General features: G+C 46.7%; 2 protein-coding genes across 6 annotated transcripts; both read right to left on the reverse strand.

Moving 5' to 3' along the window:
- Window positions 1–3,938: 3,938 nt before the first annotated feature.
- On the reverse strand, window positions 3,939–14,024 carry LOC308059790 (uncharacterized protein C21orf140 homolog; the record flags this gene model as incomplete). The annotated part of the gene is given in 6 exon segments (XM_080377669.1): window positions 3,939–5,978; window positions 5,981–6,436; window positions 6,440–6,526; window positions 6,528–6,712; window positions 7,476–7,527; window positions 13,647–14,024. Coding segments are annotated over 6 exon segments (1,200 nt in total). The 3' UTR covers window positions 3,939–5,936.
- A 12,850-nt stretch (window positions 14,025–26,874) lies between these two features.
- Window positions 26,875–60,723, reverse strand: KCNE1 (potassium voltage-gated channel subfamily E regulatory subunit 1). 5 transcript variants are annotated; one of them, XR_013925923.1, is made up of 3 exons: window positions 50,307–60,723; window positions 32,395–46,449; window positions 26,875–26,995 (listed from the first exon to the last, which is right to left on the reverse strand). XR_013925923.1 is itself a non-coding variant. In XM_080374762.1 (3 exons), exon 3 carries the CDS (start codon window positions 32,826–32,828, stop codon window positions 32,448–32,450), a length of 381 nt encoding a protein of 126 aa, XP_080230888.1. In that variant the 5' UTR covers window positions 32,829–32,880; window positions 38,166–46,449; window positions 50,307–60,723; the 3' UTR covers window positions 30,106–32,447. The 5 variants fall into 5 exon arrangements, 4 of the variants coding, with proteins under 4 accessions (XP_080230888.1, XP_080230890.1, XP_080230889.1 ...); XM_080374762.1 differs by lacking the exon at window positions 26,875–26,995 and having other exon boundaries at window positions 30,106–32,880; window positions 38,166–46,449; XM_080374764.1 differs by lacking the exon at window positions 26,875–26,995 and having other exon boundaries at window positions 30,106–32,880; window positions 52,582–60,723.
- Window positions 60,724–60,948: the final 225 nt, after the last annotated feature.

Here is a 60,948-nt window from a genome sequence, read left to right on the forward strand (position 1 = left end):
CCCTAGAGCTTTTGATGGGTGTCATAGCAGGCTAATATTCTAGACCTTCCAAAATAAGAAGAGACCTTCCATTATTATCCATTCCCAGATCTGAACCGATATCTGTTCTCTCTCATACCAGGGTAGAGTTTTGATCTGTGCTATCACTGGGTAGGTTACAGCAGGTTTTTTTACCCTCGGGCACCCTATGTGCTGTGGTTGCAGCCTTGAACAAGAAAATATACTGACACTGGGGGGAGACAGCAGCTCAGATTTGTTTCAGTTTCTTTTTCAGAAACCAGCTGGGGACCTTGAAGTCTTGTTTCGTGCTGAAAGAAGGGTTGTACAATTAGTCCCGGCAAGTGTAAAAGAGGAATAGAGTTCAATTCGATTGAGTTTCTGCAAGTGAGAGGAAGCAGTAAGGATAGAGAGCCTTGAAGCGCTCAGCGTGTATGAGTGTGCAGCTTGTTAGACAGCAGGGGATCTACACAGGATCCTCTTGTAGATGTTCCCATCCCAGAAAGTGAGCCAGGTCACACTCCTCTGGTGCCCACAAAACTAGAGAGTCTCTCCATTCCCCCTGTTCCATAAAATTACTCTTTTTCAAAAAGAGCAGTTGTGTTGTATAGATGGGCAACTTAACCTTACGCAGTACTTCACTTGCACAGGTCTTTCACTATTGGTTGTTGTTATTGTCATCAGTGCCAAGTGTCAAAGACAGAAAATAAAAGTATTACTGTCTTTTAAACTTCTAGTGTTTACACCTTTAGGCTTTCATTTAGTGACACAAAGGCCATGTGTTTTTAAACAAAAGCTGAAATCCTTGTGTAGTAATAAAGAAAGGAGCTGTTGGGATTTTAAGGGGAAAAAAATAAACTCTCACAGGTTCTGAGATGACTTAAGTGGCTGCTGGAATAGGGCTGTTCCAGCCTGCAGGAGCTCGGTGGCTGTGGGGTATCTGTGGTCCTTACAGTGAAAAATAAGTGAAGAAACATTCAACAGGACTGTTTTCTCATTATCCATTTTAGACTTTGGCTGAAATGAACTCAGCTTGATTTTAGCACCGCTGAATGTTTTTAAAATTCTGAAGGCCACAAGACTTTTACCAGAAATGCAACAGCACTGGTGCTGGTGAAAGGCAGAGCTCCCTGAGCAATGCCCCAGGGCAGGAGAGATTGCCCTTACGCCAGTGTGCTGCAGGTCAGGGAGCTAAATATTTTTCAGCTCTTCCAAGAGCCTCACATGCAAACAACTATTTCCAACGTTTTCTTCCTTGCTTTTCCTCTAAGGGATCAGTAATTCCAGCTGTTTTTTCTTGCTTTTCTCAGCAAAGGCCCTGCAAATGTTCTGTCTTAGGGTAGAGTCCTTCATGATTCTCCTTGATCCCAGCTCTAACCTGCGACGCTCAGCATCACTGCCTACCTGCTGACTGTCAGCGCCCCTGGTTTCAACTTGCCAAAGACAAGCACTGCGGCGAACTCTCATAGCCCCCTTTCCAGCTCCATCATGGGAGAAGCCAGTAAGCAGTTGAAACAAACCTTACTTGTTTCAGCCCTCACCAGTTCTTCCACAGTCTTTGCAAAGGTGCTTCTGAAGGTGCACCAACTTGTGGCATACTCTCCGTATTTATTAACTATGTACTAATCTCAGCCTTCAAGTCTAGTGAGGAGCTGATGGGCCTCATATGAAGGAGTTGACTACCCTGTGACAGTCTTGTGTTTAATATGCTCCTGATCACGTGGAGAACGAATAAATATACAACCCACGTGGGTGTTTGGAGACAGGTGAAATTTCTAAAACCTGTGTTTCCCCCCTGGACATGTGCCAAAAGCTAGTTTCATATAGGCTGTCTGTAATTGACTACCTGGTTTAAGGACTTGGAGGTGGCTGGATGTTTACGCACAACCCATGTCACTCCAGTTTGGCTTTGGCTTTTGAAGCTGTTTTTTTTTTTAGCTGCTGGAGCAAGCCCAGCATATCATGTAGGCTCAGCTGGACCTTGATTGGCATGTGTGTACCAATCTGGGGATAATCAGAGCACCAGCTAGCTCTTCTCCAGCTGATAACAGAAATACCTGGTAGTTGCGGGAACAGTTATCCCCATAGCAATGGACTCCTCATATGTTCCTGCAGAAAAAAATTGTTTAGGCACAAATAAGTGATTAGGCATATATTCACATTTATCTCCATATGGCATCAATTTCTCCCTCTTTGAATCCGATGAGAGCGCTACTGAAAATGCCTGTGTGTACTAGCATCAAAGGCTGCCTCACCGCAAGATGTTTCCAGTCTGTCCGAAGGCTGTTGAGATGGCTGTAACAGAGCAGAGAATGTATATAGCTGCTTCCTGTTGATCACTAGAAACGCAGCATGGGTGACTGTCCTATTTTATTGGGCTCTTTTTTTCCTGGCCTTCCTCATATCGGTTGGTTTTGTTCTCCAATGCCTCAGCTTCTAATGGCATGGCACTTTACCAGTCCTATGGTTCTTTTGATTTGCTGTGACTCATATTCCTCTGGCCTAAGCTCAGGCTGATTTCCTGGCTTCCTGTTTCTCACTGATTTGAGGAGGTTTAGACCTGCCAACAAGAGATGCCAGACACTGACAGTTAAGTGCAGTTTAAGTCATATAAATGACTCTGGCCCTTGCATGTATTTGTTTTCTAAAAGAGTTTTCTTTTTTGCATTTTTTACATAGAACATTGTTCCTGTATCCCTCCTCCTTTCCTCTGTGCATTTCTCTCCATACCTTCTCCACATGGTTACTGCAGAAGAAAATATCAAGGAACAAGTTCACAGAGACAGTGGCTGGGCTTTGAGCAATGTTGTTGCCTTTCCACTACCTGGGCAGTCTTCTCCCAGTTCTCAGACACGGCACAAAATGAACCCAGCTCTGCCTGCTCAGTCACAGAAGCTCACACCTGTGTCCCATCATTACATCCCTGGCTTGGGCCTCTGTAGGCTCTTGCCCCAAGTGCATTTGTCCTGTCTGTATCCTGGGTTGCAGTGTGCTATTAGGACACAAGACTTGAAAATAAGGAAAAAAACGTGTTCAGCCAATCATTAGAGGCCTGCTTCGTGAGCTGGAGGAAAATAAATGTGGGTTTTTTTATGAAGACGAGGCTTGGAAAAGCGTTTACAAGTAATTAGTCGATGAGACATCATGAAAATTCAGGTGATTTGCATTCCAGCTAGCTTAGAGCAAAGAGACATCTGTTATAGCTTCTTCATCAACATATGCATTTGCATCTGCCTCTCTTCTTTATGCATAGATACTTTAATCATTTTATTCTAGTGGCGTATTTCAATCACACAGAAAGAGTCATGAGTGGGAGCAAAGAGATTTGCTTTGACATCCTGCAATGGTCAAGTGTACTGAGCCTCTCTACAAGAGCTATTGCTAGCAAACCTTAATAAAATAATAGGTATTTAAAATCCTACCAAGAAGATACTAGACTCATGCATGCTATTTCAAGTGCTCTTGAATGAGGTGCATGCTATTTGGTAATATCCTCCTATTAGCTTGTTTAGTCATATGTTAAAGGAATTGCATGTCATCCTAAATTACCAGTTGAGTCAGAACTGTATGAGCCACAATATTTTTCTTCGTACAAAGAGTTACAACGTTTTGTAGAAAACATGGGTTGTAATTACCCTTATGCAGCAGCAAAGGGGGAGGGAGGAAGAAAGAAGAGGACTCATCTCAGAGGATTTTATATAAAATACCAAAGTTCATTTGATTTCAGACTTGGTTCTTTTTCCTCCCCGCAGGTTTCTGTACACATTAAATAGGACTGAGTAGAAAAGTTTGACCAGCCCTCAGCCTCCCAGAGGGAGGCTGGGAAGAGTAAAGGTGTTTAGTGAGGCTTTCCTGGCCCTTTGCAGGCACAGGATGTTTTCCCTTGCTCTCTGGAAGATGTGGCACCAAACACTTCCTCTTTCCTCATGCTTGTTTCCAGGAAACCCTTCACAAAGGCTTCACCCTTGTTTTACCAAAGGATACAAAACAGGAAAGACTGATAAATCCCTGTGACACAAATTACTTCCTCTTGAGACTTCCTCATTGCTAAAATGGATGGAAAGCAGGTGATTCTGTACCTGGTCCCATGGACTCCATTGCAGATTAGGGATGGCAGAAGACACACCCTACCAATGAAGAAGTATTGCAATGTGGCCCTAAACCTGCAGCTGCATAAGCCATGGCAGCAGCGACCGGTAAGGCTGAGCTGCAGTGAGGCAGCAGTCCAGGACTCTGCTCTGTTTAGGTCTGGTCTTGTTCTTTATTGTGAATTCAGAACGCAGCAATGAAGTCATCGGGTTCATGCTGATTTGACTGTGGTGCACTGTTACTTCTCCCCAGTAGTGTAGTCCAGCGTCGTTGGGTGAAGGTAAACAGTCATTGGGGTTATGAGGTGTGCATCATTTGTTTCTTAAGAAAACCAGGCTACTGTGCAATTACTGCCTATCCTTGTGGTAAAGCAGCACCAGAACTATTTCTTTCCTTACGCTGATTGCACACCACTTCATATTCATTGATATTTAGTGGAGCAATTGCTGCTTCAAGCCAATGTGAAATTACATTCAGGGCCATGATACTAGGACAATAGCCCCCCTCCAGTCTCTCCCTTTCCTCCCTGCCCCCTCTTTCCTCCTTGCATTTGAAGCACCTAATTTTCCATTCTCTGCTACATCCATATTTGTCAAAAAAAGAGCAGATGCTTTCGCTGATGAATATGAAACTGATAAAAGATGGTTATTTTTCTCTGTATATTCACATCTCAGCTCCAGAGAATTCTATGTGTGGATTCTTCTGAAGGTAGATGAGACTCCCTTTTTTAGATATCTCTCTGCCACACCAAATTACAATGCTCATCTAGTTGGTTTCCACACACAGGAGAAAAACTGCACAGATTTGTCTCAGTGTATGGAAATGTTTTAGTGAACCTGTGAATCATCTCATAACTTACTTCTTTCATGTTTTTATGGTCTTAGTTCTCTTAGAAGTACACAGTAAACACATACCCAGTAATGAATAACACAGGGAATGTAAATTGGGAGCCACTTTCAAAAAAAAAAACAACCCACCAAGAAAGTGTTCAATGAACTTGAAAAAACTGCTGTTAAAAAATACTACTTTGCATCACTCATAAATAATCTTTTGAATGCAATTATGTGAGAAATCATTATATCGCAGTAATCAATGTCATGGATAAAGAAAATCTCCAATGATGAGTGCCATATTTTATCCTGAGAAACTGAACTCTTCATGCTAAAGCCTGAACCAACTACTAATTGTTAGGCTTCAGAAAGGAACTTCCCTTTTAGAAAGATTTCTTTTACCTGTCACAGAAATGTTTATCACAGAACACTTTGGAAGCAAGGTACTCGGTGTAGTGAACTGCTGAGCTGATGGGAAAGCTGCATTAAATTATTCAGAGGTCTGAATCTTTTTCAGAAAATCTGAATATTCTTTAGGTCATGAATTCTAGTGTCAGTCATGGTCCAGCATATTACTTGCTCAGAGGCAGATCTCCCATTGGGGTTAAAGACAGGGTTGACCTACCAAATTCATTTTGCAGCCCAGTCTTTCTTGAAATTAAGAACATTTACATATGAGGCATGGTCATACAACTCCCATAACAGAGGAATATGTGCAGAAAGCTGGCTGAACTGGATCTTAGGCATGCTTTGGTCCATTTTTGTGAAAAGGCAAATTAATTGTCCTTTCCCAGGGCAAGCATAATGCGTATCAACCTACTAATGGAATACACTTAATCTACACTAAATACACTAAAATGTGTTTAGATTTGGATTTAGAATTCTCTCTTTTATAAGCGCTGTTGACATGGGGTTTTAGGTTTACACCCTTTGAAAGAAATGGCTCAGCAGGACTGCAGCAGGGTAATACATTCAACACCAACCAAAACACATCTGAAGCCTGACTGCAGGAAGAACTGTTTAAGAAAGTGTGTCAAGATAGTAGTTCTCCCATCTCTTCACTCAGTTTTAATCGCTACCTTCCATTTGTTTGGGGTCATCTTCTCTATTCCTTTAACGATCAAGTCACTGAATAGGATACACCTAAAGGAGTGGGTCCTCTGAACAGACCTCAGGGCAAAGTCCTTCCTGTTTTTTATAATAAACCATTTCAAAGAAGACCAGGTGACATTCATGGGATAGAGATAGTTGTAAGATGAAGACACAACCAGAAGCTTATGGCCATGGGCTCTAGCAACTTCAGGGTGACACTCAATGCTGCCCGCGTAGACCACTTGTGGGACTGGCAGCAGAGTTCCTGTCTCCGGCTCCTTGTCTTCTTTTGCCCACACACACATCAGCTGCCTTTTATCCCTTGTCACAATTACACACTTCCCACAGGACGTGGTCAGAGATTCACACAACTCCTGAAAGATACCATTCTGCTGGTGGACGGGCAGCTCATCTCTTAATAAAGGTTTTTACTGGAGGCAGGGCACCCACACTTGGCAACTGCCAGTGTGAACAAGTGTCCATACTGACCAGCACAGGCTGGCCTCCTCAGCTATTTTTTTCTCCTGTTATAAGACTTTCTGGAATATCTGCTTCCCCTAAAAAAACAGTCTTGAAACCATTAAGCTGCAGTGTCCTCAAAGCTCTTAAATACAGCAGGCACTGCCTTTTTGAAATAGCATCAAAGCAAACCCTGTGAATTATGTGCCTGAGGAGCAGATTTGCGAAGTGCTGTATGTTGCTGTCTCAAGGCTCATGAAGGATGTTCACAGAGCTCGCAATGTGCCCGTTGCCCTGGCATTACTCTGCAGTGTCACACCCAACCAGCATCAGCACCAGCAGGAGCTTCCAGGTGGCTGATCAGAAGGCACCTTGGAAAGCAATAGCCCCATCAGGCTGGGTACGCTGCAACTGTGCAGCTAGCAGCTTCTGGCATCAGGACCTTGCTCGTCTTGAACATCGTGGTTCCTCCTCTCACAGCACTGGGTGGGTGCTTGGGCCCTGTGTACGTGTGTGGGCCAGTCGTGCACTGCGAAAAGGAGCCCAGAGGGATGGAGATGCGGATGAAGGAGCTGCTCAGAGTCAGCATGGAGAGTGAGCCATATCAGAGCATTGAGACCAGTGGTAGGAACCATTCCCTCCCTCCCTGGCAAGCATGCGGCCTCATGGAAGATGCAGCCTTAAAATTCTGACAGGTGGAGGAGGGGACTGAACCCTAGGTGTCTTGTTATGGGGGGAAGGAGGACCTCTGGACCCCCACATGAGCCTCCTGATGGGCAGGTTCAGTCCCAGCAGCATTGTGAGGTGCTGCCTGGTGCCCAACAGCACAGCAGCCTGTGCAAGGTCCACCATGCTCAGCCTGCCCAGCTTCAGGCCTTAGAGAGGGAAGAAGTGAGTGATACCTCAGACATCGCTTCAGGGTGAATTATTTTTAGGAATGATTTGGTTTCTAGAGACCTCGAAGTTCCTGCTTTGTGCAGTCACTTCTCTATTTTGTGCTGGCTGTACCGACGAACCCCTGAGGCACCTGCATTGAGCCTGACACCAGCACCATTACACTCTACAAGGGTGAGCAACACCATTAGGGGGAGAAAGGAAAATTTCTCGTGTGCTGTTATGTGAACACACAGGCTGAAGTGAAGGTCAGAGCAGAAGGCTGGACAGGTACCATCCTGCTGCCATGGCAAATCAAACAGGGGCACAGGAGCACACGGCCAAGTGAAGGCTGCAGCTGCCCTGGGAGAAGGGAACATTCAGGGGAAGGGGTGTGGGTGTGTGCACGCACTGAGGGCAGCAAGTGTTTGGCTGGGCAAGGTTGTGGAGCAGAAGCAGTGAAAACTATTTTGACTTATCTGGTTTCTTACCTGTCCCTCCTCCTCACTGCAAATGCGCACACAGAATTTTACCGCAGGAGCAAGCTTGTCAGAGCAAGACTGTAAAACTGCTCACACTTAGCTGTGCCTCCAAGGCTGGGAGTGAACACTGGCAGCAGTATCAGTTGGGCTGAACAGCACAAACATGTCAGTCTTTGATTACAGCATGCATTTCCTTGCCCACCTCTGAACCTGAGACCCCCCCACGGTCCATGTCATCCCCTCTGGAAGAGGTTTCTTTCCCCCTAATAGAGTGGGAAACTCTGAAGCCAAAAAATGTCTGAAGATGAATATGGCCAGTGGGGTCTAACTCAGCTGTCTGAATGCTCGCCTTAGCAAGGCTAAGGCAAATAAGTGACGGGGCACATCATGTTAGTAGCATCACATGGAGAGCAGAAGTCTGAAATTTTGATATAGAAAGGGTATACCCCCAGAAAGAAGCCCATATAGTTCGTTAGCCAGGTGCGAAATGGTGGGAGATTCAGACTGCACATATCAAGAAAAATCCTTAAATATGCAGTACGTATTCATATGAAATTACATAATATTGATTCATCTCTGTTGGCATTTCACACTGCGATACACCTTTCTCTTCTAGTGTTAGCTTTTGTCCTTAATAAATGTATGCCAGGAGCATAACCTGACATGAGTAGTCCTACTGGAGTTATTGGGTGCTTATTAGTTTTGAAAAGTGCATGTGTTTAAAGGCCTGGTCAGGGTCTGAGGTCCCTTTGAACCCTGTTCAAAAACACAGTCCTCTTCTGAACTGGACCACGCGTGTAGGTACCGCAGGGACTGCCCAGGAAAATTAGGCTTGATGCTCCTCAGTTTGAGCCCCCTATAGTGAACCATCCTGAAACCAGCACTGTATCACTCCAGGCTTTTGCGGTTTTTCAGCATCAAGGCAAATACCAAATGATGAAGAAAGCCTGCTGCTGCAGGCTGAGCGCTTGTCTGTGCTTTCATGTGCCCATGAAGGGGCTTAGCAAGGTGGATGGAGGAGGTGCAAACCAGTCTTTCCACTTGCAAGGCCTTAAGGCACAGGCAAGGTCTGTTGCTGTATTGTGATGCTGTCTCAGAAGGGCAGGGTGATGCTCTTATGCTGTCAGGTGGCGTCAATGTGCCTGCATCTCTGGCTGGCCCTGGCTTCTTCAACCCCCATGAATTTATCTGAGCCTAAGTGCTTATGAAAATACCAGTTATAGTTATAAAGCAGCTGATATGTAGTGAGATGGGAGGGATGGACTGCTTTCATGTCCTTGTCAGAGAAACCATATGAGTGGATCCTCCTATGTTCCATTCATAGATCTGTGACATAAAACCACCTGATAACCTGCTTTAAAAACAATTTTTCATGGTCCCAGCGACTCAATTGAAAAAACTTGGGCAGCAGACATAAAGTGCTGTTCTGAGACACAAAAATAAGTATTTTGTTTCCTCTGCTACCTTTAGTTTGCTGTGTTACTTGTTGCCTCTTTTCCCTTCCACCTTATGTCTACATAGCCAGTGAGGACTTGGGGTAGGGACCTTTCCTTCTTCTGTAATTTTAGACTTCTGACATTCCCTAGCAAGGCCACACAATGCAAAATCTCTGGGCATAGCCCCTGCCCCACAAGTGCATTTGGGATTTGGGAAAAGCTCTCTTATCCTTCAGCCACTGCACCGGAGTCTTCTGCTCTCACCCTGCTGCCCTACCAGCAAGACCTGCCTCTGGTCTTAACCAAACCCCTGAAGGTTGGGGTTTGGGCATCAGCACTGGGGCCACCCCTCTTCCTCCACCATCCCCAGCACATGCAGCATGCACCCAGCACCCCATGCCCAGGGCACCGGCCGTGGGGTAACTGCATCCTGGGTGTCTGCCGGTATGGGAGGGTGGGCTCAGTAGCATGTGAAGTATTTCACAGGGATGCCCAGGCTCAGCTACCTCCTGCTCCCCCTAGGAAGGAGGTGGGAGGCCTGGCCCTGTCTGCTGCCAGCTCCTCCATCACTGCCTGGGCACACATGTGAGGGCTGAGCAGTGACACACCATACCTGGCACACTCCCCCCCAAAAGCACTTTTTTAGTGCTTCACCAAATTCCATTGTACCACCTAGCTAAATAACAAATTTACCAATTACCCATGAACAAAGTCCCTATTAATAATAATTAGGGTACCAATTATCAATTACATACCAATTACCCACTTCAGTAGTAATTATGTTATTAGGTTACCAGTCAGCACATTCTATAAGCAAGGTAAAAATCATCACAAACCCTTTATTTTAAAATGCCAAATAAAAATATAATGAAATACAGAACATAATGAAATACACATAAACAGTAGTCATGATGTTAGGCAAACAGTGGATGTTTCTACTGCTATATTATATTACATGTAGCAGCCAAAATAAAGTTGCTAATTTTGAAATTTAACTTCTTTTTTTAATCTAAATAAAATGTTTTGTAAGTTTGAATTTTGTTTTTCCAAAACCAACACTTCAGAACATTATTCTATAGGGAATTTGCTTCTCTTCCAGTCATACATGGAGTGACAAAAAATAGGATTCCTTTTCTAACAAATATCGTACCCAATTAAGATATCTATTTTCCCTCCTAGTTGCCTGATGGAAGTCCTGAACACTAACTGAAGTCCCATGCCAAAGTAGTATTTCTGGTGTCAGACAAGACTTCCCAAAAGTGTGTAATTTTAACTCTCGATCTGTGATGGAACCAGTAAGAGAAGCACTTGCCAAAATCAAAAATGGCCTCAGGATGGAAACAGAAAAAGTTGGAAAGTTCAGAAAATAAATAAAAAGCAAGCCCTAAACTTCTCAGAACAGAGCTAGTACAACTGTTGGCAGCTTCCTGCAAAGACTGGTGAGACACCTTGTGAAAACTGATGAAATTTGGGTTCCAGCATTAGGGACACTGCCAAGGTTGAGCTTATCAGCCTTCCTCTTGGTGGCATCGCAGCCATGGCTTCTGCCTAAGCACGGCCACTATTTCAGGTGGAAATACTTGGCCATCTATTATTGCCTGGACTCTGTAGGAACAGAGTATCCTTAGGAGCTGAAGCTTTTTATCGGATGTGGTTGAAACTGTATGTACACATATATACGTCTTGCTGAGGTGGGGAAGGTAAAACAAAAGGAAAAGCTTCAAGGTCGAGGTGGCATAGAGCTGATGGGTGTGCCTGGGTCTGGGAAGGGGACAGAGCCATTACGTCTGTTACTTGAGTGGTCGAGGTCTGGTTTTGGCTCTCGGTACAGGGTGTAGAGCCCCTGCTGCACGGTGAGCACAGGGAGAGGGAGGGCTCCCCTCGCCCCCACCACAGACTGCCCACAAAAGCTGATTACCTGTCAGGCTGTGAGCAGGAATGGGCTCATCCCCAAGGGGACACTGAAGGCGATATCAGTAGACTTCTGTCATACATCAGCAGTGAATTGGTTTCCAGCAGCTCAGTTTGCAAGGAGGCAGAGAGCACTTCCCACAGCTGTGGGGTTCGCTCTCCAACCTGGCACTTCCCTTGCATCAGCCTGTTAGAAAAAGCTGCAGCCGCTGCTGCGGGAGGTGGAATTTCACCGCACACTAACGTGACTGATGGACGTCTAAAACCTGTATCTGACACTCGCAATGGAAAGAGAGATTTGACCCTGTTTCCTGGTGCTGTTGCATGACTGGAAAAAATGATAAACTGGGTTTGCAGAGCAGGAGGAATTGTTGCTACTGCTAGAAGTCAGGCTGAAGTCTCCTCTCAGTGCTGGCGCTGGCAAGAAATTGATCCTTCTTCAGAATGGACAGCGATACTCACTGCCTTCTGGAAAACAGCCACACTGGGTAGAAGGAAAAAACCTGAAACTGTAAATGTTTTTTCTACCTTCAAAACACCTCTTATTTTTCAGATATGAATAGCTGAGCTGCAGCAATGGGAGCATGGTTACCGAGTACAGTCAGGAGCAGTGAGCATAAATAGTGGATCCTGGCTCAAACCGAGCAGTTAATAAACCAGACACATTCATGAAGCCAAAGGCAATGGGGTCCAAAACTAACTTGACTGCCTAATTGGCCTCTGCTGGAGACGGTGTCTGGGGAATATGCACCTGTCCAAAAAAGGAGACGTCTGTGTTGGAAAGCTGAATCTCTGGAATTCAGAGAAGTGGGGAAAGCCAAGAAGGTGGTGTGGATTTCGTCTTGGCTATCAGCTGGAAGTATTAGCCTTGGAACATGTCTTACCAGATCAGGCTCTGGAAACTCCCTTTAAGGATATGGCCCACATGAAGTAAATCATTTCCAGGCAGTTGACTTGGACCAGCAGTGTCAAAATCCCATAACAATAACACTATATCATGCCAGAAAAAGATAGATTAAAAAAAAGAAAGAAATTGCAGCAAGAAAACATGAAGCTACAGATAGAGCAAAAAACTGTTTAAGAAAAGTTAGGAAATAATGTTTCCTAGGTACAAAATTGTTGAGAACTTTTTTCCTATCAGTAACATAAAGCAAATACACAAAGCAACATAAAGGAGGCTGAAGGGAACCACAACAACCACCCCACGGACATACAATTTTGTAGGCTTTCATAGGGTTTTTGCTTCTGTAACAAAATGCCTTAAAATTCTTGGAGTATCTGCATCACTGGTTTCCAATCATTTTGATTTGCAGACTCCAGAGCTTTTTCCAATGAATTTGTGGACCAAATATAGCAAGCTGAAGCCCACTGCCAATGTTTGCTTGTCCACAGCTGCCCATCCTGGACCCCTGTATGCCCAGGCTCCACAGGACATGGATTGAACACCCTTAAGCCACGTGGTGGGCAAAGCTCTTCTTGTGTCTGCTGAGGCTTGGTGGCCTGCAAAAGACACCCTAAAACTACCGTGGCAGCCCTCTGCTTACTGCGTACCACCCGAAGAAGCAGCAGGGGATGAGGACTCCATGGGATTTCACGGTGAGGGGGTTAGCACTAAATACTGAACAAATTTGTTGGGGGTTATTGACACAACGGTGGCACAACCCTGAGGGCTACAGCTGTGGCTTGTCAGCCTTGATATTGTCCAGGTGGGTGCTGGAAGGGACCCTGGAGAGACGTCAAGATGTCTTTGCCCTCCTTATTGTCTTGGGCTTTGGTAAAGGGCTGACATGCAGGAAGAGAGCTGCTGAGAAATGCATGACCACTGTCAAAAACCCGCTGCAGACCAAGCCTGCCAAGCGAGCAAACAAGTCCAAGTCTGACATGTGCCTCCAGACCTTTGGAATAACCTTCCTTCCAGAAATGCCAGACATGGGTCAGCTTGCCTCCACCTCCAGGTGTCTGACATGGCAGTGAGGGTGGATGCAGAGGCTGCAGCCGCTGTGTCTGCCGGCAGAGTGCACACCCAATGGGCTCACTGGCAGCTCCGAGCCCCCCATAAATAAATGAATAAATAACAACAGCAAACAGGCACACCAACAGTGCGCCAGCGGGAATCGTACTGGCCCTGCTTGAAGCAACAGCATGCAAAGGAAGGCCTTCTGTTCTCCCGAGAGGCAAGCCATGAAAGCGCATGATAGGATGAAACAGCCATGAAAGAGCTAGGCCAGCAAGGATTTGATTTCCAGCCTCTTCACCAAAGGCCTGGGGCTGAAAGAACATGGGCTGCACTTGGGTACCTTCACAGCTGCACGTGGGAAGCTTGCACAAGAGCGGTCTGCATCTGTCCTGGCACAGCTCCTCATTTCTTGCTTTCATGAAGGAAAAATATCCCTGTTTAGGCTCTGTATACACAACAGAATTATAATAAAAAGAAAACATTTTCACACATTCCTTAGTACTGCATCTGTGCTCGGCACCTCAGACCCAGGATTGGTTTTGCCATCCTGCCTTTGCAGCTCCAGTAAGGCAGTGCTGTTGATAATAATGAAAGTGTCTTTGCTTTCCTTTCCTGGAAGCTCCGCAATGCTTCTGTGAGGGTTAAGCTTCCCAGAATAGAGATAGTCAATGTAGTTTTCAGGCTTGCTGGAAACAATATTGCTGAGCATCATGACAAAGAGTAGAAAGCCGAAAAACCCAACGATGATGAGGATATAAAACGAGGCCATTATCTCCTCTTGCATCTCCAAGGCTGGGTTGCTGAAATTACTGAACCGAAGGGTCTTCTTTTGTCCCACAAACATGTGGAGTAAATTTGGCATGGCCGAACTGCTGTTCGTGTGGTTGCTCAAAGCCATCTTGCGCTGCCACTCCGTCTGCAAAAGCTAAGGAAAACAAAAGAATCAACTTAGCTGGTTAATGCACACCTGTCCTTTCACATTGTCTAGCTCAGGTCCTTCACACTGTTTCCTCTCCTCTGCTGTGTAGCTGACTGCACTCAGCCATCCTTTAGCCGCATGTGTTGCATGCAAAGAGCCACGGTGAAAGTCGGTAGCAAGTTAGCACAAGAACTCGGAGAATCAAAAGCCGTTGCTCTCTGCTTGAAAGATGTGTGTGTACACGCACGGGCACGTACTACTCCCTTAGGCTGACTTTGTTTTGCTGGTGACGTAGCATCAAAATCAGGACACGGGAATAACGCTGCCAATTCCAGCAACTATCTCAATGAAAAAAGGATGACTCGTTCCTAGGTACCAGTATAATTCAAACAATAACACCGCTAAGGGGACAGGAGAACAATACTGGTATTATAGCCCTGGCTCCTGAGTGGAAGGGCTGTTCACACTAAATCATCCACAGTAAAACCTGCTGAATTGAAAAAGAGCTGTGGGAAGGAACTAAATGAATACAAACTGATGTAAGTGTGTTATCTTGCTGAGAAGGAAACATGGAGGGAGAAATTATTTTCTGCCAATTTATGTTTCTTGAGGTCGTCTTTTCTTTATGAGCTTTTTTCAAAGTAATTTTTAGCACAAGAGAAACTTAAATCATTGCCTCTAAGCAAACCACAAGATCCTTCCATTCTGAAAAATCTCAAGATAAAAAGTTTTGACTCCATCTCCCAATCCCACATCTGAAAAATAAGCTTTTTCTTTTGCCAGTGACAATTTTCCAATTTTGATACAAATCTATGTATAATTTTTGGGTCTCTGAAATCCCCTTCTCTGGGAAGTGTGTGGTAATCTTAGAAAAGCTTTGTGGAAAACTGCCCGTGAGGTCTTACTCAGCTGTAAATAGAAGCCAAGAATTTCATCCCAAACATGCAACTTTTGCTGATTTAAAGTCATTCACTTTCCTCGTTGCAGTTTTCCTTGCTTTTAAGCCAGTACTGATTAACTTGTGTAGCTCTCCTGTTGCAAAGGGTCTGTACAAACTGAGACTGCAGCCCCACATACTGCAACAAGAGCTCTGGTGATACACAATACCTGAGGATTTGACCACTCTCATACAAGAAACCATTTAAAGAGTTAGATATGAATAACAGGATAAAAATCTCTGAAAAATCTCTGACAGAGACTAGAGAAAGCTCCTTCAGAGCAGCTCTGCCTGCCAGTCACCCCAGAGGCATTTGGTAGTATTAAAATGAGGGTTACCCTTGGAAAAGATAGTGGCCTGAACCCTGGGTCAGGGCAGCCAGCATCCCTGGCTTGCACCCTCCTTCCCTTTCTCATCCTGCTTGCAGGTACTGGTGGCAGGAGATGTTTTATCTTCCCTCCTCATGCCTCACACTGGGATGTTCACTACTCCTGACTCAGGGAAGTTAGGCATTTCCTCTCTGGTCCAGCTAGGATGAGCCCATCACTGGACCACTGAAGTGCCCATTGGGTCTCTGAAATTGCCTGAACATCCTGGGTGATTAAGGTTAGCTATTCCTGGTTAGGTTTCCTCCTTCTATTACCTTTTAATGAATCTGTTTACCCTGCTGACTGAGTTGTGACTGGTCTGCCTGGAATCTATTAATAGCCCAATAACTACGACGGGCGGCTGCGTGAGTCGAGTGCTGAGCTTACGTTGGACCTATTGGCAGAGGCGTGTGGAGATTTACAGCTGCAGCACAGGAGCTGGAGATGTACCAGTGGAATATAATGAATTGCAGCAACAGTGGGTGTGTGGGACCACACAGTTCAGGTAGGGTATAGCTTTTAGCTAACTAGGATTTTTTGGTCTATACAGAAAAACAGAATGGCAAGATTCCTTCCAGATGCCAAACCAGATACAAGTAAACTCCCTGTAGATTACAAAATTCCTCTTCTCTCTGCCCCAGCCCAATCTGGCTACATGTACTAGGCTGCAGTAGAAATCAGTGATCACAATACTCCGCAGAATGAAATCTCTCTTTAGTGTAACCCATTCGGAGGGCACAATGTGAAAAAAAGTGATCTATACCTTGGCTGAACACTAAAACTGACTGAACACTAGGTGAAAGTTTTATTCTGAAAAAGATTAACTGAAAGTAAGTTGACTTCCTGATAACAAGATTTTCTCTGTTGTTCCCCAAACCCACATTTCCCTTCTCTGCCTCTCCGGCCTGTTCTGCTATGCTGGCTGTCCTGGGGTTTGTGACTAATGCCATGAGGAGCTACAACACGTTACAGAGGACCAAAGTTCAGAGATATACCAGTGATCCTTACTCTTCTTGATAGATAGACTTCCTAACTTTCTGCACTCCCACTGCAAGAGACCCCAAACAGCCTACCCTCTGCCCACCCGCAGAAATCTTGTACCCAGTTGCCACAACTATATTCATTTGCTATCATATAAAAGTAAGGCTAAGCTTTGAGTGCTCTTGTTTGTATTTATTACTTCCAGTGCCTCCTGCTGCCTGCATTTTGTTGAAGGGCTTTCTTCTGCATTCATTGTCTTGCTTCATGGGTCACCTCACTTCTGCAGACCCCTGGAGACAGGACAGTGACTAGATGGACTGTCCTTCTCACGTTCGGGAAGATGATCTCCAGTTGGGAACCGCAGCCACATGCCGCCCTTTGGAGTCTCTTGGCATGGGCTCCCTGGCTCCTGCCACCACTGGAGTGGCGCTGGTCCTTTAGGGATGTGTACAAATCGTTGGGTTAAAATTAAATACAAAAGCACGGTGTTTTGACATGCAGTTCCTAGGACACTGCTTTCTAAGGAATACAGTATTTTCTGCTCTAGAGCAGTGAAACTAGTTATATGTTGGACTGGCACTTAAAATACCTACAAGTGTGAGTATCGCTGAGCCATGTGCCACTCCTCTGTTTTTGCTTTTCTAACATTTTTCCCCTCTCATACAAAACACGACAGAAAAACAACATGACGTACCCAGAAACCCCCAGAAAACAATAATGAAAGGCTTGCGGCAAATGACATAAGCCCAAAGGGCAGAGTATTGCCCGTTAACAGCTGCCTAATCCTCCTTAGGCCAGGCACACAGCACACTGGGGGTTTTTAACTGGCAGGCTGTGGGGACCAAGCACAAGTGTGATGCCACTGAAAGGCAGAACATGAGTATTCACCCCAAAATGAGAAAGAAGTCTACGGTGGGATCTGCCTTTGGTGGCAACCAGGGGAAAGATTGGTGGCTGCTGTTGTGCCCCACCAGGCCTCAAGAAGAGAGAAAACAGGCTTCAGATGGCTCTATACATTTAAGGCTGTGTCATTTGTCTGTGTGTATGTGCCCACTCACACCCCAACACACACACCCATCCACACACAGACAATGCTGGAAAGATACTGGAACACCACAGCAGCACTCCTCCGGGCTTCAAACACCTGTATTGCTAGTTTTCCGCCCATCATCGTATTAGATACATAGGTTAAAATCAGCCCTTTTTTCCGTGATGGGACTCATCCCATTTCTACCAGCTCCCCTCTCCAGGGTTTTCCACAACCTAACGCTTGTTTTTTCCATTTTGATCATTTGTGTGTGTGTGTGCAAAGCTGTGTCCCACACACATCAACTAGCGGTATACATCACTATAGTCTTTCTCATAAGTAGGCATAAATCCATGCACACAGATAGGTATGCATGAATTTCTCCTCTCCCTATACACATAAACACGTGCTAAAATATAAAAACACCCACAGAGCCACATGTATAATGCCATATCTAGGTACTTTTTGAAAAAATGACTAGTAGCTTGAGTGTTAAACTGAGCTGATTTTCAGAAAACTGCATTTTAGGGGAAAAAAAAATATCCAGTAAATGTATCCAATATAATGGAGAAATTGAAATGAAAACTCAAGCCAGTGCCTACTTATCCCTATGTAGAGGAAGTTGCAGACACCCCAGGCACCATAACAAGAGCTATGAAATGCTGTACCTATCAAACAGCTTACTTACATGCAGACCTGGCTCTGTCCTGGGAGCAGCACCTCTTTCAGCTGTCAGGCTTGCTCCCAGCTGACCAATGCATTTAACTATTTAAGGAGCATAGGAGAGGAGTGGCCTCTGCTTTTCGCCTCTAGCAAGTAATCACAGGAACATTATGCATGAGGGAGTGTCAGCAACGCAATGTGGTAACAGGATACTATGGGCCTGTGAGGCTCCTACTACATGGGGGCTCCAGGCAAGTGGCCATGTGTGTTCCCTTATCGTGCAGGGGTTGAGAATAACATGGATGAGCACTCAATCGCCTCAATACTGGGTGAAATACATAAAAGCTGCTCTGGGAGGGTGCTTACTGCTGGACAGAGCCCATGTAAGAGTAGATTGTGGGCCTGGGGTTGTTTTTGGTTATTCATCGTAGATCTGTCATTTTAAAAGTCTGCAATTCTCAGAAGTGGGAAAGAAAATAGCAGTGTCCTCGTGCCCCCCCAGATATGTTTGGTTGATGCAACATTGTCACACCAAAGGAAAGAGGCTACGCAGTTTTGCCGCCTTGTTCAGTGCACACATACATCCCTGCTCGTCCTGCTTTACCCTTCTGGTGAAAGGATGGGGAAAGAAAGTAGCCAGGAACAGGAAAAAGGATGCTGGATGAAGCAATCTTGCTGTCTTTCATCTTGCATCCTCTGGCCCCAGCCTCTTCTATCCTGTTTTGCCAGCCGGGCATGGGTGTTTTATTCCATTCATGCACCCTCTCCATGGCAAAACAGCATGAGTTACACCACTTCACAGCCAAGTCCCCTTTCAAGATCAACACATAACACCAGCCATGGCTTGCAACATCTCTAATTTAACTCATATTTTGCCATGGGAGCCACAGATGATGGCTGATGTGGGGTTACTTTGTGCAAGCAGAACAACTGAAGGCAGCTGAGGGAGGAGGAGAGCTCATGCTAAAGCCAGCTGGTTTTCCTTCCGTGGAAAGCAGGAGGGAGGAGGACTGTTAAAGGTGAGGGTAATCAGGGCCCCATGATAGCAGGGAATGTCTGCCTCTGGGAAGCGGCAGCAGCTATTGCTATTAAAATTGTGGTCAGACAGATTCATAAGTCTTGCTATGGGACTCGGTTCAAAATACTCATTTTTTCACATGTCTAATCTTCGCTGGATAACACACAGTGTTTTGGAAGTATCAGCAGCTCGTTAGGCAAGCTGCGCCTTTGGCTAACAAATGCAGAAATAGGAAGAAAATCAGAAGCAGGGAGCTACTGGTTGGAGGAAAAGCGACCTGAGGGCTCCCAGACAGCAAGGATGATGGGGGAAGAGAGGTTTGGTGAGCTGTTTTAGAGCTAAGCCCCAGCCCTCGGAGCAAAACTGTATTGCTGGTTTAAAGTGATCATCCACCTAAAAGCCAAGACCCAGCAGAGAGCACAAAACACCAGCAGGCCTGTCTGTCTGGTCTTGTGCTGGCCAGAGCCGCCGACCCGGGCTGGCTGTGAATGAGCTGGCAGGACATGGCACTGAGCTGGGTGGAGATGCCAGCGAGGGCCAGGGAGCAGGGTAGCTGGGTCAGTGTGGCCCTAGAGCACGGCTAGTTAGCCAGCTTCTCTGCAGGGGCTGTCAGATTAGACCCAGCGCTACACTGAAGTTGCTGTCTGGTTTCCAGCTTCGGAGGAAGCATGGTCAGGGCTAGGGAAGGGTGAGACTCACACCTTGTCCTTTTGGTCCATCAAGTATAGCTCCTTTGTGGCTCCTGTCTGCACCCCTCTACCTAGCTGTGGTGCAGAAATGGAAGACCCACCTGTTTTCATACCTTTTCCCTATATTTGATGGTCCTATTTTGGAAACAAAATCAAATGTGAAACTATAAAGGCTGGTAACAAACCCTTTGGTGATGGTGGCCATCTGACCCCTGCACAACATGAAAGTATGAGCAACACAGGCTCAAGCATACACCAAAGATGGGGTTTGTTTCACTGCCTGGGTCTCTGTGGGGAGCTTCCTGCTCAATGCTGCATTGGGACAGATAGCCCTGAAGGGTGATGAGTCCATCCCTCAGCACAACATGCCCTCAAGAGGAGCTTGCTTTCTAATGACTGTGATTAGCATCAGCTTTTAACCAGATGACAGTAAAAGTGCTGTGAGATGGACTCCCCCCTCAGTCATATCAAGGCAAAGGATGTAGGATTCCTGCTTGTTCCCAGGGCAGGACAGCAAGGACCCCACATCACCCAGAGGAAGCACCAGATACCATTCCCAATAACGATAATGAAGGACCTGGGGTACCATAAGATGTCCAAGTGTGTGTAGAGGGGGTGAGAGGGTGGGGTGTGGAATTATGGGAGTCCACATTGCCGTGTGGATGGAGAGAGGCAACCACAACCATGTCCCTTGACCAGGAACAAGTATTCAGTGCCTTCCTAATGGTGACAGCCTCTTTCCTCCACCCACAGCCCTGGAAGTCTGTGCCGGTGCCAGGTGGCACCTTTCTTTTGAAAAGGAATGAAGGATGAGGGAATGGGTTTGGAGCATGAACATAACAGAAGTAATTCTGGCAGTCTTTCAGTGAAGGCATATGGACCCCAGAATAAGCTGGGAAGTCTCTATCAGCTTTATAGGAGATAGGCCAGGGCACGTCAGCTGAGGGAGGATCTGATTCTCTTATTTTTAAAATAAGATCTTTTTTAAAAAGGTAACAAATGAAACAATAGACATCAGCAAGGCTATTTTACTCATATTTTTGCACAAAAGTTGGATTTTAGAATGTTGCCAACTCTATAGTGAGATTCAAAGCCCTGGCGGGGGTGGAAATTGAACTAATCTCTGTGCTTCCCCTCTTCCAGGACCAAGGACACCTGGAAACACATGCAGGACATGACCAAGACAGGCAGACGTGTTTACAATCCTATGGGTTGGAATGAGCCAGGAACAGAAGATTCACTGAGTTACCAAAGCGCCTGGACAAGCCCAGATGAGCCTCAGACTTGAAGCATTTCCCATGCACACTTTCCTCTGCAGCGTGCTAGCTTGTTTTCCATGCTCTCACCCCTGTGGGATATAAGGTGGATCATGTCTTCAAGTGATATTTCCTGTTGAGCCAGGGCAACCTGCCTACCTTAGAGGAAGTGGGATGAAGGAATGTCTGGAGCTAAGATGAGTGAAGGAGCATTCCTCACGTGGCTGAGTCCTGCAGACAGACCACACTGGTCATCGGGGACAGTGGAGTACTGAGAACCTCAACTTCATGTGGTTCCTGTGACTTCCTCAAAAAAAATCTAGGTCATGCACTGACAGGCATTTACTCCCGGAATGAGCCATCCCCAAGACAGGGATGCTGAGGGGTGCCCCTTTCCCAGCAATCCTCCTGGGGGTTGCTGTTGGATGGAGGGCCCCAAGGTGTCTCAGAGGCACACCTGTCCACCTCACGAGGCAAGGGCACAATGCCCAGGCGGCTGGCATGCTGTGGCAGCACTGACAGGAGACCTGCTCTGTGGGGAACTGGAGGAGCCAGCACTGGAAGAGAAATATGTTGAGTTTGCAGAGAGTTAGGCAAGAGCTGGGGAGGGTTTGTTAGAGTACCGAGCTGTTCAGAAATAGCTCTGGAAACCCCTTCCAAGGACCCTGGTTGGGCAGGGCAATAATCTGCCGTGTCCTTCTCCCAGCTTCCTCTCGGTGGTGGTTGAGTCACCTTGGCTTCCTAGAAGAGGCTGAGAAGGGGCACTCACTCGTGGTGGCTGAGGGTGAGGGCCGCAGGTTGCGGCCCCGGTGCGAGGCAGCACACATCACCTCCTGTGCAGGTCAGACCATGTCACGCATCGCATTGCCCAAGTTTCTGTGGCTGAGAACGAGCCAGAGCTTTCATTTTGCTGTTGCAATAACAGGCCTTGGGCTAGTCCTGGTTATCTGGTGACCTGTTTCTCTCCCTCCGTGCTCAAGTGTAGGTGTGAGAAAAAGCTTGCCTGAATATTTAAGTATTTATGCAGAACATTATTGCAGCCCTGATCGTACGCTGGGGCTAAGTGGAAACAGCATAGTGCTGGCACATCTGCTCAGAAGTCTGTGCTCTGTGCCCATGCACTGCACCACAGTCACGTGACTCGTTCCTTCTTAACTGTTTTTTCCTACAGGACCTTTAGATATTCCCAATATTCCTCCTCAGGCAATAGGGGTGAACCCTGAATACCTACTTGCACATTGAATACATCAGATGAAGGAAAAGAGCTCCTGCCTTCTGTGAGATAATGTGGTGTGAGTCAGATGGCAAAAATGATGCTATTAGACATTGTATTATTAGTTATTCTGATGATAAAAGTATCAGGTCGTTAAGTTTAGGCTCTTTGTTTCTTTCTTCCTTTTTTCTAGCTTTTCCAACATTTATTGGCTGATCCTTTTAAATATATTTAGATTTTTCAGTACTCCAGTGTAGCAGACCTCCACAGCTTTTGCTGCTCTCCCACCATGCTCAGCCTCTCCCTTCGCCAGGAAATTTCATTTCCTAATGCCGCCTGAGTGCTGCTGCAACGCTGCATCACCATGAAGCAGCTGTGGCAGCCAGCGCCGCCCAACCTGTCCTCTCGCAACAGTGTGCTTCAGCCAAAGGCATTGCCAAAATTAATTTCACGTGCAGGCTCTGTGCAGATGTAACTGCTTCAGGAGCTGGTTGTATCAGAGCCACATCCAGGTTTTGCTGCTTGTGACTCACCTACTAACAGTAGAATTCTGGATGTTGCCCTTTAATTGCACCTGTGAAGCAAAAAGGATTCACATTTATTGTGGTCCGATGTTCACATTTTTGGCTCCTGTCCAAGCACATGGTAATGCGATTTGAGTAGTATCACCTTCAGGACAGCAATAAAAGCAATTGCCACTCCCATCCTGTGCTTCACATCCTGTTTCCACCACAGGCTACACATTAAGGAGCTTTTGCCAAGGACAACATCACCCTGGGACAAACTGAGCCAGCGTCGATGGCTGCTGGCTGCTGGTGACACCAGAGGATGAGCAGTGCCCTCCCCACAGGAGATGGCAAGCTGGAGCAGGAAAACCGAGTGCAATGGGACGCTGAAGATCTGGCATAATCTGTGATGAGTGCTGAAAATACCCATGAAACTTTGCAAAGACCTTTTTCTCTCCCATGTTTCACTCCTGGTTGCAGTCAGCCATCAGAACAGGTGGACAAGAAGAGCACAGAGAGGCCTAACAGTGTTGGAAGAGAAGTTGTGTTTGCTGCCCTGTGACTGCAGCCGCTGGCAGAGATGCAGCTGTGGCAGGGCAGTTACCCTTCAGGGAGTTATTTCTGGACCATCACTGTGATGAGCTTCTCAGACTTTGACATTGAGTTGGACATTTCTAGAACCCTAGGCTGGGCAGCTAGGAACAGCTGTCTGGGATCTGCCCATAACGTCCCAAAAATGGAAGGAGGAGGAGTATTTACCTAGGGCTGTCATCTAGGGAGGCACCTGGGTACGGCCACACACCATGGCAGTGGGCCAGGCAGTTTGACAGGTTGCCCCACGTTGTCCCCGCCACTGTAATTGCCTGCTTCCTCTTCCCCCTCCCCTAAAGATTTCCAGATAAAACATGTTAGCCTGACCCACCTGCACTGGGGGTTAATGTGTTTCCTCAGAGCAGGCACCTGTGCGGCTGGCCACCATCTGGTACATACTGGTCTGGTCCCTGCAGTAGGTATGGGCATGCCCTCCTTGTTGAATGGAAACTGTAATGTGGAATAAAACCGCAAACACATCTGATAAACACATCAGTTTGTAACATTACTGTTCTCTTTTTCTGTAATTTCACAGACTACTTAATTGTCTGCAAATCCCCAAAAGTGCCAATGGCTCCTATAGATAAATAAAGAGGAGAACCTGGGCACTGCCTGTGTTGTTTCCTACTGAAGGAAGTTTGGGAAGTAAGAGGAAAGCTGCCCAGATGTGGAGGAAGAACGGAAAAGCCGGTGCCACCAGTGCAGCTGTGATGCCCCTGGTACCTCAGGTCCTGGGTGTCTTAATGGGAGAGGTGGGAACAGGTCAGGGGTTTTGGCATAGCTGCTGACTTGTGTGAGCACCTGCTGGATGTATTCATTGCCATTTAACTTGCCCAACGATTGCCTCTGCTGTTATTGCAGTTATGTCTTGGCCTCCACATGCTGTGCCACAAAATGCTGAACACACACCATGGCAAGGTAGTTTTGCTTGTTTTTTTACACTACTAGGTCACAAGGTATCCATTTACACCTTCTAACACCGTTCTTCAGACCAGATAATTTCCCTCTAGGATGACATGCTGGGCTGTGGTGATGCCTTATGCTATAGGGTGATGCCCTTTTCTTTGACCCTGGTGAGTCCAAATTAGGGTTAGATCCCATTCCCACTGCTGTGAATGACAGCACTGCCATCAGCAGAGACATTATTGTTACCTCTACTCATGCCCAAGCCTAGCCAGGAGGTTCTCCAGGGAGAAAGGCTGCCCTACATAGCCGGGATGGACATAGTCATGTTCCCTTGGAGGAACATGGGAAATGAGAGAAAAATAGGTCAGAAATCGGAGCCAGGGTAGTCTCCCCTCAGATACCCGGTGATAGTCTCAAAGGGCCTGGAAATTTCTGCATTTCAGTGACCTCTATAAGCAGAAATAAGGAGCAACATGTGCATAAAAAAAATCCCGAAGAGACTGTTTAATTTGCACTTTGGATTAAATAATTTGTGGTAAACAAAGAGGACCCTGTCTCTATTGCTTGTATCTACAGTGAGCTAGCCAGCACCGCCAGGAATTTGGATTAGCATGAACCAGTATGTTTCTTATCTGCTTACTTCTATACAAATTGCATTTTATGCTGTTACAATCCCTTTCTCAAGGTCAGGATTTGGATGGAAAGACTGTAGGGATGTTGCTGTTAAAGAGAGAGGTCTCTGTTCTTTTGAGCGGAGGAAATAAATAGAAAAACAGCAAAGGATTAATTTTAGGTGCCACTCCTGCCACGGGCTGCCTGAGGGTAAACCTCAGTGGCTCCTTGGCTGGCAGAGGGTGCCTGACTGATGAGGGTGCTGGTTTGCCTATTCCGGCACCATAACTCCTGCATATTAAGGTGAAAAATAAATAAAAGTATGGGGAGGATTTGCTGGTTTATCCCTCTGCTCTGCATGCAGCTCAGGGTCAGATCCCCCCCTGATTCCTCGGGAGCCAGACCTCTGGGGGGAAGCTGCGGAGGCACCTGTGGGGTAAGCTCAGCTCGATCAGCCCAGAGAACGGATCTTGCCTGCAGGTGCACACTTGGTATGAGATTCTTGTTTGCACTCTTTTCCCAGATTTGTTTTACATTGTTAGGTGGGAAACTGATAATAAAGGCTTGAGAAAATATTGCCAGCATAAAAAAGTCCCATCAGATTGGAGGTCCCTAAGCCTGCTGTTGCCACGGGTCTGAATAAAGGCCACAGGCTTGAGGCTTATATGCACAAGAGTGAACCAGAACAGCTGCTGAATCAACTGTTCTCCTGACAAATTACCCTGCCACACGAAGCTGGAGGTCACAAGGAAAAAGGAAATCGGAGCTCAGACTTTGGGAACAATGGGTTAGATCCTCCGCTGATATGGCCCCCTTCGGCAGAGGCAGAGGGGTTATGCTCCTTTCTGCCAAGCGAGGACCTGTGGGGGAGGCTGGGGAGGGGGTCTGAGGGCCAGGGGTTGTGATTTGGAGGGGAACCTAGAGAAGGGTGAGTAGTGCGGTGGGGGAGGCAGAAGAGATGCCGCTGATGGGGCTGTGCCAAACGAGCATTACCTCCCCAGCAGGTAAGTGTGCTGTGCTGAACAGCAGCTGCTGATCAGTCCCTGATCCTTGGGATTGAATCAATGAATGCTCACAGCTGGGCTAACGAGCTATGCTTTTCTCATATAAAAGTAGGAAAGCTACCACATTTAGAAACAAAATCAGAACCATCATATACTGAGAATCCATTTACTGGGTGCCCGTCAAAATCAAACGGCATCTTATCTGTGAAGGTCAGCTGTATTTTGGGTTGTGTGGTGTACCTGTCATAAAACTGGTAAAACACTCATCAGATCAGTACTGAATTAAGCATTTTTTAGAGCAAGTGCTCTCACATTAAGGTGTCACATTTTACTTTGCTTGGCTCTTGGTCTTGGAAGGCTGGTGGCCCCGGGTCCAGTTTGTGGATTTTGTGGATTAAGCAAAGGAATTGCTTTGGTGAGCTGCAGTGCGCCTCTGAAAATAAAGCACTGTAGCCCAACCAGAAGCTCTGGGACTGCCTGGAAAGTATTGCATTAGTCTCTGGCCTTTTTTCTGCTAAATAAGATCAGGTGGTCACAATGTTCACTTCTGGACTTAGCATTCCTGCATTTTCCGTTGATATTTGTGTACATCTTTTTTCTTTGATCTGAGGGACAGTCAACAGGTGCAGTTGAAAGCTGGCTTTAGAAACAGCTGTCCTTGTAAGCCCTGCCCTAGAAATCCCAAGAATTAGGTGCTTTGCTTGCCTCTTTCAGCACGGTATGGGCCTTCACTTCTTGTCATTTGAAGGCAGTTGACAGGGTTCATTTCCCTGCTTGAGTGTGTCCACCAAGCCAGCTGCGTGGACAGCTCCGGTCTCAGGGAGCAGCCTCCTGCCCACCGCAGTGGTGAAGCGTGGCGTGACCTTTCACAGCCTCCTCTGCCAAGCAATCACATTTGTGCTGGTCCCTTGAGCAATTTCTTGAGAAAGGCTTCGTGGAGGTTTCACATGCGTAGCTGATGGCTCCAGCTGGATAAGTAGATTAGGGAGTGAGTTTGGCATAGTGATAACGTGTGAAAATGAAACAGGATGCCATAGAAATATTATATAAGATAATTCCCGTTATCGGCTGTAAAGAATGTTCTGCTTGCTTCTGATTGCTCATATCTTCTATTTTTATCGGCTTCCTTCTGCTTGTCTTTGTGCACGTTTCCCGGTGTAGCAGGTCTGACCCAACCAACTGCAAATAAAGATAACACTGATAACTATAAAGTGAGGACGGGGGTGGGGGTGGGGGAGGGGGAGCTCACTTCAAACTTGCACACTCAGGCTGCCTTTGACTGTAAAGTATTTTCCAGATGGACTGCTTAATACTAGGGGGTTGATGTCTCATACTTGCAGCTCTAAGGATTTCTGCTGGGTATAACGAAATGCCAGCTGCTGCAGATGAAAGTTCTCCATGAGATGGGAAAAGAACCAGGGCCTGAAGCTCTCCAGGTTGGCAAGAGGGAAGGGAAGGTGAAGGCAAAGGATGATCTCTCAGTCTGGGCTTCCTACAGAGAAGTTGTGCATGTCAGGCTACAGAGTGGCTACAGATCAGCACAGACTTGCTTGCCAGGGCTCTGTGCTGCCTGGATGTAAACCACTTCTAGTCACTGTTTAGGGCATATTGGTCTCAACTACACTGCACCCATCCTTGCTCACAGCTAGAGCTGGCATCTGGCTTTCCTAAAGCTGAGCTTGGCCCACCCATACTGCCTGTGAGCCCATGCAGACATATCCTCAGGTAAACATACTCGCACTCTGGCAAATGACTGTGTGCTGCCAGAGAAGGGCAGCTGTGCCCTGCTGCATGCTGCACCCTTGTGCTGGTTTTGGGTGGGGAGAGTTAGTTTTCATCGTGGTAGCTAGTATGGGGCTATGTTTTGGGTTTGTGTTGGAAACAGTTCTGATAATTCAGAGATGATTTGGTTACTGCTGAGCAGTGCTTACACACAGCCAAAGCCTTTTCTGCTTCTCAACCCACCCCGCCAGCGAGGGGCCTGGGAGTGCACAGTAAATTGGGAGAGGACACAGCCAGGACAGCTGACCACAACTGCCCAAAGGGATATTCCATACCATATGATATCTTGCTTGGCATACAAAGCTGGGAGAAGAAGAAGGAAGTGGGGGACATTCACAGTTAGGGTGTTTGTCTTCCCAAGTAAGGGTTATGCATGATGGAGCCCGGCTTTCCTGGAGATGGCTCAACGCCTGCCTGTCATGGGAAGCGGTGAATGAATTCCTTGTCTGGCTTTGCTTGTGCGCGGCTTTTGCTTTACCTATTCAATTGTCTTTATCTCAACCCATGAGTTTTCTCACTTTACTCTTCCGATTCTCTCCCCCATCCTGTCATGGGGGAGTGAGCCGGTGGCTGTGTGGGGCTTAGTTGCCGGCTGAGGTTAAACCACAACCCTGTTCCACACATGGCTGGCAAGCCTCCAGTAGAAGCATTGCAGATGACATTCCTGCAACACCTTGGCTGGCATGACCCAAGGAGACATGCTTTAAGTTTGGGGGGCTGCAGCAGTCACAGAGCTGCCCAGAGTCTGGGCAACCCAGACAGGTTTCCAGGGCAGGCAGGAAAGAGGAGAAGAGGGAGGTCTTATCTTCCCATGAGTCAGTGGCCACGTAACCTAGGGAAAAACTTCCCTGGAGCTTCTTCCTCCAAGGCATGAGGACTGACCTTCCCCTCCAAGAGAAACACAGAATCTCGTCCATATTTGTGCTGTACCAGTTATTCATAAATATTTTATCTATGTGGCTTTGTACCTCACAACTTCCAGGTTGGTCTACAACTGTACAAAACAGAACCTCTCAAAATGTGTAAAGGAGAGAACCTACTATATTGAGCTTTGATTTTGCTTGAGACCTTTGTGCATTACCATCACGTTGCTGTTAACGATGTAGGACTTAAATTCAAAATGCCCTTTCTGTATAATGCTGGCATTTCTGTGTAATGTGATGTCTATTATAAATCCCAAAAGTAGCCAGAGAGCAATACCTGTGCCTAGAGTGTTAGGCCAACTGGCAGCAAGGCTACCAACTAGAATAAGGCACAGCTGATGAAGGCAGGGACCTTAGCTACTGGGGGCCAGAAAAAAACAACCCTCCAACAGTTTCCCTGGCTATTTTGTGTCTCCTGTGCAAAAGATTTTTAAAGTTTGGACCACAGAAAGTGCAATACTTACCTAATGAGTTTAAGATTCTTCAGTCTCCCCAACAAGCAGGAAATCGGAAATCATGAGCTCTGTGTGATGGTAATTATATGGCAGGTTTGTTGCTAGCCTTTGGTCTATGGCAAAGATGATGAGCGGGTGAACTAATCACGCATTTCTAGGCACCCCTTGGCCAGTGAGTGCTCTTTCTCTTGTTACATGAAGTCAGAGATGGGTCCCATGTCAGCCATCCTGCATGAGTCAGTGGTAATGACAGAGGAAGCGGGAGCTGTGTTTACAACCCCTGGAGGATGCTCAGCAATGCAGGCTGCAGCTTAGCTCACACTTTACATTTCCAAAACTGTTATTACATAATCCAGAGCTATATAGAAAGAGATTTCAGAGCCTTTCTCACAGAGTGCATGCAGAGAGACCTGGCTGACCTGAACCCGTAAGATCTCTTGATAGGTACTCCTACATCTCCTGTGATCTGAATGATCCTTTCTAGCCTTAAAAAATCTGCATCAACAGAGCATCCATCCCATGAGGGCTATCTACCCAGCTGATGCCTTGTGCAGAGCCACCGGACTCGCAGTGGGCACAGGACCTTCCTCCCTTGCTGGGCGCACCACTACCCCACAGCTATTTCCCCCCTTTTGCCAAGACCAGTGTAGTTTCTGGGGGGTACAACAAAACCCAGGCTCCCCAGGGACAGGTGCTGCTGGGGCTACAGTGGAAAGCTGTGCACCACGCATGCCCAAAGGCTGCAGCCAGGATCACTGCACTGAACGCCAGAGCCAAGCTTGCCCCGGGTATTGCAAACCCTGGGAGTTTACTTGAGGTGAGGAATTTGTTCCTGACATTTTGGTATTTCTCCAGATCTAGGTGTACTGAGAGATATCCCAGCACCCAGGCCTGGTCCTGGTTAATAGGGTGTAGAAAAGGGACGGGTGAGTGGGTGCCTGTCAGATAGTATTAGCACTCTTTCTGTGAGCTTGTGAAACAGGTTAGGAGAAAAAAAAAAAAGATCTGAGGCCATGTTGCGGTTCAACCCCAACTGGCAACCAAGCACCACACAGCCACTCGCTCACCCACTCCCCCCTGCCCCCCGGTGGGGTGGGGAGGAGAATCAGGAAAAGGTAAAACCCATGTGTTGAGATAAGAACAGTTTAATAACTGAAATAAAGTAAAATGTAATAATAATAATAAAAATAATTGTAATGAAAAGAGAGAGAGGAATAAAATTCAAGGGAAAAAAAACACAAGTGATGCCCAGTACAGTTGCTCACCACCTGCTGATTGATGCCCAGCAAGACCCCAGGCAGCGACTGGTGCTTCCTGGCCAACTCCCCCTCAGTTTATATACTGAGCCTCTTCTATGGTATGGAACATCCCTTTGGCTAGTTCGGGTCAGCCATCCTGGCTGTCCCCCCCCCCCCCCCCCAGCTTCTTGTGCACCTCCTCACTGGCAGAGCATGGGAAACTTGAAAAGTTCTTCATTTAGAATAAGCACTACTTAGCAAAAACTAAAACATTGTGTGTTTCCAACATTACTCTCATACTAAATCTGAAAGAGCACTGCACCAGCTACTAAGAAAATTAACTCTATCCCAGCCAAAACCAGGACAGGCCACAAGTGCAGTTTGTAGTCCATATTTTGTTGCTTTGTACAATTGAAAAAATAGGGGTAAAAAAGAGGACTGCAAGAGAGGTAATGTGAAAGCCTACAGTGGGAGCCTACAACTGCCAGAGAAAGGTGATTTGTAGCCTGGTAGCATCGAAGAGCATTATGACTAAAGCACAGGGGTTCCCCTCTTTTTTAAATAAAATGGCAGATCTGGAAAAAAAAAAATAAAGTGGAAGCCAACTCATGCTGACAAACAACAAATAACAATAAAATAAAAGTAAATTTATTGCAAATATCTACACAGGATCTATTAAAATAAGGTGGCCAACAAATGCCTAGACCCAAAATACCTGAAAACACTTGGGGTGGAGAGAGAGCTGCAGGAGGGAGCCCCTTTTGAGAGGCTTAGTGTTCAAAGGTTTTAATGTAATTAAGAGGCATTTTTGATGCAAGTTTAAACATTGTCAGCAATGCTGCACAGGCCTGCCTCTGGAGAGCCAGCAACCAAGAACATTTGCACCCTCACAGGGGAAGGGAAATGCAAGTAATAAACGGATTGCATGGTGTGATCCCAAAAGAGCAGTGCCCAAGCTGAGAAGTCAACATTTTTCCAAAGCTTGGCTTTGGTTTACATTCCTCTAGAGGAAAAAGTGACTGGGATAATTAAGCTGATGGAGATTCTCCAAGCTGTTCAAGACACTGAAAACATGCATCTTGTCCTCAGCTTAGTGGTAGGCACCTTATAAATATCTTTTTTAAAAATACCCTGCATTTTTAATTGCCCTAAGTATTCTGGGAGCACAAACATAGCTGGAATATTACTTAAATGAAAGTGCAGTGCTAAAGAAGTACCTATGCATGGAAAAGGGATATGCTGTGACTGGTATCATGTGCCTGTCCAAATACTTGGGTAGCTATCTGCCCTCGCCTCGCCTTTGAAGTGGCTGCTCTGCACGACTTTCTTTCAAGCCTTTCCCACTTCTCTTTCCTCTCCAGAAGCTAAAAATGGGATGTGTATCTGCAGAGCAGAAATAAAAATCCCCTCCTACCCAGACCGTTGCTTCTTTGATCCCAAACAAGAAAACAGTCTTCAAGCTGGCGAGGTTGCTATTTTGAGTAACACAATGTCCAGGGGAGCCGTATTTCTCCCTTTTAACAGAGGCAGATGATAGCTGCTGCCGCAGAAGCAGAGTTCGGCTGCCACCGTGCTCCTGCAGCTCAGCAGAGAGGTCCAGTTTGGGGGACCCGATAAGGAATTAAGGACAGTCACTAAAAAATTTCCCTCCAAAGTATGCATTTTCCCCACAGAAATGGTTTTCAAAAATGGGAATATTTTTCTAAAATTTTATCCCAAAGAGGTATGTGATTCTAAAAAAAGTAGGCGTCCACAACCTTGTAAGATTTATAAAATGATTATTCTATGGTGGACAAAAATGAAAGTGAAATATTTCAGCTACTTTTTCACAGAAGAAACTGGTCTTACTTGAAAATGATTGTCTAAAACCATACTTGGCAGTTAACACCTCTGTAGCTTGCGTTTGATCCAATTTGGTTTTAATTACATGGACTACTGCAAGTGTTCACAGGGGCAATGCCAGCATTTGGGTTTTTTGCTAGTGAAGCTGATGAGTCCATAATACTCCCTCTGTCCTCAGCCCTACAGTGACTACAACAAGGTACTGGTGACCAGGCACTTTTGCAGCACCAGGGCCCTCACAGACCCATCAGCTTCACCAGCAGTTCACAGTTATTCAGCCTGACTGAGGCCGCTGCCTGCAGCTCTGCAGGCGGGCAAGAAGCTGGCCTGGTTCATACCAGGTATCGGTTGGGTTGTCCCTGTGCAATGTCCAGTCCTTTCTCCTGTTTTGCTAGGAAGACTTCGCCTCAGGAATCTGCATGCTTGGCTGCTCCACAGCCAGCTGGTTTTCAAAGACACAGCACAGCTTGTAATTTTCTATGAGCTTGGCTTGAAAATACTGCCTGTCCTTCTTGTGCCAAATGTCTGAGGCAATGTAGGTGGTGTAGGGGTCGCGGGAGTCCTCCAGCCTCCTGGCGCAGATGTTGGTCAGCATGACTCCCACGGTGAAGAAGCCGAATAGGCCAATCATCAGGAGCACGTAGATGATTTCCAGGCTGCTGCTGGCACTTCTGACCTGGGCAGGTGCCGAGCTATTCATCTGCTCCAGGTAGTCCTGAAGCAGCTTGGAGAGGAGTGAATTCAGGGCTGTGTCATTAGACCGCACCAACATCTTGTTTTTCCACACTTGTCCTTCACACTTTTCTTCTTTAGTTATAGTTTAGCTAGAAAATAATAAAAATAAGGGGCATGCCGTCAGATAAAGGCGCAATTCCCACCGTCTCCCTTTACTGGTTGCCCAGTGAGAAAGCTGCCTCGGGGCTGGTGCAAAGGCAGGGTGGCTGGAGGGACCTCTTTGTCTCCTGTTTCCAAGACAGTCTAGCTAGTCTGGGTCCATCTGCAATAAACACTCGCCTTAGAAAACCTCCTCAGTCTCCACAGATGGTCTGTCGCAGTGCACAGCTGCCCCAGCTGTTGGCCAGGCACCCAGATAGCTCACCCAGGCCTCCCGTGCTCTTTCAAGCCCATGATTCTCCCCTGAGCCCCCACAAGCATGAGAAATGCCTCACTCCCACCCTGCAGCAGCTGCTTCTGGCTTTGAAGATTGTCATCATTGCTTCTGTCCGTCCTCTCTCCTCTACGTTCAGGTTAAGGATTGAATTTGGAAGCAAAACTTCTGTTCAGTGAGTAGAAATCGCTCACTACCTGCAGCAAGCTCCAAGCTTCTCCTGTGCACCCCATTAGAGTCTTGCCTTTCTTCTGCTGCCTTCAGTGATATACACCATGCAAAACTGAGCAACCAAACCTCTGACAGAAATTTATCCCACACAAATTTAATGCAACTTCCCAGTGGGCATTTGCCCAGGGAGTGGGTGCAGAGGGACTGACTATACAGTAGCTGCCTACCCAGCAGTGGAAAGGAAAAGTATCTCCCTCCATCCTCCCTCCTACAGGCTACCAGTCCTTCCCCAGACAGTCCATCGCTTTCCCCTCCAGACTAAATTATTATGCAACCGGTGGTTTATCGTCTGATTAGGAGGACTTCCACCGGCATCACTGCAAGTCAGGAACAGGGCAGGAGATGGTAACACCAAGAAGCACCTGGACACCCGAAGCCCCCTAGCCACGGCACTGTGCAGTGACAATCTTACACAAGAAGCTGAAGGGTCCTTTTCTGCTTTCCAATGTCAGCTGTAAATCAGTTAACAAGAACAATGCTATCAGCACTGCAGTCCCAAAGCCTCAGCAGCCTGGTAACATGACTGACAATCTCACTGCAGTGTCTAATTTAAATGCCTCTAGAAAATTAAGACAACAGCCTCCCTCTGGTTTCGCCCTTAGCACATCTGAATGAGGTACTGTTATTCAAGGTGACTTCTGTGACAGCAATCTTCTGATCATGTAAGATGGCTGTCAGTGCTTTCTACAGTTTTAAATCTGTGAGAGCAGGCCAGCACGTTAGCAAAAGCCTCTCCAGCATACCTTTTGTTGTTTTGGTTTTTTTTTGTTTTTTTTTTTTTTTTTTTTTAAGAGGTACTGTATTATAAACATTTATAATACATCAAGAATTAAATGAACCCTTGGGCAGAAAGCCACTGAAAAGCCTGGGCAGCAATTACACCCCTCTGTGAGGGCAATGTTAATGATGCATAGATGCTGTGCAGGACCTCTGCATGGGAGGGAGTTTAGCTGTGCACACAGCCTCCAGCCGCTGGTAATGACACTGCAGTAAATGAGATGCATCTGGATGCTTCTTTGAACGGTCTGCACCTTGCTATGGCATAAATGCTGTAGAAGGAGATGTCAAGACAGAGGGAGTGAGAAGAGGACACTGATCTTATGCCCTGCCATCCCTTGTATGAAGAGCAGTTGTTTACCTGGTGTGTTCTGTGCTAGCAGGTGCTGTTGGCAGCTGAATGAAACACACAGTTAATGTAGACATGAATATGATCAAACAGTCACACAATTTTAGTCTGAACGCTTTTGCTAGACCTCCCAGCTGGGCAGTCATGGAGACATGGACCATGTCTCACTGAAAGTCAGACCCTCAGCCCAGAATGATAAATTCTAGGGAGAAAGCCCTGTTCTCCTCACCACACAACCCTGGGGGACCTGAGTGACACCAGCCCACACCAGATGACATCAGACTGCTTCCCCTGGCAGGTGTGTGACCACCGGGAGCCCAGGTCAGGCTCCTATGGTCTCCGACTCACCCTGCTCCAAGCAGGCAGTTCCTGCGATGAGGTGCCCGGCCAGTGGGGAAAAAATGAGCATGCCTGAAAGCGTGCCTCGGTATTTTGGCTTTTAATAGAGCCGAGCCTGGGGGTGGCAGAGTGAGACAAATATCGCCAGTACAAAACAATATTCTGATCCAATGTATTTCTTCAGTTGCATGAGTCAAAGCTACAGGAAATAACATCTTGGCAGCTTGGGCTTAATACTTAAAATCTATTCACATTTCACAGCTGTTTTCAGATCCTTTAAAAAGGGAAGGAAGAGAAAAAGAAGTGTAAACCTTTATCTGAGATTACTCCTCCTAAGCATGTAGAACATGTCGACACTGTAAAATGTAAAACTGCAAACAAGTCATTGCAATAACTTTAAGCCAAAACAAAGAAGAATTTCACTGGATCTCTCAACTTTTCCCAGAAAGACAGGCAATCATTTTTTCTAATAATTATCAGTAGCACTGAAGACACTTCAGATGCTGATGAATTGATATTTTGAGGATGGACAGCCTCAGCTACCTCCCTGTATTCTTTTGAAATGTTTTGGAGGGTTGCAAAGTATTGCCCACTTCTGGGCTGCTTGCACAGCAGCTGGGCTGGAAGCCGGCAGGGAGCTGAGCAGCCCCATCTCCGTAACCACATCAGACAGCAGTAACAGGAGAAATTAAGGGAGGGAATGGGCACACTCCTGCTCCCCAGGAAGTCTCCTCCCAAGATCTCAACTAGCCTAAAGACCTCACCCACCACTGCACAAGCCCTGTGCCATTTCATACTTGCTGCAACAATACCCTACCGCTGGTCAGATTCTACTGTCTGTGCTGTATCTCCTCCCTCCAGAAGTCAGACCACACTGCTCCTCCTCCATCCAACACCCTCTCCCGCAATCCTCAGTGCTATTTAACCACTTAGCAGGAACGAGCTACAGCTGCACATCATCCAGTCAATCAACCCACTGCCTCTGACACAAGGCCACAGCTGCATGTTATCAGTGCTAATCAACCCACTGCCTTCATTCCTCTACACGTACTGGGACCAGTTTAGAGCTGGAGTACACGGGACTGGGAAGAGCCACCTGTGTCATTGGCATACTCCATGACAGATAGTCACATCTCACTATCCCAAAAGCTCTCTGTTTTGACCATAACCACAGTAGCTTTCTGCTCCCCACTACCTCCCCAGACAACTGCTGATGGGCTGACAATTACCATCAGTCCCCCTCGTGGGGCTTGCCTGAGGACCTCTAGTAAAATCATGCCCAGCCCAAAATCAACATCCTGGTTTACCCAAGCTACAACCTGATAAGCTGGGAACTCACCTGGGATGATGGTCCCTATCCTACACTGTCCCACAGGAGGTTTCAGAGCACGCCAGGAGGTGACCTCTCCTACCTCTCCTGGGAGGAGCAAGCACTCAGCAGTGAATGTCCCATGTTAAAAATTACCTGGGGCAAAACTGAATAGTTCAGCAACCTTTTCCTTGGCCAATGATTCAGAGGGAATTCCTTAATGTGGTCAGCAGCCTGGGCCACATCCAGCTCTCAGACGCATTGCTGCTTCTCCATCCATTACACTAAGTACAAGTGACAGATCTCCGATGCAAAAGCAATGGGCTCAGTGCAAGTTGCCTTCCAGCACATGGGTTTCCCAGCAGTGCAGGTGTACTGCTGCCATCGCCCAAACTCATCTTACGTCAAGTGTCAATGATGACCTGAACCACTGCTCCATTGGCCGTGGGCCATGGTGCTGAGCAGCACCACTGGAGGCGGCCCTCACTCACTGACCCTTTCCTCACTGTCATCTGTCATTTGCTCTCTCTTGTGCCATGGGAATCTCATGGGAGGGGGAGAGGGACCTCCTTTGAGCGATATTTTCATGGACAGCATGGGTTTAGGATGGCAAGCAAGATGCCACAGGCAGGTTTCTGGAGTTGAGGAACAGACAAAAGCAGGACTCCAGGAGACAGATCTTCACCATAAGTGTTTCTGTGTGGTCAGATAGGTATGGCCTACAGTTTCTACAGTCAGTGAAGGGAGGAAAAGCATCTGAAGGCAGCTTAACCACCCCTTCCAAAGCATTTTAAAACATTGCTTATACAGGAACAGGTTCTCAGCAGGTGTAAAAACATGCATTCGATCTAACTTCAGTGAAGATCCAAGGATTCTAGTCAGTGCTTTATTTTCTCTGTCAGCTGGCTGTTATTGCTTGGGATGCCTTTAACCTGGACATTGCTCTATGTAAAAGTTTCCCTAGGGAGTATTTACACAGGTGAGCTGCTCCTTGCAATAGTGACACTCAGCCGGTGGGGAAAAAAACCAAAACCCACTACCCCTTTCCCCAAAGGCCCCTGCATGGAGAAGAATGAGTCCTACTCTGCTTATTCCTAAGCACACCAGAGTGTGCTCACGCTGCTCAACCCCCACCCCCCATAGGAGTACTTGCTGCTCCGCCAAATCTCGTTGGCTTGGGCAAGAGCTGTGGGGCACAGCTGAGGGAAGGGAGACCTACAGATGGAAAACAGGTCTCTAGACGGAAAAGTGAAAAATAAACCTCTGGCAGCCACTTTGTTCATGGTAGTATGTTGTATCTTGGGGTGGAAGGAAAACTGGCACAGCACCAACCCTGAGAGCCACCTTCTGAAGGAAAAGGATGTTATGATTGTATTTTAACAGTTAACAGGGAATCAGGGAAGAAAGCTTTAAGCCACTAAGGTCCCTTGGTTTAAAAAAGGACATGTGATGGAGGGCTGTGATGGCCAAGCTCAGGGAAGACCCAGTTACTCCTGGAACTATAAGGCAGGACATACTGTGGGACTGGTGGAGGATGGAGATGCACGGTCAAGTGGTGTGGATGGGGTCCATGCACATTGTGTCTATCTGCCATCTCAGAAACCATCCCTGAGCATGGCTGAGGCCATGTCTCTCCAGTATGACCATGATATGAGAGCCCTACTCGTAATCCTCATCTCTTGAACATCCAAATGCTTCCCAGCTATGGAATGCTAGAACTGCAAAATGCAACTCCATGACAGTGCCTGTGCGATGGGGAATCTGACCCTGGTTGGGTCTGAAGAGAAGCCAAGCTGTGCTGCTGGAGAGCATCTCTGTGTGTCCGGGTGCTGAGGCAGCCGCACCAACTGCTGCTGGGGAGTAGGACCATGACGGGGATATCACTACAGAGTTGTAAATTGACATTTGAGTTCAAATAGAGCAATTTGCAGCTGCAAAGCATCTGGCATTTAATAAAACTGCTGTCTACATTATAAATATCAGAAGTGACTTATACCTGGCTGGTTCCCAACAAAGGCAATGCAGAAGGGGTCTGTTGCTCAAAAGCAGGCTGGGGGCTCCTCCGTGAGCCTGGATGCTGCTGTCAGTGGAATGCAACCAACCTAGCTGGAGCCACCAACTCCAGCACGGTCCTTTCTGCCCCTGAGTTGGGTTTATTTCCAACAGCTGATCTTCAGTGAAGCACACACTGCAAGATGTTGTTGGGTCCCAGTCGACTGCTGGGGTTTAAAAAGAAAAGAGGCGATTTTCTGTCATGTAATGTACCTACGGGTGTGATACTCATCTTTGGAGCTCAATGGGAATTTTTCCTCAACCACTAGGTGATCAAACTGATTTGCTTTGGTTAGCTATACTTTTCTTCACTGCTGAGGTTAAAATGTGATATTTATCATGTAAATGGGGGTGGATGTTAAATAACAGATGCTCATCTCCTAACACAATTTTCTCAGCTCTCACAAATCAAAGGACCTATATTCTAATTTATACTAAGCAAACATCTCCAACGATGTCTCTCTCACATTGCTGCCAGAAGCATCAGTAACCAAGCACCAGAAACCAAGGGAGCCTAGAGGAATACATACCTTCAGAATATACAGTACTCTAGCCACTTCTCGTGAACTGATGACACACAAAAAAAGCCTGTGCTACGCTAGCAGCAAAAGTGAGCACAGCCCATTGCCCACCTCCCCACATTTTCTGCCAACAATGTGCTTCTCCACCACCATAAAGCAATGAATCTGCTGACTTCCCTGGCTCATTTCCCTGGCTGTTTGTTACAGGGATGAATAGGTCAGACAACTTTCTGGAAGCCAGAGCATTGCACAAGGTAGATCCGTTTCCTCCTTCCAGCTCCTGGAACTTTTGGAACAGCACAGCAACCAGGACTCTGTGATCCTGTCAGAGGTTGGACAACAGCACAGCCCAGAAGCAAGCAGGGATGCACGGATAAATTTGAAGTTATAGGCAAGATGCACACACCTTCCACAGTCACCACCTTTCTCTAGAAAACCTGTAGCCTCTTCCAACCAGTCTTAGGGCTATCCATTCTTACCCACCTGAGCCACTTCAGGTCCTTGTGCCACTTTAAAAAGCAACTCTCATGCAGTGAGGCACACTCATTCCTGCCCAAAAGCATCAGTTTTATCAGATCACAAGACAGAAATTTAGCCCTCTTACATGCACGGTATATGTATCATACTACTTTGAAGTGGAAAATCCAGCAGTGCCCCCCAAACAATACGCAACCAAGTTTATCCTCCCAGATGCAGCTTCCTTGGTCTCATACTCAGCCCAAAAGAGCAGGCAAACACTGGCACATCTTTAACAGCACATAAACCCGGCAGGCAGAGCCCCAGCTCCCCCTGTTCCTCCATCAGTTCAGCTCTGTGGCTTTGCAGCTCCGTGGATATTGCAGCCTCACAATTCCCTGCTACCCTCCACTCTCACCCCCAGCCCCTCTGTGCCGAGCGTGGGTACAGACCTGGCAGCAAAGCACGTCTGGGTGCAGGGCTCCAGCCCCTCCTGGGGAGAGAGAATTAGGAAGATGTGAGCCCTGGAAAGCCCCCAGGGTAATATCTCTGGGTTGTAAGTGGGCAGAGGCTGGTTCCTGCAGGGACAGCAGCTGAGCTGTCACTGTCCCCAGTCCCCAGGATCAGTGCAAAAGGTAGGAGCCAAACAGGAAAACACCCAGAGTCACCGGGCTGGGGGAGGGCAGGAGCCCGTGGCGTGGGTGCCGTCAGCCGGCCTCCCGCTGCAGGTGCCGGGTCCAGCCCTGGGCACACAGGTGGGAGGTGCTGAGGGGGCACGGGGGCAGCTCCCATGCTGGCACCTGTGGGTGCCACAGGCCCCAGCACGGCAGGGTGCTAGCAGGGCAGCCCAGGGGGGGCAGGAGGAGGATGCTGGGGTGTCGAGGCATCACCAGTCCTGCTGTCCTGACCCCACGTGAGCTGCCCTTGCACCCTGGCACTTCCCTCCCCACTGCCCTGCAAGCTCACACACACAAACACACCATGCCCCACGCGTCCTTGCGTCTAGACGAGGGACCAAAGCTGTGCAAGTAGGCATATATGGACGCATTTGTAGAAACAGCAATAATGCCAGCCTTGGGATTAGGAGCTGTGATGACGTAAGATAAGGTCCCATCTTCCAGTGTCATTACAGTCTTTGGAGTTTGAGAAAGAAGGGGTGAGCCATTTCCAGGGCTGTCCCTTGAACCCAACACAAACAGCTCGCTACAGGTGGCACTGGCTAACTCCTATCCATCACCTAAAAAGGAAAAAAAAAAAAAAAAAGCCAAAACAACAAAACCCACAAAACTAACCTGAAAACCTATTTTTCATTAGGAAAAAAAAAATGTCACCAGTTAGCCAAAGGGAGGGTTCGTTAAAGCCCACCTGGAACCTATAAAATGAATTTATTAGCTTTGCAAGGAAGCTGCATTTAAACTCATTCAGAGGATGCCAGTGATGTGGGATAGCATGCCCTCAGCATCCTGGGGCCCGTGGCAGATCTGCACCAGTGTGTTGTGTGGCCCCCGGCAGTTCCCTGCCCCAAGACTGTCAACAGCCCGCTGCAAGTTGGGACAGGATGGCCCCTCGTTGGCTTTACTGGTGCTGTTGCTAGGACAGCTGCTGGAGAGGAGAATTTAGACAGTGATTGAGGCATTGAAATGAATGGATGACAACAGCATCTTGATATTTTCTTACGTGCCCACTTTCAGGAGTTTTATTCTGTATTTTCAATGGAGTGGGAGATGTAGCCCATTTTTTCATTGCCCATGACATTGCTGCATCCAAATGAGGGAGCAGGCTGTTAACCAGACAGGATAATTTCCCAGGCTGGCTGTAGGCAGAGATACCTACAACAGCAGACTGCACTAGAGGAGGGGGTGGGCAGCACCAGCAACTTCAAAATCCAGTTTGCTTCTGGTCCAGCTCCTGCATGCTCAGTTTCTTTCCTCCAGGGCAGCAAAATTAAGTTTCAGTTTGGTTCTAGGAAGCCTTGAGCCAGATCTGGTACTTCTTGCTTTCATGCATGCCCTAGCACCCACAGAGCATCCTTCTTGGAGATTTTTTTTAGTTGCATTTCAACACCCGCCACAAGGCATGGTGCTTGTAGGGCCAAGGAAGATGGAGAAGTTGAAGTGATGGCCCAAGTTCAGAGAAGGAGTCAGTGGCAGAGTGGGGCTGCTTCCTCAGCACAGAGGAAGGTGTTTCCCTTCCCCAGGAGGCACCAGCCTGAAGCTGAGTACAGACACCAAAACACTAGAATAAAAAGAAATTGTGTGCCTGGGTGCATGATCTCATCCAAATTGCAGAAGGATGTCCCAAGAGTTTAACCGAACATGAGCATTACCAGGAAAGGATGCTGTGGTAAGAATGGGCTGTGGCTACTTAGGAAAACTGCACTGCTTGATTAAAAAAAACGATTACAACCTACAGCAATGCAGAAGGATCAATAATAGGGTTAGGGTAGCAAAGGCTCGCACCACATTGGGGCAGCTTGAGCATGCTGAAAAGTGCTTCTCAAACCTGGAGAGGGTCTAAAAGGGGATGAGAGAGGAGGAGGAGGACGACGACGATGGGAGGAGAGCATGCATGGTCAGTGACAGCAGAGAGGGAGCAGTCAGGCCCTGCTTCTTCCTCGTAGGGTAAATATGGGACAAAATTAGATCATATTGCTTCCTGGCTCAGCCTTCCTCTTCCTTCCCATGGCTGAATACCCAGGAACGTGGTGGGGAAGAAGAGCATCGCTTTGGTGTGGAACTGGTGGCCACATCCTTCCTTTGGTAGAGGGGCAGGCGTGGGGAGGGCTGGTACAGGCAAGCTGGGCACTGGCACCCAAGGAAGGCACCTTGAGCCAAGGCTTAGTGGCAGCAGCCCCATGTCTTGTCCCCTCCCCAAAAGGCAGGGCTCTCCACTGGCACAGAGGATGACAGGCCACGGAGGACACTTGAGAAACATCACATAAACCCACGCTGGGGCAGCATCAGCAAACCCACGCTGAAACAAGAAAACAATTTTCCCTGGGGAAGGCTGGAGCACATCACAGGGAGGAGCAGCTGGTGGGTGACGAGCCCCCTGCCACCACCTGGGCAGACGAAGGGTGGGGTGTCAACCTACCATCCCAAATGGTAGGAAGGGCACCTAGCAGGGAGTGACCCTTCTGCAGGGTGTCCCTTAGACCTTCTAGAAACACCATTGTGCCTCTTGCTTTGTTCCTGTTATATCACAGGTATTCACAGTCACATTCCTAAAAATCAGCAAGAGATCTATGAACAGGATCCCACTGGCTAGCATCTTCTGATGGGGAAGTGACTAACCCCTGCTTTCCCTTGCCCTGTGGCGTCCTTGCACCACTGAGTGCTGGGGTAACCTCTGGTGAAACTGCTCCAGCTGATGCAGCTGCAGAGGGGGTAAGCCGTGTGCCTGGGTAAGCCAGAGCAAAGATGATTTTTAAAAGATCTCAGTGTCTGTGTGAGACCTCACTTCCCCTGCCATCACACCAGCACGGCCCCGCTGCAGCTGAGAGGAAGATTATGTCTTCGTTGGGCAAGAGCGGATTCATTCTTCTAGAAGTGCCCGTGTAACTTCTGTTTGACTTTGGTGGGACCTGAGAGTGCAACTGACAGGGAGATTATTGTTTTTATATAGCAATATACAAAGGCTAGGTTCAGCACTGGATAAATGACTCCAGGCAAGAAGGTTTTTTTGCCCTCCCGTATCTGTCAGTAGCTGAAGGTTTCATTTTCTTCAGCACAGTGACGACATGTAGAGTGACGGGATCCCTCAGAAAACAAACGCAGGTTTTCTCTGGAAGGTGATAAGGGACATTTCACAAGCATAGGAGCTTGCAGATCTCTTGAAACCATATTCCTGGTAGAGGTGTGGAGAGGTCTTTTGTTTTTAAAATTGGTTTTACTGGGGGTTTTTTTGAGGAAAGAAATACTGAAGTAGGTATGGGGAGTAGAGAATATAGTTTAGTCTTTCAATGAATTGCTGCTTTTTCTCAGAAAGGTTCCTGCTGTGAGTTTTGCACATAAATAGATGAAGTTTAACGTGTTTCTGCCCAGATCATGATCTTTGGCACTTTCCCATACATGTCATGTTAATCCCTCAAGATCAGGGGAGATCACCAGAAAGTTATGAAAACCTTTACTTGCAGAGTTTTGCTGGGGTCTCAAGCATGAAACAAAAGGGCTGCTCAGGGCAGCCCAGGGGCAGAGAAGTAACTCAGAAGGTGCCTTTGGTCTCCTCTGGTCCCACAGTGACCTGAGCTGGTAACCTTATGGCAGGCACCAAGCTGTGGCTGCCTACTTGCCTCTGCTTCTTTATGGCCAAGCCAAGGGGACGGGAGGAAGACTGGGGCTTTGACTCCAGCTCCATCCCCCATCCCAAGAATGTCTTCCCACCAGTTATGTTGCTAAAGGTCTTGGCTGGCCCCTTTGGGATGTGATGTCTGATTCAACCCAAATGCTGTAGAAGTGACTTTGAACTGGTGGTTATCCAAGTCACCTTAAAAAGGATGGGCTTTCAGGAAAACTACAGCACTGGCTTTCTGCAAATGAAGCTTGAGTCAGACAGTCAAAAATAAAAGCACTTCAGAATTGCCCATTACATTCAGCAAACCTGGCCAAGAGGATAACACTAATTCACTTGCTGATATCCCAGCACTAATGCAAGCACATCCAGCTCCTAAAAGCAAGGACATGGACCACCTGCTCCCCCACATTTGCACAACCTCTGCTATTATGCAGCCACAAAATAAAGGTTTGCTTGGCTGCAGCAGCAGGAGTGATGCCACAGGTCAGAGATGCAGCTGGCACAAGTTGGCAGAGCTGCAGCAAAGTAAACAGAGCTGTGTGGATTTACACCAGCTGGGAAAACTGGCTTGCGGTTTGCAGCCTGCCATTGAAACACAATTTAGACTGAAAACCCCCACAATGTTAAATTAAAAATGTGCTGACACCTGCGGCGTTTGGAAGAAATGCTGGATGGAGATGCTTCCGACCCCCAAAACAAGGTTAAATGCAGCTCCCTTACTGAAGGGTAATTCATGGATGCCGGCAGAAGCACAAAGGCTGGAGTGTTATATTGTTATGATGATGATTCAGATGAGTCATCTCCAATCAGCCAGCACTCGTTGCTTTAATGGCCAGACGGGAAATTCAGTTTAGCAGTGACCAGTGCTGCAGTTTATTCTGACTGTTCACCAGGTGTTGTGGGAAGGCTATACCATTAACTGCAAATTCACATCCACTCCAGACTACGCCTCCTGAGAGCAAGCCATGTTTATCAGCTCCTGCAGTACTGTTGGGCTGGCCACATCTCCGAGATTTAGATAAGAGGGGGAAGGTGAGAATCTCAGACATATTCTCCCCAGGAGCACAACTCCTGGCTCACTCCAGTGCGCTCAGCAGCAGATCTCCTCGGGAAGCCCCTGGCCAGGGTTGGCCACCTCCAAGGCTCTGCAGGAGCCAGCGGTGCTCACTTGGATCACCATTTTGGTTAAGCACACTAGAAGGCCCCGTTTTCCTCTACTGGTGTGCAGGGTGAGCACTGTGGAGGTCTGCATTGCTTGTGCACAGCCAGAAGGAGCCCTCTGCTTCAGAGTCTCTGCACACTTTTTTCCCAGGTTGTCTAAGGGGTTAGGTACTTGTGTCCTGTCAAGGATTACAGAAAGGTGGGGTTATATGCATCTTTTGAAATAAACAATTATCTTGAGCGAAGTACAGCTAAAATAGCACTTCAGACGTATTTTGGGGGAGAATTTAAAGATGCTGTCTGAAGATCTCACTTAAACCAAGTGGAATTACAAAAGCTATATATTCATAAAAATAAAACACTATAAGAAAAGAACCTACGAAAACAATGCAATGGAAAAGCAACACAGACCCCTCCATACTTTGATGTCAGGGTCATGCTAACACTAATTAGTGAGTGGAAAATATTGTAAACTTTTTCCTCCTTTGCAGTACACAGAAGTTGAAATACATGTCATATTCCATTGAGAAATCACAATGGCATTTTTCCAAATATAGCACACACAGAGATTCAAGTTTCAGCAGGTACTAAGTAAAAAATGAGAGCATATAAGTGAACAGGATTCATTGTCATGTGTTCCACCCAACCACATAAGGACAAAATAATACGGAAAACCCAAAAAAAACCCTGTTCCCTGCTTAGATATAAGGTTATATCTGCAATTCACCATGCAGCCTCTGCTGCAGCAGTAAGTCAGAGGCTGTCAGATATTGTTCCATGCCCATCACAACCCAATCTTAGCACCCAAAAGGACACAGCACATCTGTGCGGCAGGAAAGCGGTCACTGGATGGTGTCCCCTCTCCCTACAGCAGGGCAGCACCCCTGGTTGAGTGGTGGGTTCCCAAACGATGCCCCTCCTCACTACCCTGTCCCTCCACAGTGCCCAGGTCCCATCCCGTCCCCTTGCAGGGGGAAATGTGGGCCTGATAAACCACAATCCCAACTCAGGCAGGTGGCAAAATTCAAAGGTTATACTCACAAAGCCCACCTAATCAAACAAGATCCCCAGTATTGAAAAGCCCACAGCCATTACATGATAGAATCTTAAAAAAAAAAAAAAACACAACACACACCCCCACCCCCATCCACCAAACCTGTGTGGGCAGCAAAGGGTTTGTACTGGCAGTGACGCACAAAGAACCATGGCATTGGGCAGGAAGAGCTTTTGGAAACCACCGCAGCATCACCACACTGTTAGAGGCTCATTCATCCTCCCAATGTTTAAAGTATTGAAAACTGAACAGGTTTGCATTGTTATCCTTTGGCAGTATGTTGCTTAAGCAAAAATAACATTGAACCTTTGGCTTTTCCTCCACTGAATCCAACCACTTCAGAGAACATTTTATACCCACATTTTTATCAGCAGATCTCCCAATACACTGAGAAGCAGAGATGCTTTATGCTAACAAACAGATTTCAATGGCAGCACTGCCAGAAGAAAGAAAGATCAAAGATCCCCTAATGGTGCAGAAAGAGGAAGCTGACCAAATGTCCACTGTAATCCCCCAGGAATTTTTGCTAAATTGCTAGGTAAGGTTGGAAAACAAGGGTCCTCTCTGTGCTAGGAAGGACATTCTCAAAAATGCACCTATTCAGGAAAAGACCCAGATCATGCGGGGAGGAAAACCTTGTATCCTGAGAAACAAAAGTGAAGAATACCTTCCCATTAATTTAGCTAAAATAACAAAAGCTATATGATCACACTCTCGCCCATGCAACCCACAGCTTCCTGTGCCTGCATGCGGCGAATGAAGAGACGGGACGCAGCTTGATGCAAGCAAATGTCAATTTATTGTACAGAAGCAGAGGTTTTATGGACTTTCAGAAGCTGCGCGTTTTAAACAGATTGGTTCTTGAAGCTAAGCCTTGCATACTAGGCAATCCCTGATTGGTGGTTAACTGCCAGCAATTAACAACAAGGTGTTACCTTTCCTTGGCGCCATCCGTCTCCCACTCCCCTGTGCTCTGTAAACATGCCTCATCATGTTAATTGTTGTCTAGACAAGCTCGAGCTCATCCCCCTCAGCTAACTGATTGTCGCGCATGGTCCTAGTTTGCAGCCCGCTCCTGCATCTCCCCCTTCCTGTTGCACAAAAAGAACCTTTGAAACCGAACAAGTAAAAACAATGTATAAGTAATAGAACAAATAAAAACCCAACTGAGACATTTTATCAATGTCAAAATAACCCACTGTCTTTGTTCCGTACAATTTTACAATTTCCCCTTTTTGTTTTTGAACAGCTAGTACCAGGTTTGCCGTGTTCTGCAGGGCCCTTGCAAACATGACAGCAACCAAGGTAATAGCAAACAAACAATACTGCCAATTGAGTGAATGAATGCCAAAAAGGCTGAAATTTTCTCAGATTTTGATAACATGTTGCTGCAATGGGGCGCCTAAAATCCACGCAGCACATACCATAAAAATCCTCACAGCCATGTCCTTGAACCAACAACAAAAAGCAGTGGCAATTTTGACTCACATTCTTAACTGCCTACCAAACAAGGTGATTTAACTCTTTAATGCTTTCCCAGCTGTTACTCTGGGTAAGATAAGAACCGCTGCGACACGTTCCCATCATAGCCTCCTACTACATTAACATCTACAGAAAGACAATTATCGACATTCAAAGTGTAAACAGTATCATCTTCTTTTGGATTAACATTATACATAGGTGGAAAGGCACACCAAACAAGAACTGGTTCAGTCAAAAAGTTCGAAACATAGCATGCCTTCTCTGAACATACCTCTGGGGTCATTCCCTTCATTCCCTCTCTTTTTTATGCAAAGAGAAAAACTTTTACCGTAACAAAGAAGCCCCTATTTACATCTCTGAGCCCGGACGCAAACCGCAGCTGTATGCTCCACCAGGCTCAGGGCAGAAATCATTCATGCAGTTACATAGCTATATATCTCTACAAGCATGCAGACACCTATGAAACACTAGATAACCATGTTTATCTTTCCTCCTCTCCTTCACAACACCTAGCTGTTCTCTCATCTCTTGTTAGGTCAGCCATTCCCCATTTTCCTCTCCTGTATATCTCTTCAGACATTCTCTATCCTCCCCTTTTTTGCTTGTTAGTTGCAAGGAGGCAAAGGGTGTATGTAGCTGGGTGACCATGACCTGCTTTATGTTACAATCAACTAAACACTGGATACAGAAAAAAAAGCATGGGAGACCTAAGGCAAACGTCACTAAGGTGGTTAAAGATAATTATAATAAATCCTGTAATACTTTTGAGTCATGGCCCAAAGTTTCCCAGCCGTGAGAAGAGACCAAAGGCATCCCGCCCCTGGCTCTGTTGCAGATCTTTGTTTTAAGGCTTTTGAGTTTTGTATACTTTTGTAAATTAATTCACAGTGGTCACTCAGATTCACGTAACACATCCTATCAAAGTCTTCACACTTGTGTCCCTGTGCTAATAATAAAAATCAATAGCAACTCAGTTCTGTAGCAACATATGATGGACAGAATCAACATCTGTTAATAAGCCAGAAAAAAGAATATTATTTGTAGTATTACTTTGTTTAGCAAGCCAGCAGCCTAATTTACTAAGCAAGTTAAAAGCGTGTACTATTCTTACAGAAGAGATTAGAGAAGCAAAAATCTGTTATGCTGCATTCCAGAACTCAGCCTGAGAATTACAGTCTGCTGTGAGTTCTGCGTTACAATCATTTGACACATGTTGGGGTTGCGATTGTGAAAGTTGCCCATTTACAATTTTCATTGGCATTATCACAGCTAGTTGTTTTAAAAGCATCCCTTGAGCTTCCTGATGTTCGACTTGTTGCAAAATATTCTGAAGCCAATCAATCAAGTTAGTATTAAAGTTAGTGACTCTCTAGGACCCTGCAAGACTGTGGCAAGACTCCCGCATCCGGACTGCCTTAATAGCCATCTCATTCATTTGCAAACAGTTGTCCCTGGGATACCTTGCCTGAGTCACAGAATCGGCACAACTAATTTTCTCCAGCCAACTGCTCATAGTTAACAGCAATTCCCCGATTAAGGTTTTCAATCAAGGCCACTACACATAGCTCACAAAAATCAAATAACCACATCATATACTGTATCAGTTAGTACCATACAAAGCAATAACTTCCAATCATGCAGTGTGAGCGTATAAGGCTCTGCCATCACTTCAAGAAGGGACATAGCAAATGTATTATGAATCCTCCCTTCCCGCACTGCTTTGCTTAACTCTTTAACAGCCTCGTCTTGCACAGGCTGCCACTCTGCAGGTTGATTTGTCTGACAAAATACTGAACATGCCATAGCGACTCCCAAAACCCATCACTGAAGTGTTTCCCACTTGCATTCCTGCCACCAATCCCTCAGACTCCCTTTCACCCTCCCCAAAAATACAATCAATGCATCAGGAGAGACAAGGGGGTGGGGGAAAGGTCTAGCTCCTTTTCCAGATCTATAGGACCTGGATCAAAAGGTTTATCAGTGTCAATGGAATCACTGTCCAAGTTGTCCTGTTCCCGTGCTTGCTCCTGTGTTGTGAGGGTCGCTGCAATCAGTGACAGAAGCTTTGGGGGCAGAGGAGGTGTGGACAGAATCTCCATCGCTGACGGTGTCTTGAGAAGAGTCGTGCTGTCGGTGGAATCTACAGCTTCCTCTGGTTTAGCACCGTTAGTAGAATTAATCCACACTTGGCAAAGAGTAGTCAGAATTTGCCACCAAGATGCTAAATGCATTCCCGACACGGAGCTCCCCTCCGCGGCAGCATCATACAATTGGCTGCTGTATGTACACACTTTCATTCTTTCAAAGTCTCTAAAGTTTCTTGGCTGCTCACCTGTCTCGATGAATACAGGTGTTATCCTCGGGGTTTAGGTTGTCCGCCTGGTCCAGACAGCCAGACGATCGTTCAGCCAAGCCGTCTCCTCCGGAACGCAGCCCTCTTCCACGAGCTGTCTTTTTTATCGACCAGTTCCGTCCTTATTCTTCCAAGGCTTCGGAACACCACCATAGGGGTCACCATTTGAGGAAACTGAGGCACGGACTCCCTGATCTGACTAGAAGACCCTTCATGAGTCCATATACGTCTCTTTCTGGGGACGAACCCTGATTCCCCATTACGGATTTCCCACAGCTCACCTCTCAACTCCGGAGGGATTTCTGGCCGGCTCCTGCTTCCTTTCAGCAGATCATTCAAAGTTCTGTGGGATTCGCTGCATGTCGCTCAGATAGGCGATTCGAGAGCCCTTCACGTTAGATCCTTAAACGCATCACGTCGGGGTCACCAATTTGCGGCGAATGAAGAGACGGGACGCAGCTTGATGCAAGCAAATGTCAATTTATTGTACAGAAGCAGAGGTTTTACGGACTTTCAGAAGCTGCGCGTTTTAAACAGATTGGTTCTTGAAGCTAAGCCTTGCATACTAGGCAATCCCTGATTGGTGGTTAACTGCCAGCAATTAACAACAAGGTGTTACCTTTCCTTGGCGCCATCCGTCTCCCACTCCTCTGTGCTCTGTAAACATGCCTCATCATGTTAATTGTTGTCTAGACAAGCTCGAGCTCATCCCCCTCAGCTAACTGATTGTCGCGCATGGTCCTAGTTTGCAGCCCGCTCCTGCACCTGCACATCACATGAGGTCCAACTTCGCCTGTGTTGTCAAGGAAGTCTTTCAGAGGTAGCACTATTCCTGATTTTTTTTCCTCTTTTCTTCTTCTAAGGAAGCTGCATGTTTAACAGTGTGAGGCACAGATAAGCTTTACTCCAGAAGCAGCCTCACGTATCTTCCTGGTGTGCTGTTTTTCCCCTTGAGCAAACACCAGGCGCAAGCAGTACGAGCAAATTGCCACCCTTCAGAAACTTTTGAGATCCTCTGTGTTTCTGGTCCACTGACCCATGACAGAGCAAGAGGGCCAGGACGACCCCTGGGATGCACTTTCTCTGGATGTGTAGCTATGCCCCTGCAGCCTTCACTGACACACTGGCATGGATTTGCACTGTCCTGAGCATCTCATCCTCTCCTTACCCCAATTTTGCATGGGTTTCACCACATTTGCATGAGTAAATTTTCTCCCAGTTCAGTGAAAGGAAAGTCAGACCTTGTGTATCACCTCGAGGGTGCAGCCAGAGCTTTTGCAGTCGTTCCCAAAATACCTTTCCGAGCAGCAGCAGAGGAACCAGATGATCAGCCTGGCAAGGACAAGGCAGTGGAGCAGGTCTCTTCATCACCCCACCCCGACAGCTCAGCCAGCACAAAACTTGGCTGCCAACATCCCAACAAGGCTCTGCACAACAAAAAGGTGTAGCACCTGCTCTTCAGCATCTGTCCTGCCCTCCTCTGCCTCGAGTGAGTGCTGGGCACAGCCTGACCCTCCGGCCACCCTGGCACCCCACAGCCTGTTGGTACCTCTCACACCACAGCTCTGGGTTCCTCATTCCTGCGATGTGGAAGAGGTGAGCAACAAAACTGCCTGCTGCTCAATCCTTCTGGGGGTTAAGCAGGAAAAGCTTTCTGTATTTGTAAACTAAACCAGGCATCCAAAGTAAGAGTGAGCCACATCACCCGTATTTTCTTCAAAAGAAGTCATCCCACAGGGCCCTGAGTGAAGTGTGAATAAAGTCCTGTGAAGTGGGCCACAGGACCACTGCTCAGGCTGTGTAACAACTTCTTTGTAGCCTTATAAACTGAAGGTTATAACCCTTGGTTAGTACGTGAGGTTAGTACACACAGATGAACATTCTTCTCTGATCACAACCAAGCAGAAGGAAGTTAAATCCTGCAGCTTAGGAACAGAAAGTACAGAAAAGTCAGCCTAAGAGTGGTTTTACTCCACCTGGAGCCAGCATTTTCTGTCACGTTCGTTTTGGCTTTCACACACATTTCACAGAAGAAAAAGCGAAAGGGTGTGGGCTGACTCAGAGGACACTAATATCAGACACTGCGCTCACCACCTGAAATGCCTTGAAGCAAAGGTACAAGCCGTGTTGCATTTCTTCCAGGAAACCTTGACCGGCTCCGACATGCAAACAGCCATAACTTGTCGATTCCATTTAACCCAATATCTTAGGTGGCCAGAGCACCCGTTCAGGCAGAACCTGTGAGAAGCTAGCGTCAATCTAGGCAGCCTTTGGCACAGCCTCTCAGCTGCCAGCAGCCACAGCAGGTGCTCCTTGTACCACACCACATGTTGTTAGACAAATCTTTATGTCTCGCTGAAATTAGAGACAATAGTGACCTACATGAAGTAAGAACACATTAAAAAAAAAACCCGAGGCATTTTTCTTAACCAAAAATATGCATAGAAAACAAAACAGAGGTAGCATTGAATTAGTATGATTCTGGTTGGAAATTCCTGCTTTGCCGTGGTGCTGAGCCCGCTCGTTCAGTATCACGCAGTACCTCTGGACTGTAAATGCACTGAAAATGAGAAGACCATGACCACAGACTTTTCTACTCCTATTGCAGCTGTTTCTGAGCTCAGATCCATCCCGTACAGCATCTCACACCATGTCCATCCCTACAGCACCTGAGCACCATCAGCTATACTAACATGGCTGCTACCCAGCTTGTCCTCTGGTCTGGAGGAGAAACACATGCTGCAGAGGCTTGAGCAGCCAGTGCCTGCTCAACTAGCGGACAAGAAATCCCAGTTTACCAAAAATCACTAATTAATTCTTCCTTCCTTTCAAATAAAATCAGATCTTTACTTAACACCTACCTGCAGTTAATGCCCCAAGTTCCCGGCAGACTGCTCAGTTGCAGACAGCAATGTGGGGGGGTTAGGAGCTGAACATGCTGGCCTGGGGGGAAGCAGCCTGCCTGCACACATGAGGCTTAACTAGCCTTGCTGTGGGCTGAGGCTATGCAAACTCAATTAATCAGCACTTAAATCCTTACCTCAGAGCAGGGCCTGCAACACTGAGGTGAGGAGGAGAGCAGCAAAATAAAGCTTAACACAGAGGGGCTGCTGCTGGACTGCTCCGTTCTTCAAGGCAAGTCCTTCTCTTCCTTATCTCCATCAGCATCGTGTGTTAACTGCAACTTCCTTGTGGCAGAGACCTCATCTCTTGATTACCTAGAAAACCTCTCAGAGAGTTTAGGTGTGATGTAATTAGAGGCAATGATGATAATAATTAATTAATTTTGAAGTTATCATCTGTCTTCAGTGCATTTAATGAATGACAGAGACAGAACCTCCCAGAAGCGCCAGAGGCTGTAGCTCCACCTAATGACATTGCTAAAAGCGAACCTCAAACGCATGCTGGAAGAGATTAATTGTGGTAGATAGGCTGCCAGCACTCCAGTCAAACTTTTATTGTCAGTCATTTGGAGACATGAGCCCAAGGCTACTGAAAAAGACAGAGCTGGAGAATATATCAGTTAACAACTCACATGGCTAGTAGTCAAAGGCAGTGATGGGGAGAGTAATGCTGAAGCATAGCCCAAAAGTTTCGTACTAGTCCACTGAAATAAATGCCTTGATGATTCACAGTATCTATACTGCCACCCTGAAAACCCAGCCCCTCAGGGCTGTCCTATTTTTTTGTGTGTGTAGACATGAAAGAAAGAAAGGGAGACAGAGATTTATCAGTTGTGCAAGTTCAGCAGAAAGCTCGGGAGAAAGAACCAACTCTCTGAAGTTCAGAAGACTGTCTGACAGTTGTGATCGTGAAAGGCACACCCACATAACCTGGCGGCTTTCTCAGAACCATGAAAAGTTTTATTCTACATCATCAGCTCCTAGACCAGCAAGAAAGCAAGAATTTTCTTGTGCTACCATCTCTGAAAAGGGGAACTGTTGGACAATAAAAGCTTTGTCCTGCTTTCACCATCTATAAAATTTCCCCCTGTATGAAAAGTAAACCTAAGTCAAAAACATGTGTACAGGGAACAGAAACGTTGCACCTCCACATCACCCGCCGGCCACGCATGGATGCTGTGGATCAGTGGGCTGGGTGCCACCCCTGGTGGGCTTCCCACCGAGCTCACCAGCCCGGCTCACCGGGGCCACCACTTGCTCAGGCCCCTCACTCTGTACTCCTCCTCTTTGCCTTTTTTTTTTTTTTTTTATATGTATATTTATACAAACATGTCTTAAGTATGCACACAGAGACATTTTCTCCACAGACTGCATATTTTCATTACTTTAGGCCTTTCTTTTCCTCCTAGGCAAACAAGCCTTCCCAGGTTTTCAAATTCCCTCCCACTCAAAACAATAAGCTAGACACAGAGTGAAACCGCCCCTCCTTAAACCAGGCTGCCATGCATTCTTCTTGCTTTAAATAAGGGACTATTACTAAACTTATAATTTCCATTCTTTCTCGGTCAACGAGCAAGACTGAAGCCCACACTGGTCCTGTTTAGGCTGAAAAAGCAACCTCTATTGCCTGTGCTTTGCTTGTTGCGTGCAGTAAGGCACACTCAGTCGCAGCTCAGTGATAACACCACCTCAAGCAAATGGTGAGGTGACCTTAATTGCAGTGTTTGTAGAAGGGGTGGATTTCATTACTGAGATACTTGAAAAAACTACGCTATTTTCCTGCTTTTAAAAATTCCTGGCTGAACCTATGCCTTCTCATTATTGGAAAGCAAATGTCCTCAGAAAACGGGTTGCCAATAAATGAAAAGCTGATAGCTAAAAATAGAGTTTCAGACCCAGACAAAAACATTTGGGAAGACCCAAACTTACTATGAGAGCAGTTCTTTCATTGAAAACCTAAACTGTTAGAAAATCTGTGAGTTTTGAAAAAGTCGTTATTGCAGAAGCACCATCTTCATCAATACGTTTGAGCCCTGTTAGCTTCCTGGCCAGCCATCCCAGGCAGCAATGTGCCATCCTGGGCTCAGCCTGCAATGTCTTTTGCAGACACACCCCAATGCAGCAAAACCCAGGGATTCCTTGTTGTTGACTCCTGTTGGTCGTCCAAGCCCAAATCCTCTGTCACAAAGATGCTCAAGTGCAAGATGCCAAATGCTCCATCTTACTAAGGTGAGATACATGTGCCAAACAGCAGGTCCGTTTCATTTTAAAAACTGTATATAGTTATAACAAACATTTTCCCCAAGCAGTGGCATTACTAGACCATGCTGTTCATAATGCAATGACTAACAGATTTACTAATTTTAAGCCTACTTTGTTTGTTCCACACTAGGAAATGGAAAATGTGAATTCCTGTCATTCAACTCTTGCACCAGATATAGTACGTTATTCCTTCTGTTTGGAAAGTTTCGTTTCCAAACGCCATCCATTACTCAAACTATATTAATACAACACATTTACCATCCAAATAGTTTCCAGCGGATCTCACCAAGGGGATGTTTTTCCCGGTGTTATGACAAAGCTACACTCATGTCAAAAAGCTCCGCACAGCATCACCTTTTAACCCAAATGCTTGTTTAAAAAGTAAGTGGGATTCTTGTCTATTTGTGAGTTTTAACCGCCAGAGATTCGCTACCTGCGAGCATCACGGGAATGCTCTAGACAGCGAGGACCACCGGAAACTACTCAATTTGAGCACCTTAGACTGGGGTATTTCACATGAACCAAAAGCATTTGGTTTGAGTATTGCAGAGCATTGCAGGTGAGTACCCAGCTGCCTGTCCCCATCCTACACCACCCCAGCAGCAGCTGGGCTTCTCTGGGTGGTTTTCCTCCGTGGTACATTGAAGAGAAAAAATGAAAGGGTTTGAGATGCCCTGCGGCGAGTCTTTGGGAAGCACCATGCACGCCCTGATGCACGGGACAGATGAGGCTGCCCCCAAGGCCGTGCATCGTGGGGTGGCCACCCCACTTCCCATTCTGGCTGCAGGCACCTCTCACCAGCTCAGCCACCACTCAGAGGCTTAGTACCATCTCTGTTGTGCGACCAGAGGCAGGTGGCCTTGGGATTATCCTTGCCCCTCTAGCACCAGAAGCAGCAGGTCTCACCCAGCATTGCAGAGAAGGAGAAATCAGGTCTTTGCTGTGCATTGCCCCTTGCCTTTCTGTCCTTAACCACGTTCCCACGCTGTGGCATCAGGAATGACGAGGGGCTTGTCATGGTAACAGCTGGGAGGTGGATGAATACCTGAATTACTTTGCTTAGAGGCTGCTGTTTGTAAAGCCTTTTCCACCCAGCTCTGCTTTAGCAAAGTTGATCTTTAATATCTTTAGGGTTTCTTGTGCTTCACAAAACGTAATAATGCTTCTGATGGCAAATTAATTAAACATGCTGACAGCCTTGATTTAATTTTTGGAGATGAGACAACCTCTTGAAAAAAGTAAAATAGAAAAGTGTACCTTAAAGTACTGCTTTCTAGGACAAAGCAGTAGCATGAAAACAATAGTTTTGCCTACTCTATCACACCTCAGTTCATTTTGTCACTTCATCTCAAGTTCAAAATCAACCACTTATGTTTCCACAGAAAAATGTTTCCATGGTTTGTTTCCTTTTAAATCTCATCCAAAAAGTAATATGGACAATTATATCATCAATAGGTGTTCGTGATCTAAATGCAGCTGCATCATGCTAGCGAATAAACCAGGACACCAAAATTGCTTAAAAGTAACAAGAAATAATTCAAATTGACCCAGTTCCTCCAATAACAATGACAGAGCAAGTACCTATCTGGCATATGGAAAAATAACCAAGATATCAACACTTTCCTTTTTAATTAAAGCTGCAACATCCAAACCCTCCAGTGGGACCGACGACCTCTTTGGCTGGGTGCCCTGCAAATGCAGCACCACAGCTCCTCCCCCAACACCCAGCCAACAAAACCAGCGATGTTCCTCATCCTTTGCACCCCATCACCTGATGCCCTACCAGACACTCCGCTCATGCATGAGAGTCCCTCCCCTCCACAAAATAAGCCCCTGATGAGCAAGGGCTGCCCAGACCTCCCCCCTTCCTGCAGCAAGCAGCAGCACAGGCAGGTTTCAGCAGAAGTGGTTTCACCTCTGCAAGGCAGGGGACCCTGACAGTTTTGAAGGGCAGATTCATGGCGTGGGAAACCTGTTCTACCTCCATCTCCTCTCCGGCATATGCAGGGCTTGAGATGGGAAGCGGGGGGAAGGCACTGCTAGGTCTTTCAGTCCCTGATGCTCAGGGGAGCCCCATGGATCCCTGTGCCACTGCTTTCGCTATCGCTGCTCCCAGGCAGCACCAGACAGCACTGCAGTAACTCACAGAAGCATCTTCACTAACAAGAGGAGCATCCATAACCAGAAGGGGAAAACCTGATGAGCATGACTTTCCCTACGTTCGGTCAAATGGAGTTTTTGTTATTTTTGCATTTCCATGAAGTTGTTTTTTATGTTGGTTGTGGGGGTTTTGTGGTGTTTTGTTTTGGGTTTTGGGGTTTTTGTTTTTTTTTTAAACTAAGATCAATGTCAAATGGCCTTGCAAACATTGACACGTGTAGGAAAATACATGACCCCCCAAAAAAAACAACCAGCTGAAAAAGCCCTTATAACTAAACAGAAGAAATGACATGCCACGTCAGGTAGCAACACAAATCACTATTTGGACATTGCAGTAGTACAAAATTCATATTTTAGCCTACTTCTGAGGTCAGCAGCTTTCTGCAGGCTTTGTTTTTAAAACTGAAGCACTGGATATCTGGAAGGAATATATGGGTCCTAGGTCACCTGCTAAGGGGAATGATATTAAAGCCAAGACCAACCACACACTGAGGGGACTGCAGATACTCTCTTTGCAATAAGCTCTCCACATCTGAGATGGCTGGTGATGGTGAGAACCCCATCCTGTCACATCTCCCACTCCAGGCTGGGTCGAGCCAGTGTACGTTGGTCCCAGCACTGAGGCAACACGGTCCCAAGAGCTGCTGCAATTTCACCTGAGCATTTTCACATGGCTTAGTCCTCCTGTTTAAAAGTTTCCTTTTTGCTGCATGACTATCATCAGGTTTTACAGATTGTGAAGATACATTTAACGAGCGAGTGTTTAAGTGGATTTTCTTTCTGAGCTGCTGCATTCAGCATGGGCTCAGTGAGAGCTACCTTGCTGCCAGTAGGCATGACTCCCACCAAAATAAAGGTCACCACAAGGCAAAAGCAACTGTCAAGCAAGGAAACATGGCATGACCAAACTTCCTGAACAGAGATGATCTTTTTGCTCTCTTTGTACAAGGGGAACCTTTCAACAAGGCAGGACACTAGGCGCTTAAGTATCTCCAAATGACAGCAAGGGCCTTTTACACCATGCTTGTACAAACCAATACAGTAGTCTGCAAGATACAATTTCCCGCACACACACCGCCCCCACACACAAAACCCTGAGCTGTGTGCTTATGCCACCTACTACAAGGCATGCCCATGGCAGGGGGGTTGGAACTAGATGACCTTTAAGGTCTCTTTCAATCCAAACCTTTCCATGAACCTACACCTCCCTCAGCAAGCGCCTCGCACACCCACCAACCAGCCTCTGGCACGAGGCAGCTTGCAGGCTGACACCCCGCACCGTTCTTCGTAGAGTACACACGAAGGCTGTGACTGTTGGGCCAGCTTTCCAGCAGCTAATGCCAGTCAGATGTGTCAAACCAAAGCTACATTTTCTTTCAAGGTGGCTCAGAATTTACCTATATGCCCAAACAGCAACTGGCTGGCAAAGCAAGCTGCATTCAGAGCAAGGCCAATGCAAATAATTGGGGTTTTTTTTCAGCTAAAAAGGGGAAAGAGTGTTTCCCTCCTCAACTCCACCCAGAACAAACCGAACACAAAAGCCTTCTGTTCTGTCTTCGAAGCAAAATCCCCTGGCATTTCAGTTTGTTTGATAATACGCTGTTAACTGAGGTTAAAACCATGGAAATATGTTGATTTGGAACACAAGGACCCAAGCATGCGTCTATCACCATTTCTGTGGTTGCACATGCACAGAAACATCTCTTCTGCTCCATTTTCTGTACCTACTAATTATACAGAGAAGAAAAAATGAAACAAAGATACGAGGTAATTCCCATTAAGATGCTCTCAGTACACTCTTTCACCTGGCAGTCAGGACATCACAGCTGAAGTTAAGAAGGTGGGGCTAAATCCTGTGGCTCTAGCCCTGACCCTTTGAAGTGTTAAGAAACAAAGGAAATAGAGTTTCCCTAGCTGGAAAAGCCTTTAGATGAAATTATCCAAACAACTTTTTAATTCCATTTTTAATAGTCATAGCATTGGATTGCACTGGTGGGAAGGTCGGGGAGTAGCACTTTGCAGCTCCAAATCTGCAAGTTACAATTAAGAGGCTTTCAAGCAGTCCAGTTCAGCTTCCACTGCCAGAAAACTTTTGTCAGCAGCTGTGAGCACGGCTTCTAGTTGTAAGAGCTTAATGCCTGGTGGGTTAAAAGTGCTAGCTAGGGAATCTGAACATGCCAGGGGCCTGGCAAAGTATACAGACTCTCCTCCCCAGGGGGAAAGTTATGTGCTTGCTTAGGAGATAATGGAAAAAGAAAATTTGAGAGCAGCTGTTTCTGCTTGCGGATTCATCTGCTGCACCACGTAGAGCTTTGACGCCCATTCTAAGACACACAACATGGGTGTCTGGTTTGCTGATAAAGGAAATGATCACAAAAGGCTGGATGCTCACACACTTGCAGGTTTGGGCTTCACTCAAATGAAAATTTAGCTTATTGTGTCACCAAACTGCTATTGGGGCATGATTCAACAGTAGGTGAACTCAGGTGTTTTAACGCAGTCAGTTTTCTGATGTGTTTATGGGCCTCTGGTAATACCCTGGAAATATTAATGCCATGTTGGACAGACTGGGACACAGAGCTTGAAAAGAATTCAGACCTCTGTGAACAGACCTTGTACATGCGTCAAGAAGTCATCCTACATTTCTACCAAATGCTTTGAAAGCACTTTAAAAGCTTCATCACTGAAAAATAACATTTTTATCCATCAGGTAAGTTTAAGCCAATTGTTCTACAAGCAGCAGGACGAAGGAAACTTGCTTTCCAATGGACTACTCACTCTACAGCTGGATTTTTTTGGTGTTCCAAAAAAATCCAGAAAATGGTAGAAGTGTTCCAGGAAGGCCAGACAATTCTTGTGTGCATTTCCCTCCCTCATTTTGCTTCCAAGCTCCACATCAACTTTCTGGTCTCTTTATTCCTTTGCCATCATTAGAGGCACTAGCAAGCATCTCTCCTGCACCTGACTTATCACCTTTTCATGGAAGTCCCATGTACCTGGCCAGATGGCAAGATTACCTGCACTATGAGCTCTCCATGTGGTTTCCGTCTGAAGCCTCTTTGTGGACTTTGTTTGTGGAGCTGGTGCAGAATTAGCTGCGCCATCTGGCAGTGTGTAATCAAGTTTGGAAGCAAAATAGCTAGCATCTGCAGATAGCAAGCAGCCTCATAGCCAGCCAAGCTGTGGTGTCATCGGCAGAAGTCTGCCGTTTCCAGATCCAGGCTCGGTGATTTTGCAATGTCGGCTGAGGAAGCACTTGTTTTTATGATGACTGGGGACTGTGCTGCTGTTCAGGTTGACTAATGGTTGCAAAACGGCAACCCTTCTCACTTCCCACTCATCCTAGGCAATAGGTGACAGCTCCACTGGCATGTCCTCCAGCTATAACAAGTTACCCCGTGGCTGACAGAGCAAACGCATCTCATCGGTGCATCTCCTTTTCTGCCAGCCGCAGCACCTATTTAGATGCACAAACAATTCTGCATGACTCAGCTGGCCGATGAAGGCATCTACTGCCGAGGAAAGGAACAGCATGCTGGCATCTGCTGCCTACACCATCGCTCTTACCCCTCACCACCGCCTCACACAGCCCAGCCTACAGAAGTGACAACTTCTGAGAGTTTAGATCAATTCTCATCTGCTCTAGGGTATAAGAAACTGATCTCCTGTAGGACTTAATTTTTAAAGGGTTCTCTTACATAGGCTTTGAAAGGTTCCTCCACACCAGGGAGCTCGGAGCCAAGCCACACACCAGGGCTGTTTCTGTCAACACCTCACTTCTGCTCAGTGTCTTATTCTTTCTGACTGGTCTCCTCAGTGCCTCATCCTCTGCTCACACTGTAGCTCAAAGTTGCTTGAGCCTGGTGTTTGCAAAGCACACGCATCATCATGAACTTTGGTGAACGACAGTTAATCACAGCTTTTAACCTGAGCAGTTCTTCCCTCCTCCTCAGAGCCCACACATCTGCCACAACACTCAGCAACTCTTGATATCCGATGAGCAATGTACCCCTAAAACAGCACAGCAACACCTTGCTTCTGTATCGACGTTCTCTGACGTGGAAACTGTGCTATGCATAAAA

Source organism: Falco punctatus, assembly GCF_963210335.1.
Source record: "Falco punctatus genome assembly, chromosome: 2".
Taxonomy (NCBI): Eukaryota; Metazoa; Chordata; class Aves; order Falconiformes; family Falconidae; genus Falco; species Falco punctatus.

Excerpts from the sequence above, each read along its gene's own strand:
- KCNE1 (XM_080374764.1), bottom strand. The coding sequence starts at position 32,828 with ATGTTGGTGCGGTCTAATGACACAGCCCTGAATTCACTCCTCTCCAAG.